This window comes from Vicia villosa, linkage group LG3 (assembly GCF_029867415.1).
Source record: "Vicia villosa cultivar HV-30 ecotype Madison, WI linkage group LG3, Vvil1.0, whole genome shotgun sequence".
NCBI classification, from domain to species: Eukaryota; Viridiplantae; Streptophyta; class Magnoliopsida; order Fabales; family Fabaceae; genus Vicia; species Vicia villosa.
The window spans coordinates 86,810,894-86,882,982 of NC_081182.1; the positions used below are offsets into that span (position 1 = coordinate 86,810,894).

Sequence of the window (72,089 nt, forward strand, 5' to 3'; positions counted from 1 at the left end):
CTTTAGCATGCTTGTACTAATGTGTGGTAGTAAGTTCATGTGTTAATTGATGCCTTGGGAGTGTTCAGATCATGGATGATGATAGGGATGACTAAAGTATCTTAGATTTGAGTATTGTGTTGTAAAAATGCTATTTTTCGGAGTTTCATAATTGTGGTTTGATTCAAGGTTGATTTGATTCGATTCAAAGGGTGTTTTGCTACATTATGTACTTGTGATTTGAGTCAGGACTGAGAGTGATTAGAAACATGACCGGTTTCATTCGAGTCAAGGCTTGGTTTTATTCTGATCAAAAGTAGTTTGATTATGATCAAGACTGGCTTGATTCTAATCATGGAATGGCTTGATTCGAATCAATTAGTGTATTTTTGCATACTGGATTTGTGATTATAATCATGGGGTTTTCTTATTCAAATCATGATTCCAAAATTGTACAAAAACCTCATTTTTCTTGTTCTAATCCCCAAATTAAGATAATTAATGATCCCTTAAGTTATTAGAAGAATCCAAATTATTAACATCATTAGATATTGACCTAGAAGCATGTAATGTATGATTAGATATGGATTAATTCATGAGAAATAGTATGAGTAGAAAGTGTGATCCAAAGATTGTAAATGTATTGTATAGAAAGGTAGGTATTGGAAATATCTAGATTGGTGAGAGACTCACACTATAGTCAATGTTATCTTAGAATATGTAGTTCTAAGGAAATTTAAAAGACAATTTGATTTGAGATATTGTCCTATACTATGGTTGAGTTAGTATGTGTGTATAAATAGTAATGTGAAGGCATTTTTACAATGATGTCGGTACAAATTAGTGGATATAGGTAGATTTCCCATATGTTTGTTAGATTATATCATGTGTTATATGATTTAACCTTGTAACCCATTTGGGGAATATGTGATTTCTTTTGGTGACTTAATTGAAGGATATATGATTTATCTCGATGGCATAATTGGAAGATATAAGACTTATCTTTATAAATCATTTATGGATGTATGGTTTATTTTGGGAATCCAGTTCCATGGATATATGATTTATTCTAATGATCCTACTATAGGACATTTAATTTATCTTGGCTATTCGGTTCAACAGATATGTGATTTATCCTATAGATCCAATTGTAGAGTATGTAATTTGTCCCAATCATTTAGTAAAGGAATATATGATTTATTATAATATTTCCAACTTGTGGATATGTGATTAGCCATAAGAGTATATATGATTTATCCTGATAATTTGGTCATGTTGATATGTGATTTATCATGTGATTCAATTATGGGACATGCGATTTGTTTCACTAACCGTCACAAAGATACCTGATTTATCTTAGTAATTTAGTATAGGGCTGTTGAATGCAGTATAGGGCAAGCAACAACAAAGAAGATTTGGAAATATTGATCCGGGAATTATCGTCCTCAGAGATGGAGAGATGCCATTCAACAGTTTCTACGGTTTCGAACTTTGGATTGAATGAGCAAAAAGTAAACAAAGATATAGACAAGAAAAGAATAAACACATTCTTAGAAGAGAAATAACTTATCAGGAATGTAAATATATTCACTCTTCACAAACATACACTTACCAACCCGTTATACTCAACCTACGATACTCATATATGTTATCACGTATCTCTCACATAAGCGTTCATCTCTGGAGCACAAACGAGATCATCTCACAACTAAGGTTATCTCTAACGCAAAGTCACGAGAACATCCGTGTTCTCGCGTCGGCGATCTCTCGCGCGCCGCTCAAACACGAAAGCATTAAGTACAGATACCCACAGTGAATGCTAGCTCTAAATCTATCTCTAGAGTTCAGAACCAACAGATTATCATCCTAGATAAGGATTCAAGAAGTTTATCTCTAAAGCACCCCAAATCCCCAGCATAGAGCAAAAATCCAGGATAATATCAACACAGATTTGTAAAGCAAGTTAAACATAACATTATAATCGGTAAATATACATAAGATTCAAGTAAATATACAAACAAACCCAACCAAAGAGAAATACACAAAGAAGAAGAGAAATGAACCGAAAATCTCCCAGTTTGTCAGCTCCGTTCGACGCTCAATCCACCCCCGATCATCCTTATGCAACCTCCGAAGTTGTTTTCTAAGCCAATTCTACTCTAAGAATGAAGTTGATGGTGTTGGGACTCAAAAATACCCAAACCATAACCTAAAAATGTGATTTTTGCCCCTTTTAACGAGCTGCTGTCTTAGCAGGTCCTCTTAGCGGACCCCCTCCGCTCAGCGGACTCAAAATTGCATCCAGACTCTGATTTGCTCCGCTGGAGCTCCGCTCAGCGGACCCCCTCCGCTCAGCGGACTGACAGCAAAAGTGCAATCTTGTTTTCGCCATAAGTTGAGAACGGTAACTCCGAATTGCGCCCGGTTCGAAGCGTTGGAAAGCTTATTCAATGCTCTATCCAATAATGAATGAATGGAAACCAAAATGATAATTTTTATCATCTTTATTTTGAGCCTTATTCTTTGATGAATTGGTAGAATTTGCATTCTTGAAGCTTAGCCTTTGGTCTTTATTACTCAATGCTCCAAATATGCATGAATACCTATAAAATGAATGGAAAACTATTAATTGGTATAAAAATGAATCAAAAACACAAGTATGCTCATCTTTACACAAAAGTTAGGATTTTATTACAAAAATCATAAGAATATAATCGATAAGTGCCACAAATATATACTCAAAATATCGACATTTTGGCACTTATCAAGGGCATGTGATTTCTCCTAGTTATCCAATAAAGTAATATGTGATTCATTATGAAACTCCTATTGTTGAATATGTGATTTATCATGTAATCCACTCAAGCTCATGAGTATTTGATTGCTGATCTTAGAATGTGTCCAAAAAAGTTTACCTTTGAAGGGAGGAAATATTTTGAAAAAGTTGTTATAGGACCTCAGAAATATATGGGTTACCCTGTCATTTAACACAAGTCATACCTTGGCTTGGGAATAATGGTAGTGATATGTTCAATGGTTTTAGCTTAGAAACCCACTAATATTAGTATCTCATCCTAAATTGTTCAAATTTATTTATATAAGGAGGTGTACAAGTTTGATTAAAAATAGAGGAATTGACATTGAATACCTGTTTAATCGCATTTCCAATGTGCTAAAGGACTTTACCATCAGATTATGCATAAATTAGATTTGTTGCATTGTAATTTAATGAAATAATGTTGTAACTTTTAATTAGCTTTATTTCGGACTTGAAATTATAATATATTAAGTGCCAAAATTTCAATGCCACAAGTTTTCATTTTAGACATATAATTTAGGGTATCACTACAAGAAAATTGGAAAGTTGCGACAGTTAATTTTGGTGAGTTACGACGGTTTAAACCGTTGCATTTTGCAGATCGCGACAGTTATAATGTTGTCGCGGAAACGTGTGTCGCCAGGCTATACTGCAACGGTTTTTAAAACCGCCATACCAATTGTCGTTATTATTTGCGACGAGTAAGTTGAAGAAAAATATTGTAACATTAACTAAATAATGGACAATGATCAGACAAGGTACTTCTCATCTGAGACATCCTAACCACTCCAATTAACATAGGTGTTCTTGCTTTCAAAAGGATAACATGATAAAGATGAACAAAGTCATATTATAAATATTGAATTTATAACTCAAGCAAGTTCATTTATGTTAACACGAGATCATGTAGACCCTATCTTGGGATATGTGGATTTAAACTATTTTGTTGACTAAGTGACTTCAAACACAAGACTGGGTCAATTGTGATATACTTTTGTTTTAAAACTTGATTAAGAAAAGGTTTTTAAATTGATTTTAAAAGAAATTAGATTTTAAAAAATAGAAGATAAAAGAATATGAGAAAATAATAAATCGGGAATAAGGAAGGAACAATCCATATTTATTCTTATTCCATGAAAAACCTAGCAAGCTATGTCAGGCTGATATCTCTTTATCATATTTATTATCGGTCTTGGCCTAGCTCCCAGTCATAGATCTTTCTCATTATCTCCCTGTTCGTAACTTCAGTCACAAAAAGATTGAAGTTATGTGCACCACAACATAAATAGAACAAATACACCCACATAGGATGTCAACGTCCAAATATGGAAAACAACTCGTCTCTCATGGTAGAAAGCAAAACAAGCATGTTTATGTGATGAAAAGTATCTCTCATACCCATAGAAAAAGTGTAGTCCTAAATTACCTCGAAAAAATCCATATCACACCCCTTCAATTCATCAGGCTTAAAACACGCACTTTCCTGACACTTTTTTATAATGGTCATTGGACCGACAACGAATTAAATTCATCCAACATGAATTATCAACGAAACAAAAAGTTTTGTAAGAGACAGTGATAAGATGAGTGTTAACTACATATGCCACCTGAAATTAACATGCAAAAAGAGATAGTGGTTTGAAGATCTTCACAATTAGGTCGAAAGAAACCAGACTATGTCGCCCACTAGCAAATCCCCAATGTAAATGAAACATAGTAATAAAAAAGAAGCCCAAGATTTCACTTTGATATACACGCATAAATGTTGGAAACCCCGAATATAAACTCATAAAGGGCTAAACTTTAGAATGAGCCAAATAAAAACTATCCAAAAGATGATATTCAAAACTAATGAAGGGTAATCGGAGTCCGTATTTTGGAAATGTAACATCGTGCATATGAAATCTAAAACTAAGGAAACTGATGAATATATGGTTGTCTGGATCAGGGACATTGGCTTTCCAATAATTTGGATTCCTCAAATGTGGTTAAAGATTAAAAGAATGTAGCCCAAATGTATCATAGTAAATCGACCACGAGCCTAGATAGGAAAGATCCACTGAGTTATTTAGACGCTCTATCTCAGAAAACACAATAGGATGGCTAAGGATAAATAAAGAATCATCATTCATGTCAATCTGTCCATGAAATAAGGGCAAAACTATGGTGAGATTTGATACACTCTCTCTTATTCCTATTACAACAACACCAGAAACCTGATTAACAAGTTCTTCAAGATTTAAAGAACAACTAAAGAGAGGGGGTAAGGGTAGTAAAAGGAGGCACCACCACCATAAAGAGGCACCATGCCACTATTCAACATACATTAACACTGTAGAAGGGCACCATGTTATGGTTTGACGAATTACAAGAAATATAGACGAATAAAGATGAAAAAGAAATGTACTAGTAAGATATTTTGAAAAAAGTCTAACAACAGTTGGGTTCCCTAGAAATTACAAAAATTTAGAAGCCCAAAAGGACCGAGAAAACAAGTAATACGCGCGAAAATAAATTCAAAAGAACTACCCTTAAAATACAGATATTATATGTCTAATATGAAGAATAACATAAAAGAAAATGAAAAACTAGACACCCTTTTTTTATAGAAATCGTTTGTCTATGAAGACTGAAAGATCGAACAAAGCCTTAAAATCCAAGGGTTAGAAGAAACCAGTAGTAGAGATCCACATGGCATCAAGAAAAAAAATTCTATATAATGTAAATTATCACATATTGGTTCCTCATACCATAATCATCACACCTCAATTTTGAAGGAAATATTAAATGTTCCCTTCATCCTTTGTTTACTAGCTTTAGACCTACTAGCTACTTGGATATGTGGGAAGGAAGCAAAAAGTCAAGAACTAGATGGAAAGGACACCTCATTTTCAGAAGAAAAGATGAAGAGGAAAGGGACGACGACCCCTTAAAAAAATGTTTCCCAACCAAAAGCTTTCCATGAAGAAACACTTTATCAAGACACCCAAACCTTTTGAACCATCCATCAAATGGGACCAATGAAAAGAAAGTACGGTCGTATTTCATAAGGGCCTCAAAAGGCGAGTAATGGCATGCTTAATAACAAATTATGACCCTTTTTTTTGTTTTCACCACCAATATTTGGACCACTAGACCGACTAATCCGGTTCGAGGGTCACTTATGCCATCAAGTGGTTCCAACCCCATCCCGGTCACAGTTGCGGAGGATTGGACCACGGTCCTCCCTATCAAGTCCAGCGTCAATCACCCAAATTTAACACACATGAACACCGTAGAAGGGCATCACGCCACCATTTGAGGAGTTACATTGAAACTAGCGGAATAAAGAAGAAAAATAAATGTACGATTAAGAGATATTGGAAGAAAGTGGATAACAGTTGGCCTCCCATGTAATTACGAAAATCTAGAACCAGTAAATGACCTAGCAAAAAATTAATAAGCGAGAAAATAACTTCAGAAGAACTAATTAGAAAACATAAATTATAGAGGTCCATAATGAAGAAGAAAACAAGAGAAGATGAGAAACTATACATTTTTTTATAGAAATCTTTTTGCCAGGAAGATCAAAAGATCAAACAAAGCCTCAAAGCCTGGGGACTATAAGAAACTAGTGGCAGCGATCAATGTGGCATCAACGAAGAAAAATTCCTCATGTTGTAAATCATCACACATTGATTCCTCATACTATAATCATCATTAGTCGATCTTGAAGAAAAACATTATACGTACCATTCATCCTAGGATTCCTAGCTCTATACCTACTAGCTATGTGGAGATGGGCTCAAAGTCAAGAGCATATGTCAATGAAACCTCATTGTCAATAGAAAATAAGGTGTTTCCTAACCAAATTTGTTCATGAAGAAAAGTGCATTATGAAGACACCTGGACCTTTGGAACCATTAATCAAATGAGAACAATGAAGCAAAAGAACTCATGTACTTCATAAGGAACATACAAAGCGAGGGAAGGCGTCCACATATCTACTACCTCGGGGTATGATTCAAAGGCGTCAAAGCAAACCACGACTCGGTTTCGCCAGTCCTTGCTTGGGGCTACTATTTTGGTATTGGCCAAGATTCAATACAATTTTATCTAACATGATAAAGGGGACCATTAGAGAAATCATGACAAAGGTCGTCAGATACATCTAACATATCTCATCAGTGGCGGATCTTGGTTAAAAAGTTAAGGGGTGCTATTAATATTTATCTTAAAAAGTTTTTCTCTTCACATATAACAATTTTTTATAATTAACCATTGTGTCGCTCTTAAAAACAAATTAATTACTATTAACTTAAAAAAAAAAAACTTAACTTTTATATAACGTTGATAAAATATTTACAAATTAACTAGAGAAAAAGTATCAATTGAAAATAAGTTTGAAATACAAATTTAAAAGTATCAATTGATAATAAACTAGAGAAAAAATCATCTTTCAATCTAACTCTTTTAGATCCAACTCTTTTTTTGATTTAAAGATAATTGATTTAAGAATTTTTTTTAACTCAAATTTACTTAAGTAATTTATAGTTAAGAAATATTTTATATATTAGTTTTTTAAACAAACATAATTATTTTTATAGTTAAAAAAATTTAAATCAATTTAGTTTTACTTATTAGCTGAATATTTTATTACCTTTAAATATAATTGTTGGATTTTAAATGTGAAAGTGCTAAAGTGTTATATTGATTAGGAATAGAAAAAAATATTAGTTTATAACTTATAAGAGATGTGCCTATATTTTTTTGTCTTAAAATTTTGGATAGATATGTGATGTCAAGGTCTTTTGTAACCATAACGTTTGACTCATTGACACTATCGAACTTGAACTTTGTTTTCCGAATTTCCCTAACAATATTAGTTGGATAGATACGGCCTGTTATTTAATCAAACATTTTTTTAATGACATATCATTTATTTTATTTTTAAATAAATTAAATTTTATTTCAATTTTTATCAAACGGTACTCAATTAAAACTCATGATTGTTAAAATTATTAGACATTTACTAATAAAATAAATCTAAAAGTTTCCTATAATAAATATATGAAAATAAAAGCTTGTACTATCTATTATTAAGAAATCAGTCAGGTGAGAAATGCAACAATACATATGTGGTAGTTGTTTAAGTAAAGTTAGAAAGATTATCTATCATTTTGGCTGAAATTATGGTAGGCTATTGTGTAAATCAATGGCAGAAAGATTATATAAAACAGTCTATCACTTTTTGAGGGGTGCAGTGGCACCCTCCCGCTCCCATGTTAATCCGCCACTGTATCTCATGAGGACATTGAAGAGTATTTATGCACCCGAACAACTTAGAAGGTCTAAGGACCATGACATGATTCTGCCATGGTAACATATAGCAACAAAGGCGAGATCTCTAAAGGTCATCATATATGAAATTAAGGATTAATTACGCTTGACTGCAAACATCATGCCTCAAATATCATTCCTTTAAAGAAGCTATCTAAAAAAAAGGTCTAGTATCATAAAACATAAAATGGACATGTCATAGGACACACAATGAAGGGGACGTTATAAGGCTCTAGGTCTCTAAAAAAAATTCTAAAACTCAATTATAAAAGTCAAACAAAAGTCTCATAATCAATTACACATTATTCTAATTATAAAATCTCACACTTGTAATCATTACTGACATGAGCTTGAAGTGTTAACGGATACCCCTTCATCGGTGGAACAATTCAGAGGAACCATTACAACCATAAACTTATTCACCATGAAATAAAAGGTCTCTACCATATCATAATCTTTAACAAAAACCATTATTAAATATCTTCATCGTGTGGCTAATTTTACATTGTGATTTATTGTTAATCGTTCTCCATAAGCACGGGTTGTCAATATTTCATGGATTATTCACGATAGTCACTACTCCTCTTGTGAGGTATCCCTCGTTCCATGTGCTCCGAGGAATTGTATCCATTAGAAACAGTGCTCATCTCCCAACGCGAATGTAGGTGGTTCTGAGCACGCATCTTATAAAAGCTTCCGACCTGACTCTGAACTGTGGGTGTGTATAGGTCAGAGAGAGAATTCAGAGTGCCAGGCCAGCTTCCATACTTGCTAAAAGCTGCTACTCTAGCAGAGTGAGTAATGAGAATCACCAGTATAATTTGAATAAGAAATTCAAAAACTAAACAATTTTGAAGCTATGTGTTAGCTTTTTTGCATGCTTTTTAAACAACTTTTTCTTGAGATTTTGCTGTAAAAATTTGCACGCTTTTTTTGGTTTCAGTAAAAGGTGCAGGTAAAGTTAAAAAGAAAGTGAAAGTTCGTTGCATTATTTCTCATCCAGGTGAATGGTGTGAGAGATGGTAGGTAGTAGGTGCAAGTGCCGAGGAGTTTTTCTGACTCATTGGCGTTAAAAGAGAGGCACTGAATCACCGGGAACGATATTTTTCGTCCCAAACTTTATATTTTGACTGATTTCATTCCAATTTTTTTTAAAATTAATTTCCAATTCAAAAAGTTGAGGTGGTTAACAGGCATATTTTGATCCGTCTTACAAAAGTTTAAAAATAAGGGAAGACTGATATATTTGATGATTCGGATTTAAAATATTGGACTATTTCGCAAAAATATAAAGATGGATGAGACAGACTCGCAGAGACGGTATATCTTGAAGATATAAATATAAAAATTTATTTTAATATTCGCATTCGCAACCATAAAAGTTCAAAAAAAACCGCGTGAAGCGGCGCAGATATATTGGATGGTGTGGATTTTAAATTTTGATTCACTTTATAAAAAAAAGTGCGGTAAAACAGGCCTACTCGACGGAGCAGAACTGTTTTGCCACCAAAGATCAAATTAAAATAATCCATTCATTCTTAATTTTTAATTTTTGATTTTAAAAATCAATTTTACATCTAATAATGTTAGGTAAATAAGGAAGTCACAATTAATGATACTCCATACTTATGTCAATTACATTTTTATACATTTTAGTGATTATTTCGACCATCATTAATAAGAAAGAGGGCCAAAGCCTGAAAGGAAAAGGGATTATACATGGATTAATCTAGGAAATGAGATTTCTATGGAGTCATAAACTAACGTAGATCTAAGACGACTCGGAGCGTCGTTGTAAGCTATACTATTGAGGTTTAAGTAGCAATCTTCATTTGCCAAAGAAAAATCACATTTGTTTGCTTCTCTATAGATGTGTGCAATTTTTAAATCAACCATCCTTCTTATTTGACATAACAAAACAAAGCATTACCTTCTGGTAAACATGGAAAACCATATAAACTTTTTTTTTTTTTATTTTAGTTTCTATACACATATTCCTTATATAGTATAACTTAGTATGTCAACTTAAACCTATATAAATGAATTATATAAATGAATATATTGTTTCTTCTAATCCTTTAAATATTGATCCCATTGTTTCAAATTGTAAATTCATGGTGGGAAATGGCTTTAATTCTCCTTTTTGGGAATTTTGTTGGTGGAATAATTGTATTTTAAGGGAGGTTTTTCCAGAACTTTTTTTGGCATCTTCTTTAAAAAAGGTTTCGGTAGCGGTTATGGGAAGGTGGTGTGATGGGAATTGGAAGTGGGGGGATCTTGGTATTTCGGTTGTTGGAAGGGAGGCGGATTTTTTAAATTCTTATTCGGTTTTGAAGGATATTTTAGATAATTTCGGTAGCTTGAATGATTCGAAGGACTATGCGGTTTGGTTGTTGGATTTGGAGAAAGGATATACGGTTTCTTCTTATTATTCTTATTATGCTTCTAGGCGTATTCCTTTTGGTCCTCCGATTAAGTGTGAAGAGGCTTTCAATTTGATTTGGAAAGCGGAAGTTCCTTTCAAGATAAAAGCGTTTGGATGGAGGTTTTTTGTGAATAGGTTACCCACTAAAGATTTATTGGTGTATAGAGGTATTACTTTTACTCATGCTAATTTAAATTGTGTTTTTTGTGATTCTCACGTGGAAGAGGCGGATCATATGTTTTCTAAATGTATAGTGATAAAGTTGGTTTGGAAAGAAATTGCTACGTGAGTGGGTTTTTCGGGTTGGACGGAGGAAGAGTGTATCCCGTTTTTTGTGGAATGGCATTCGTTGAGCCGTGTTAAAAAGATCAAAAGCGGCAAATTGGGGTGTTTTGGTTAGCCACGACTTGGATAATATGGTTGACAAGGAATGATTTTTGTTTTAGAAATGAAGTGTGGAATATAAATAATATGGTTTGGAGCATTAAGTTTTTGGTTTGGAGGTGGTCTCCATATGACAATATTACTCAACCCAATTGTTGTTTTTACGATTTTTACAAAGATGCTTTCTCTTTTATGTCGTAATTGTAATATTGTTTTTTGTCGGCTTAGTGTCGTTTGTGGTGTAACAAGGTTGGAGAACTCTTAGTTCTCCCTTCGATATATATCTTGCTTACACAAATATATATATATATATATATATATATATATATATATATATATATATATATATATATATATATATATATATATATATATATATATATATATATATATATATATATATATATATATATATATATATATATATATATATAGAGGGCATATCATATGAGAATGACATATTTATATGAGAATGTGAGAATGAATCTGAACCATTGGATTTTAAAATAAATGGTGGAGATTATATATGAATCTTTTTTTTCTCTCTCATGCATCTTGAAATAAATGAAGTAGGAGAGAGAAAAAAAAGATTCACTTATAATCTCCATCATTTATTTTAAAATCCAATGGTTCAGATTCATTCTCACATTCTCATATAAATATGTCATTCTCATATGATATGCCCTATATATATATATATATATATATATATATATATATATATATATATATATATATATATATATATATATATATATATATATATATATATATATATATATATATATATATATAAATTGACAACTATCTTGTGCATATTTGACCGCTAAAAACAACTTTAGCACTTGCTTGTCTTTATGTGTTGTTGTCATCAAGGTCATCTTCATATGTTATCAACATCAAAACCATAATGTTAATAGGTCTAGGCATATCTTGCTTAACTTTGATCAATTCCTAATTAAACCTGCAAACACATAGTTCCACTAAAATAACCGTCATTGTATCATTATTCTGCTCGTCTCCGTTATAACTCCCCAGTATTGAATCCTTATAAGACTTTTTGGATGCAAAAATTTCTTGATCATTCTTCTTCATTGCAACCACATCCTCATCACCAATTGCTTCTTCAAACAAACTATTTTAACAAAAACATAAATATATGTTTATAGAGTAGATCTCCACTTTGTTCTCTTAGATAAAAACCAACATTCACTTTGTGAAATCTGATAAAAATACATAAAATTAGATATCGATTTTTAAAAAAAAATAATAAAAATGCATATTCTAAAATTTATATAAAAAAATCACAAATAACGTGTTTTTGCAGCAAATTCTACAGAGATAAAATCACACTTAAAATATTATTTTTAAAGAAAGGTTTTTTTACCGGAATATTTTAAAATCCGGTACACCTCTTACCTATATTATTGGATAATTAAAAAAAACATGTAAATTTTAAATCAAATAGTATTAAAATTAAATCAAGAATAACCTGGAGGTGTCATGTAAAACTTTTGGAGTGTGAGATAAAATCCTCTATATTTGTACTACTTCCATAGGTTAGGGCTAGGCCCATGTTTGGAAAACTATGGTAGCCCCTTTTGAAGCCCTATTTTACGCTTCCAAGTGTTACATCTTTGACAAATTAAGTTCATTGCACTATTACTTTTCCTTTTGTCAGACTCCATCTCCATAGTAGAATCTTTAATTATATGTACGAAATTATCTACTTCATCTCCTTGTCCAATAAAATTCCACCTCGTTAATATTATAGGTAGCATGCTTAGCTATGGCTAGCTAACTTAAAATTTATTGAAATGGTATGCTTGAATAGCATGCAATGCATTATTGACGATAATATCTTGATATATGTACAACACAATTTAAGTGAATTCAAAATGATTTTGATGGAATCATAAGAAAATACTAAGTTGAATATTTCCTACATGTTTACATATTATGTTTGATTGTAAGTAGAAACAAAGAGATAAGAGAAAGAGGTGAGAAAACTTATAAAATAGATAAATATGTGAGGCTTAGAGTGATTCTTTTATATATAATGTTTAGCATAAAATAAAGGGGAAAAATTGAAGAGAAAAAAGTTTATTTTTCCTTCTATATGTCTCTCCTTTTGTTTCATTGTTTGGTTAAAGAGAAATACTAGTGTTTTAATTTTTAAAAGGACTTGAGTACCTGTTAAAAAAATATACAATATTAATTCTTTCTTTTAGATTTTATATTTTACTAAAACAAAGTTTATTTATCATTATTTTAGGTTTTTGTTTTCATTTTAAGTAGTAACAAATTAAACATGCATATGCACGAATTTTGGTTTGATACGCGCATTTACTTAATATATTTATTTTAAATAGAAATTTAAAAAAGAAAAAAATATTTAAATCAATAATAAATTTTTTTGTATATAAGGTATTTAAATAAATTTTTTTTGTATAATATTTTTGAATCATAAATATCATCTTTCGTATATAAAAATATTTAAATTAATAATAAATTTTAAATCTATGAGTTGAAATGCAATAAGATTTTAGATATTTAAGTTGCATTAATACATTTTACAAATCAGTATGTAAGTGTTTCATTCTTTATAAATCATTTTATAGATTTATCTATTTCTAATTTCTAATGTGGAATTTAAACTTTTTCTAATACAAATTTCATATTTAACATTATTGAATTTGATGAGTCGATAATTTTATTAATGGTCAAAAATAAATAAATTTTGATATCATCTTAGATATTTGAATGAATTTCAATCTATGTCTTATAATAATGACTTATCGTGGAACTATGTATCAATAAGGGTGTTGAAACAAGTGAGAATGGAGAAATAGATGAGAGAGAAATGTGACATAAATATTAAGTTAGTGTTAATATAGTATTTAGTTTCTCTTTCTTCTCTATGTTAAATAGATTGAAAAAGTGGTAGATCATTTTCATTTCTTTCTTCTCACTCTCACTTCTACATCAATCATCAATCAAAAGAAATTTCTCTCTTTCACACTTCTTTCTCTTCTCTATTTTTCATAAATCAATCACACATGAAGCATAAAAAATATATATAAACCCTAGATATTTAAATGTAGAAGCATTTATGATTGTGGAGGGCCTGGGTCAAAGAGGAAAATTAGGCCCAAGAAGAGAATCCTAAAAGAATGCTCTGATTCCATATCATCCTTAGGGCCGGTTTTGAGCAAAATAGAAGGAGTTTCGGACTCAGCAAATAACAGAATTTGGGCTGGAAAGAGTGTGATTGCGTCTTCTCCTGGTGATGCCAACAACTTCTCTGATGGTACCATGCTGTGCGAGGTTAGCATTTCTGACTCAGACATGGTTAATTGCAATCAGAGAATTGTTGAGAACACAAATAGCAGGTTGGGGGAAAAACTCTGGGATGCCATATCTAAGTTAGGTGTGGTTTGCAAAGGGGAGGACAGAGAACAAATCAAGAAAATTGAGGAGATGGAATTGGCTGGTAGAGAGAGAGACAGATAGTTTCGAAGGCGACAAAAACTGTGTTTCAATGATTATAGGCTCTCTGAACATAAGGGGTGGTGGAAGCTTTTTGAAAAGGAAGAGTATTAGTAACATTATTAGGAGGGGAGAAGCAAATATTTTCTTTATCCAAGAGACAAAACTGGAGGTGATTGACGAGTCGATCGCGGGAAATCTATGGAATAAGGAAAGGATTGGTTGGTCCTTCTCAAAGGCTGAGGGGAGATCTGGGGGTCTGGCGATTTTGTGGAAGGAGTAACATATAGATGTGGTTTTCAGTTTCAAAGGGTATGGCTACTTGGGCATAAAGGTTTGGTGGAAGGATAGTTTTCTCTATTTTGTTAACATATATTCTCCATGTTCTCTTAGTATGAAGAAATTGCTGTGGAAGGAGATTCTGTTACTTTGGGACAAATACTCATACGGGGAGTGGTTGATGGGGGGCAATTTTAACGCGACTAAGGCGGATTGTGAAAGGAAAGGGAGGAGTAATGGTAGGACGGCAGAATCTAGATACTTTGCTAGCTTTATTGAAGAGAGTAGGCTTATCGACGTTCCGGCTAGTGGTAATCCTTTTTCTTGGTATAGCGGTGACGGTGAGTCCATGAGCAAAATTGATCACTTCTTAATTGAGGATTCTCTCATTGACAGATGGGGTATTGTGGGCCAACGTATCGCGTCTAGATCCATATCTGACCACTGTCCGATTTGGATTATTATCAATAAAGCTAACTGGGGTCCGAAACCGTTTTTGGTTAATAATTTTTGGTTTGATGATAAGAAGTTTCTCCTGTTTGTGGCTGCGGAATGGGAAAAGCTAAAGTTAGAGGGCAGGGGCGATTTCGTTCTTAAGGAAAAACTGCGCTTACTGAAAACCAGCCTTAGAAGATGGAATGATGAGGTGTTCGGAAGGATAGACTTGAATATTGCGGAAGAGGAGAACGTTATCAACGATACGGATGCATTGCTGGTTTCGTTTCAGGATGGAAATTTGGGAGATTTGGTAGAGATTCATAGTGAGGCGACGGGAAAAATGTGGCTGAACTTGAAGATTAAAGAAAATATGATTTTCCAAAAATCTAGAGTTAAGTGGGATGTGGAAGAAGACTTAAATAGCATATTTTTTCATTGTGTCTTGAAAGCTAGGAGGAGAGCGAATTTTATCAATAGCATTGACTCGGACAACGGAGTTTTGGAGACGGTGGGAGATATAAAGGAAGAGGTCAGAAGGCATTTTGCTAGTAAGTTCTACGTTTCTAACCATTCTCGGCCTTCTCTTGAGGGATGCTCTTTTAAATCAATTTCTGCCGAGGATGCTCTCAATCTAGAAATTCCATTTAGGGAAAAGGAAATTAAGGATGCGATTTGGGGTTGTGAGGGGTCGAAGAGCCCGGGACCGGACGGCTATAACTTATTCTTTATCAAAAAGTGTTGGGGCTTCATGAAAGCTGATTTCATTCGTTTCTTCAACGATTTTCATGACAAAGGTTTTCTATCAGAGGCGATTGTTTCCTCTTTTATCTCCTTAATTCTGGAAAAGGAGCATCCTGTTTCTCTCGACGACTATCAGCCAATCTGTCTGGTAGGCTGCCTGTACAAAGCTTTATCTAAACTCTTGGCTGCTAGATTGAAGTTGGTTTTAGGGTCTATAATCTCTAGCACACAGAGTGCTTTTGTCCCTGGCAAGCAGCTCCTCGAGGCAGTTTTGGTTGCGAATGAGGTCATAGACTCGGCTGTGAAGGAGAAGAGGGGTTGTTTGTTTTTCAAAGTAGATTTTGAAAAGGCCTACGACAAAGTGGACTGGAGTTTCCTTATTTTCATGTTGCGGAGGATGGGCTTCGGTGAAAAGTGGATTAGATGGATGGAGGCAATGGTATGTTCCAGTTGGATGTCGGTGATTGTCAACGGTAGTCCTACGAAAGACTTTGAGGTGAAGAAAGGGTTGAGGCAAGGAGATCCGCTATCTCCTTTCCTTTTTGTTATCATTGCTGAAGGATTGGCGGCGCTGGTTAGAAATGCGGTGAATGTTGGCATTTATTCTAAATTTAAAGTGGGTTCTACCGTTTCTGTTGATATCATCCAATTCGCTGATGATACTTTACTGGTTGGCGAAGGAAATTGGGGTCAGGTTTGGGCTCTCAAGGCGGTGCTGAGAGGATTCAAAGTTGTTTCGGGGTTGGGAGTTAATTTTCACAAAAGTAGGATTGTTGGTTTTAATCTCAGCAAGCATTTTATGGGGGCTGCACCGTATTTCTTGGGCTGTAAGGTTAAAGACAAATCTTTCCTTTTCTTAGGCATTCAGTTGGGATCTAATCACAGAAGGATCTTGTGGTGGAAGCCGCTCATTGATAAACTCAAGGATCGTCTCGCCGCTTGGAAGGGAAGATTCTTGTCTCTCGGGGGCAGAATCACCCTTGTTAAAACGGTTCTTTCTAGTCTGTCTATTTTTCAATTGTCCTTTTTCAAAGCGCCGGCGAAGGTTTGTAAATCTATCGAACAGGTTCAGAATAACTTCTTGTGGGGTAGTAGTTCTGAAAAAAGAAAAGTGAATTGGCTAAGGTGGGATTCGCTTTGTTTACCAATCGAAAACGGAGGTTTGGGCCTTAAGTGCGTAAAAGATTTTAATGTAGCATTGTTGTTTAAGTGGCAGTGGAAAATTTCGCAGGGAGTGGACTCTATGTGGCTGAAAGTGCTCACCGAGAAGTATGGTAATTTGAAGCATCACATTCTCACGCGGGGTGAGTCGGTCAAAAGAGCGAAGTGCTCAAGCTGGTGGGCAGACATTTTGTACCTGGAATCCTATGCTAATTTTTTTGCTGCATCTGTTTTAATTGATGAGGTTAGGAGCATGTTGGGAGATGGTTTGGACATTCGTTTTTGGAGTGGTTTCTGGAATTCTGCAGGTAGATTCATTGATGTTTTTCTCCAACTGTATCAGGCCAGCACTATGAAGGACCAATGTGTCGCCAGTTTCGGTCATTGGGAGGATGATGGATGGAATTGGGGCGGTTTCGGGATAGTTAATCCTAATTTTGTTTTGCAGAATCAGCTGCATAGTTTACGCGGTATTCTGGCTAGCAGGACTCCGAATGATGATGATGCGGATACTGTGGTGTGGCTGCCCGACTCTTAGTTTGGATATACGATAAGAAGCGGTTACAACCAGTTGCATCTTCATCTAGCTGATTCTGGTGGTGGCGGCATTCACCCGGCTCTCTTTGATTTCGTGTGGAAGGCGGCTGTCCCTTACAGGATAAAAGCTTTTGGGTGGCGAAGTTTAATCAATCGGTTACCCACCAAGGATTTGCTGAAGCGGCGTGGTATTATTAGTAACCCGACGGAACTCAGGTGCGTATTTTGTCCTGTGGCTGAGGAATCGGTCAACCATATTTTTATGGATTGTCTTCTCTCAATCCGTGTTTGGGCTGATATTCTTTTGTGGGTGGGAGGCGATTTGGTTTTGGGAGATGACTTGGCCTCTAGCTTGAATGCTTGGATCCTTGGTAACCAGAGAAAGAGGTTGAGGAAGGAGGTTTCAGGTCGGATCTGGTTGGCGGTTTTATAGTGCATTTGGAATCATAGAAATGACATCATCTTTAACGAAGCCAAACCTTGTGTTTCGGATCTTGTTTGGAACATCAAGCTTAAGGTGTGGAAATGGTCTTGCGTTGGCAACATTCCTTATTCCAAATGTAACTATTATGATTTTTGCAAAAATCCCCTGTTGTAGTTTTCTTTTAGTTTGTGTTGGTTGGTAATGTCGCTTTTGGCGTCGTTTCTCCTTTTGTAAGCGGGTTTAGAGTATCCCTAGTGCTCTCTTAATATTATCTCTTGCTTATAAAAAAAAAGATATTTAAATATTTAATGTGTGATTGGTAGAATAGAAGTAGAAAAGAGAGGAAAAAGTGAGAGAAAAGTTGAACAGATATTGATCATTCTTTTGATTAGTAATGAAAGAAGTTGAAAAGAGAGACAAAAAATAGTGTATCTCACTCGCAACTTTAGTTTGCATTTCTCTTCAATTATGAAAGACAAAGTGAGAAAAGATGAACCAAGTGAATGAAGTGACTATCTTACCAAATGAGTTACAAATAGTTTTATTTTATTAGTTTGTTAAATTTAATTTTTTTTTAATTCTTCATCAGATTTTATTTTAATTTTATATTTAAAGATTTTTTTAAATGCATAGGAGAGGAGCTATGTATGGTTGAAGGAGATGAATGAAAAAAATAAAAAACAGAGATTTTTTTTAAACTTCACATTGTTAAATTAAGTTACTAATTGATTAATTAATTAATGTTAAAACATGAGAGAGAGAGAGAGAGAGAGAGAGAGAGAGAGAGAGAGAGAGAGAGAGAGAGAGAGAGAGAGAGAGAGAGAGAGAGAGAGAGAGAGAGAGAGAGAGAGAGGTGTGAAATTGACATTAACAAGTAGTGAGTCCCTTATATACATCAAAGTTACAAAATGATTGGAATTATTTAATGCAATTAAAACAGAAAAATAAAACTGGTAAGTTACAGTGTAACCAGACACGACAAATAGCATAACTGGTTATGTCACCAACATAGTGTCTTTGATTCTGTTTTACGGGCCCGTAACCGGTTACACCAACTAAAATGCAAGAAAACAACATTTTCAACACACCACCTCATTTTAGTTGGTCAAAGTCCAACATGCTCAAACTCATCTTCAACCTCTTGAACATCTCATTTGTTACTCCATTGGTCAACAAATCCACTACATCGTCCTCACTTCGACAATATTTCAATCGTAACTTTCCTTCACTTACTAGCTCCCTTAAATAATAAAATTGCATCTCTATATGCTTGCTCCTTCCTTGTACAATCAAATTCTTCACAAGATTGATTGCAGAAACATTATCAACAAGAATTGTAGTGGCCTCACCCTCATTGCTGCCTAACTCCTTCAATAGATTCATAAGCTACATGGCTTAGAAAGCACATAATGTCGCCGCAATATACTCGACCACACAAGAAAAATGTGCTACCACTGGTTCCTTTTTCGAACGCCAAAATATTGGTGTCCTACCAAACATAAAGATGTATCCAGTCGTTGACTTTCTATCATCTCTATCACCACACAAATTGGAATCGGTGAAACTAAGTAAATCCCATTTTCGGTCCGTATCTGATGTCGGAAAAAGAATTTCACAACCAATAGTTCCTTTGACATATCTAAGGATCCTCTTGACCACCGCCAAATGAGACACCTTCGGTCTCTCCATGAATTTACTAGCAATACTGACACTAAATGCCAAGTTCGGTTGCGTATTGTACAAGTACCATAATGATACAATCAATCTTCGATACTGAGTTGGATCCACATCTTGCTCATCCTCATTCTTGGACAGCGGTAGCCTAGCATCACACGGTGTAATTATCGCATGCATTGTAATGCTCCATTTCACACATTTTCAAGATCTCAAGTGCATACCTCCTTTGTTGCATTAGCAGTCCCATTTTTCATCTCGCCGCCCACCACCATTGTTGCTCTCTCTACGGTCATTCTGATATGTTATGATCTTTTTCTTCGTGTTCAAGTTATCTTTATTACTTTTCATATTTGTTTTTACCTTTTTGTTTCTTCTTCTTCAACAATATTTCTTCTAATCTTATTACAAAATAATTTTGATGTGTGAAACATGTTAATTCATGTGTATTGGAAATTTTTGTTGTTATTATTGTGTTTTATTTGTTAAGCTTTCAAGTCCATTCCCCACCTTCTGATGTCAAGTGCCAACTTTTATATTTGATAATGAATTTATTTCATGATGCATTGAAAATTATGTCATAGTTTCGTATGAATTAAGAATAACTTGTAAATTATTTAAAAAAATAGAGTATGAAATAAATTATTTGAAATATATTATTTTAAAAATAATAGCATAAAATGCACGCAAAACCACTTTAGTGGAAAATATATGATGATTATAATATTTAAAAAAAAAAACGTTCTAAACTGATCAACCAAACTAAATTTTGATTAATTTGATTCTGTTTCATTTTTAAAAAAAAATACTAAAAACAAAATCAAACCAATAAAAATATCACTAGTTTGAACATTTTTTAAACCAAAAATCAGTTTAAACCAAACCGATTACGCCTCTATCCACTAAACTCTAACAGCAACCCTGCTAATTTTATATTGATTAATAAATTAAATTATAAAACAAAAACAACTTTAACAACATTAATGTGAGACATGTTTTAATAAATCAAATTACAAACCATAATTTTTTAAAGGGTTTAGTATGTTTTTTATCCCTATAAAAAATAATATATTTTGGTTTTTACAAAATTATTATGTACGTAGTTTTAGTTCTTTTTTACTAAACAGATATATATTTTTGAATGATTATTTTACATGCATGTTTAGAACGTTATAAAAAATTTCTCAAAAAAAAATTCAAAATTTGATTTTTAAATCAAAATTTTCATTACTTTTATCATTATCTTTTAAAATATAAAAAAATTATATTTAGTTTTTTTCATTTTTAAAAATTCTAAATTTTAGTTAAGAATTCTACGCATGTATGAAAAAAATTATTCCCAAATTTAAAATTTTAAAGATTAATTAAATAATTTTTTAAAACTTTAAAAAATAACTAGAACTAAAATTGTGTACACAAAGTATTTGTAAGGGTAAAAACATATATTTTTTAATAGAGACTAAAAATAAAATTTAAGATATTTATTCAAATCAAAAACATATTTAAAACCTGGAAAATACTTACATGCAAGTATTTCTCTTAAAACCTTCTTTAAAATGGTAATTTTGGAAAATCACGTCATTCTATCATAACAGGTACAGGAGTTCGGGGGCCTTCACAAAAAGTACTAGGGATACTATTCTAGTTCCTAGGATGACTATGGTTAGTTTCACACAACCTAAACCTTCCTTTCCAATTTCAAAGACGTAAGGACAAATACTTTCTACTATGTTTTTAAAGCATGGTCTTCATGGACAATTATATATCATTGTTTTGAGAGTTAAAAGAAAACAAGAGTTGAGTTATTGTATATTGCACACACAGTCAACAACAGCAAACTATTTGAATGGCATAAGCACTTTTAGATTTCGACCCTATATATTAGGAAATAATTTAGCAACAATTTAAGCTCCACTAACAATGGATATAACCTCTTAAAAACAATGGATATGCTGAATATTAATATCACAGTTCCAAAGAATTTTGCAATTATGTAAAGCACAACGTATGAGAATGTGCATGCTAGCTCCTGCAAGATAATTGCACTTCAACAATAGTTTTCCTAGCAAGGTACAACAATATATGTAGTTTTGCTAAAAATATTGTAATGAAGTCTCAACAGATATAGAATAATCAAAGACTTGCCTCTGGTTGCAAATTGCAACAGTCAAACATCATCTCAGAAGGTGCATAAAACATTAACCATGTAATATGGTCCTCATCTTTAATATCTGAGTTTACTCTAATTCGTTTTGAATCACGAAAAGCTGTGTGTCATCAAATGCCAGTTTGAGATCGGCAAACAATTGCAACCATAGGTGGAGCTGTTGCACGGTAATCCTTTATTAGTCACATGCAGAAAACTGTTTAGACGATTGTGCATCATTTCGTCACAGTTACTTCAAATCACCCACCATTTACATATATCAATCAAAAGTTTCTACAATGGTATTCATTCATGCGACTCTTATCTCTTTATTCTCATGTTATGTATCACAGTTGAGTGTGTATCAAAGACAAGTTTTATGTACAATATTTCATAAACAAAACAAAAAAAACTTACAATGAATATATTATACAGCTCCTTTTCCCTATGCATACATAGGAGTATTTCGTGAAGAAAAATTAATAACTTTTGTCTAACAGCATCACCAAAATTTATAGGCGCGATGTACTTGAGGAAACTCTTGCTCTGGTGATCTCATCAATCAAGACCTTGTTTTCTTTATGCATCATCTCATGAACTTACAACCTGACCAACAATTACAGTAATATCATCAAGTTTTCCACCTGATGATTACAACAGAAAAAGTAAAGTCAGCAACATATAGGTAGAAAATAGAAGTTATTTTAGAATTTTCTATGCCCACACCTGTCAGCTTCATTCCAAGAATTTTCTTCCACAGCGGAGCTTCAAATCCCTGGAAAATTGTTAACAATGCATCAAAAGAGAAAAGGACGGTTAATATATTTGTGAATCGGTTTTATGCACACTCAAAAATATAGAATGTGTTTTCAACTTTTCTGGTGTTTGTTGCAGACAATATTTTTTAGTCATTTGTGCAACTGTCAACTTGTTCAATGACTGCAAATCTTTTAAACTTGAGAATGTGACTTCCCTATTAATAAGTTATTTTCAAAAACGAAACGATAATTATAAAATAATGCATCATTTTATATGATCTCTTTTTTATAAAACAAATGAAGTCTAGCTATGAACTTATTTCTTTACCTTGGATCTGGCTTCCAATGAATAGGGAGAATCAAATTTTGAATCCATTGCATGACTGCTTGCCAAGTTAGCTAATGCCTTTGCTAGCAACAAAATGAATTGTGAATCGGTGAAAGTCCTACGGTCGATCTAAGTTCCTCAAACTGACTAAAGCACGAAGGAAGACAATACCAGCATCAGAAACATCTTTGTATCGACCGACGGTTAGGGCAATTTCATGGTCAAAAACATTATCATAGAGCCCATCAGATCCCATGACGATTATGTCTCCTTCGATCAACTCCACATTACTAACCTGTTTCCATGTCAAGGTTAATAAAGGAAAATATAATAGAACTATGTTTATCTCAGGTGTGAAATCCAGGTGTATCCCCTTTGAGAAATTGTGTATTTATTTTAACACATCTTGGCCTTCACCCAAGTCAAGTAAGCTATTTAAACACAAATACAGGCAAGAGTAGCGGCAATTGTTAAACGTTACCATTGCATCAAGGTATGTTTGACCAACCCTCTCAGAGCTCAGTTGGAATGGACAGTCAAAGTAATGTTCTTGTGGAGAAGTAGAAAAAGTTACATTACCTGGAAAAGGAACGCAGAAATTCAAGTTCGCAACATTCAGAGTGTTTTTGCTAAGAGACGAAAGGAAAATCAGAGCAAAAATACATAGGGAAGATTGAATAACTCTTTTTTCAACACAACATATTACCATTACGGATAACTCTTAACCCACAATCACCAACATTAGCTATCTTCAGATTCCCATTCTTTTCCAACATAGCAATGATGCTTCACAGAATCGCAGACAGTAAATCCATCAGATGCATATAATATGGTAGAATAGTTCAAAATTAAAATGCATATCAGTTTTTTTCTTTTAATTCAAACCAGCATGCTAAATAAACAAAAAAAGTGATAAATTTACACAGTAGCTGAGCCTGTAGAGAAAGTAGCAGCATGTGCTTTCCTCATAAGAATTTGAGGATCATTATTCACCTGCTAAATCCACCAATATTCAACATTTTTATTAGCAAACAGCGCATATAAGCATTCCTATTGATTTATGGCTGAAAATGAGAAGATAGAAAAAACATTTATGATACCTCCTCATCTCCTACAAAATTGTAGGCATTAGCCATAAATTCGCGCGGGAATAATGAAGGATCTACATCCTCTTCAGCCCAACTGCAATATAAAACACAAAAACATGTTGAGAGAAATTATCCCAAAACAATATCTCAATATGATGCATAACAGCAATAAAATTGAAGTTATTGAGAAAGTAACTTACCCAGAAACACCATCAGCAACAGCAATAACTCCTCCATTATAGTTGCTCACAAAGAAAGCATCTTCCCCACCTTTCTCAACCTTCACAAACACCACAAATTGAGCAAGTGATAGATACATACACCAAAAATAAATAAATAAAATTACAAAACTATTACTACCTTTTTTGGATGTGGAATAAGGCAAGTCCCAACAGAAAATGATACCTCCGATGACCTATAACCTCATCAAAATTAAACAAAAACCCATTATTAATAAAACCCCAAATAAGCATTAAGATTCAAAAACAAAAATGAAGAGTATTCTAACCTAATTACAGGGTTAAGTTCTGAAGAATGAGAAGAAGAGAACACTATCCTTTTCCTCCTCTTGGCAATTTCATCAACAGCAGATATAGAATATTGAATAAGTGGTTGAGATTGAGAAATCATCATTGCAGTCCTCAATATAGGAATTGCCATTCCAACACCCTCTATCCTTCACTGTTTACACACTACCATGAATATCAACTTTATCATGATTTTTCTTCTCAAACCAAATATAGTATTTAAATAAAGATACAAAAAGTCAAACTTTATACAACAAGCACCAGTGGTCTAGTGGTAGAATAGTACCCTGCCACGGTACAGACCCGGGTTCGATTCCCGGCTGGTGCAAAATTATTTTTTCCCAATAATAATTATTTTAATTTTTTTTTTAAAAATACAAGTATTTATTTCTTCATGATCTTGCATATTTCTGATATTCGTTCTTTACTTTCTCATATCTCAGCAATGAATCGTGCATCCATCGATTCTATCGAAGGTATTTTTGTTTTCTCTCTGAAAAAAAATTTTATTATTAACTCCTTCATGATTTGATTCCTTTTTTTTTTTCTTTATTGCTAGAAAACGGACATGGAAGTGATTCGGACACGAATTCAGAGGACGCGTTGGAATATTACCAGCCGATATCTTCGGTAGACGACGACGGAAGCTCAGACGGAGAGCACGGCGTTGAGTTGCAGCAGCTTCCGAACGGGTACGGTCTGCACGGTGGAGCGGCGAACGGGATCTCGATGCTGGATCTGAACGACGGTGTAGAACAGAAAAGCAGCGACGAGGAAGAGGTGGAGGAAAGGAGTGGAGAAGTGTTTGAAAATGAGATTCGGAGGGCGTTGAGGGAAGATGAGAATAGAAGGGCCGCGCCGCTGACGACGGAGAACACGGCGAGGGTGATGGAGGCGATGCGTGGCATTTCGTTTGTCGGGGAGGTTCCTCAATGGGCTTCGCAAGTTCCGGAGGATCGTTGGATTGATCAGATTCGGAGACGGAGACAATCATCAAACACTTGAAGAAAAAATTTGTTATGCAAATTCATGCTTCTTTTTTTTTTTTCTTCTTCATTTCAATTATGAGTTGTCTTCTTTAAACTTGTTATTACTCGTTTCAAAATTAATATTTTTTAGAAGATGCTTAAACTGATTTATTAATCTCATTTCAGTTTTAGTAATTTATGCTTGTTTTTCATATAATTTTAAGTAATGTAAGAAATTTGGTGTAATGGGACAATAAGGATTGAGTATGCTATTGCATAAATTTGACTAAAGCGTATGTAAAATAATTATTCTCAAAAGCCATTTCAAATTTCTAATCACCAATTGTTTCATCTAAAATTTATTGATACAAAGATTAAGTAGTAGATATTAACTCAGCCATGTAGATAGGGTGTATAACATTTATAAGATTACATTAAATAAACTGGAATTCTAAGCAATGATATCAAACACTGATCTAACTGGTTCATAATGGTATCTAAATATATTTAACTTCAAAACTGGAATTCAAATCTGACTGAAGCTGTTCTTTGCTCACAGAAGCTTCAAGTTCCATTCATGCTTTCTGTCTTTGATTTAGCTCACGCGCATTTTCTCATGAAAATTAAATATGCAATACTGTAGTAGTTTGCAATGGAATTTGGAAGCTACATAAGTGTGCAGCCTTCTTAAGCACCTATGTTTTCAATTTCAGTACCTTTGTCCATTCTTTTGACAATTCCGGCAATAACCTGAAGAGTACAGAAAAACAAAAGTCAGTAAATTTCCGATTTGAGGTTCAAGAATGCTAATATAGGCTGTCTAAATTTTCAACCTTTCCGGGTCCTAGTTCATAGCCTTTCTTCAGCCCCTTGGATAGAAGAGTCTTCACTGTTGTTTCCCATTGAACAGGGGAAGTAACCTGCCAATTGCATTAAAAGTATAATTATTTCACGTTCACGCCCACAGCCACACCCACAGGATAGAAACAAGTATCACCAGCTTACCTGTCGAGCCAATATCTTCTTTATTGAGTCAGGATCTGTGTGTGGCTGAGCATTTACATTGGAAATGACTGGTATTCTTGGGGTTCTAATGTCTGTTGATGCCAATGCTGCTTCCAATCTTGAAACAGCAGGTTCCATAAAACTAGTATGGAAAGCGCCTGCAACAGCTAGGCGCACCTGCCACCATGAAGAAAAGGCATTACTACTTTGCAAAAGGCGGTGTGAAAAAGACAAGTTTAGGGGGAAATAAATATCATACAGTCATTCGAGCCTTGAAAGATTTTGCTTTGGCTTCCACCGCTTCTATTCCTTTTATACCTCCAGAGACAGCATAGTTTCCCTACCAAAATATAACAATTAATTCCATAGAAGGTATTTATCGGAAATTTTAGATATAAAATTTTGCCTGAGGTTGTTAAAAGCCAGAGCCGCGAGAACCTTACTGGACATAAGAAATTTGCAATTTGAACCTTCTCAGCTTCAGGCACTTCCTGATTGGCTGCATCACACAACTGCTGGACCTTCTCTGAGTCCAACCCTACCACACTAACCATGGCACTGCTAGCAGCATCAGAAGCATCCTGTATTCATGTGAATTCAAATTACTTTCCAATGACGTTGGTGGTGTAACTAAGCAAGTCAGACTAGAAACTAAAGCAACTCCGACAGATTACCTGCATGGCTTCACCCCTCAGTTTCACCAATTTCAGTCCATCTTCAAAGCTTACAAATCAAATTAAATACAAGAGTCAAGAGCATGTAAATCAAGAAATAAGTTGAACTTTATGAAAGAAAACACTCAAAGGACATTTCTGTGAAGCAATTTATATCTGCAAAACCACACACAGAATATACTTCTTCATTAGGCGTACGCTACAAGCTGAAAGCAAATGGCCATAACTTCACATAGATGGTATAGTTGTATACTGCCAACACTAAAATCATTTACTAGATAGTAATGACTGTTGTAATTTAAACTATATAAACCTTAAATTATTCACATAGAAAAAAACCAATAGAATAAATAGTTGGGTCACTCACACATATCTAATTGGTCTTCCTAATGCCACAGCCATCAACAAAAAATAGGTGAAACTCAACCATACAGTACAGAAATTTCATGGTAAGAGAAGCGCCACATATGTTGTGAACTTGTGATTACAGATAGCACTTTTTTTATATAATTCTTGATAAATGAGGGGAAAATGAAAACTAGAGGAAATGAAAAGGGAAGGTGGGAAGCAATAGAAAATACATGGTAATTAATAATAGTTACTTTAGTCAACTCACCTGAAAGCCCCAGCAAATGCTAGAGCAGTATATTCTCCTAGGCTCAAACCACATGTAACATCAACAGAATCAATAATCTGCTCGCCTCCCTCACGCGCACGAAGTAGCTCAACAGCAGCAAGACTGGTGACGTAAAGGGCAGGCTGAAGAAGCAAAGAATTAGATGGCAGACTTACATATATGACATTTTTTCTCGATGTATTGCATGGAGAACAAAGTGATGTATTCATGTATTGCATTCTTGTGTACAAAAGACCTATATTATATACTATCATACAGATGTTGGCCTCTTTATTCTTTTTCTCGATTCTGTTTTAAAATATTGATTACATGGGAGGTCTAAAGTCTGATGAGGAGTGAAGGGAATGTTCAAGTGCAGGCAATATGGTCTAGGTGGGGGATTAGACTTTGGTTATAGCTCTTAGATTCATATTTCATCTTTAAGGTTAAGGCTTGGTTGTTGTAAGGTAAGTGGTTGAAAGCAACTAGTTTTTAATCATCAAGAGAGATTTAAAGGTTTATTCTCTATCAGGGAACTTGAAACATCATAATCCATGTAGTCAACCCCACCAAATATAACAAGTTTGGTTGCTGTCGCTATAATATTTCTAATTAGGTAATGTATATAAGCTTAAGGCACAAATCACTCTATGAACTTGAACTTGAATCTGAATCCTGAAGTGGTCCACCAGAAGTGATTTCAGTCTATTCAACTTCCAGTTATTAAACAGATATTTTCTTAACCACTTATTCTAAACACAAACCAACTCTAGAACATTGTTGTGGTACATTGAACCAATGACTCACAAATGGGGTCCAAATCACTGGCATACAACGTTATCATTTACCATTTATGCACATAAAATAGTTACTTGCTTTTGACATTAATATAACTGTAGAGCAGTGTACAAAACCTTTGGTGACTTAACATAGAATATCTGATTGATTCATATATAACTGTAGCCTTGAACAAATCAAATTATCACCATGATTGTTAATTATACTAAACATAACAAAAGCCTCGACGCATACCTGACTGATAACCGTCGAATTCAGCTTTTCCTTCGGCCCGTTAATGCATACATCAAGAAGATCAAACCTAAATCAGAAAAAAAAAATCTCAACATCTAATACAAATCATAAAATCTTGTAAATCAAGTCATAACTATTAGCTAGTAACTAACTACCCTAATATATCATTAGCCTTCTTGTACAAAATTGCAGCAGCAGGAACATTCTGAGCTTCTTTTCCCATTCCAATAGCTTGCGCACCCTGAAAAATCCCATGAAATCAAATAATTTAATTGACACACTTAACACCTTCCTTTTCAATTTGAATCAAAATTGCAGAGAGGAAAATGTACCTGGCCGGGGAAGAGGAAGGCATTGGAGACTTTATAATCAGCCAAGGAAGCGTCATGGATGGAAGCCTGAGATCCGGTGGAGAGGCTGGCGAAAACCCTAGATCGAGGGAAGTGGTGGTTTTGAAGAGAGAGGGTTGGAGGTGAGAGAGTGGGGAAGATAGGGGAAAAGGAGGGAAGAGTGAGAGAAGAAGACATTGTAGAGAGGGAAAAAGGATTGCGAAGAATGCGAGAATGGGAATGGTGAAAGAAAGTGTGCATTCAACTAAGGTATATGGTTTTGTTTTAGTTATGGCGGAGGTAACAAGAGGTATTAGTTAGTACTTTGGAGTGTCAAAGTGCTTGTCTTCAAAACCAAAGAAACCGGCCAACTACTTCATTGTCATACTACATTACATTACATTACATCTCAAATTATTTTTTAAATTATAATTTGATTACTTTATTAACAAATATACTAACTCAAAGTAATAAAATAAATACTTTCTTTACAGAAATTGAAAATATTAATAAGGATGTAAGTAAATTCGAAGAGTTTTTAGAATGGTTTGCGATAATAAATTGCGTGGATAAAATTTATAGAAAATATGATAATGAGAAAGTGATTAGATCTTAATCAATTTTTAAAAAAAAAATGATTAAAGAGAGGGTCGAGTTCAAAAAAGGAAGATAACTACACAAACACCTTTAAAGAGGTAACAACACCAGTTTTGTCATAATTCAACAGATCATTTAAAACTGTTGGAGCTTCACTAAAGACTCGATATGTCTTTTCAAAACACCACATACTAGATAGGGCATTAGCACACAAATTTGCTTCTCTGTAAGTATGAGCCACTCGAGCAAGCTCATGATCCGCTATCAACTTCCTAATGTCTCTGGTTAAAGCCAAACAGCTAGGATTACTACAACCACACCCTGGGTAGTTCTCACCACTAGCTCGGAATTCTCATTTACTTCCACTCTCCTCAACCATAATTTTTTAGTAGTCTATCGCGGCGGGAAAATTGAGATTAAGCTATTGACTAACTTAACTCAAAAAAAGCAAGAGTCGCCACCGATGTTTATTGTTTCTAAAGGAATGAGAAAAGATCGAATAAAACCCAATGAAGTTTTAAAACAAAACTAATCAAACAAATAGAAAAGGGTACGGGGGTTGGTTATGCAAGGGGAAGGTACTAGCACCCCTCAGATCTGTGGTACTCCACATGAACCTTTTTGAAAATTTGTGTTAAAACAAAAGAGTTGTGTGCAAAAGATTGATGGGGTGAGCAAAAAACATTTTTATGATTTTAATTTATGCTCGGCAAGACATCCATCTTGTGCCTACATACCTCATCGGTGCAATGGAGAAGTCGGGGAATTTGTAGTTCTGATCACAAAGAAACATGATGGTTTATTTTTTAAATGAAAAGGCACTTTGTCATCTTAGGTGAGAAAATTTAACCATCACTCATAAACATGAGAACAGATAGATCTTTGCATCATAAGTGAAAGAAGGGTTCTAACTTGGATAGAAATCAACAAGTATGCCACTAGCTCTTTCAAGTGAAAAAGAATCAACACCATGTCAATCAATATCATGAAGATAGGAGAATTACATCTTAACTATGATAATTTCTCATTCCTAATCTTTGAGAAAAAGTTTTAAAATGAAAAGCTAAATGACAAAATATTTGAATGAGGTTTATGATCACTTGACAAAAGCCAAGGCTTATTGCAAAAAGAGTTTAAGTTTGAAAACAGAGAAGATTTTGAAAATGAGGGAGAAAATTTTGAAAATTTAAGAAAATGGGTAAGAGATGAAGAGACTATCCTAAAGCATAAAGTAAAAGCTAAGGACAAGAACAATCTAACCAACAAAGAAGCCAACACTTGACATGGAGTCAACATAAGCATTTCTTTCCTTTGGATTAACCTCAAAGCATAATACCAGATGGGAAAAAGCACTTGAGCAGATGAATAACCAAATAGCCATAAGTTCAAAATAACAATCGACTTAAGCATGTATCAGATGAATATTGAATTTGCCCTAGATGAACTTGTATCAGATGAACTTTCAAAGTTTCAAATCAATAAACCTGCACACAGACAAGACAACCTGACAAAACCACCAACAGATAAAAATTCCAAAGTCTCATATACATTGGTATCAGATGAAGGTTCCAAGTCAAGGTTCTAGTCCTAAGTCCAAAGGTCCAACTCCTTGAGCAAAGGATAGTAGTCATAGTCCAAAGTCCATCATTAAGTTTTTTAGGGTTTTCTTTATTAAGTGTCTTTTAACAAATAAACAAAATAAAAGCTCGAGTGAGCAAAGAGAAAATAAATGCTCAAATGAGCAAAAGAAAAGGGATTTAAAGATAAAATGCTATGAATGATAAATGGCATAAAATAAAGGGTAGAAAAGTAAAGTGCAGAATAATAAAGTGCGGAATAGTAAATTGCGTTAAAGTAAAAGTTAGTACAATAATATGGTTAATTGTTAGTGTTAGAGTTAGTAATCCAATTCGGGATAAATTTAGTGCTATGTTAAGCGATTGTAGATGTACTTATATAGAAGTAGCATTTATGAGGTCGATCAATAACGTTTATGTACCATATTTGCTAGAGAAATGATAGATATCATTCTCTTAAAACAAACAACATAAGTCAATATAAAGAGAAGAAGATGGAGATGGATAAGAGATGACATCAACAAGATCACAAGTGAAAAAGAATTCTCCTAATCATCATGAGACTTCACTTTGATGGTTCATTAGAGAAATCGTAAGACCATAACCTCCACACAATAAACTTCTCAAGACATGCACTCATAAGAAGAAGATGAAGAAAGATAATGCAAAATTATGAAAGGTCTTGAAAAAAAATTAACAAAAGGAAATCTAAAATTCAATATTAAACTCTAAATAAGAAATAAGTATTTAAAACAATTACTTTTGATATTTGTTTATATAAAAAATAAAATCTAATTAACTAAAATATATTTTTTTTATATATTTTTTATTAGAAATTAATAAATAACAAAAACAATTTGTAAGACACAAAAAATAAAAATAAAAACATGGTCCAAAATGAAACAAAAATAGGGAGGTGTAAACAAATGAGGCGCATAATCCAATGAAATCAGTAAGCCCAAAAAATGAAATACTAGCCCGGGTGTGTAACGCTAGATTAATTATTTCTTCTACCTTCTTTTCGACTCGATAATCTTTTGCAAGATGTCCCATTTTATCACAGTTATAGCACTTGCATGAGTTGCAATCCTTCGCATAATGACCATGTTTGTTACACTTGTAACATTCGATGTTGGAGTAGTTTGACCGACCACCTCTTTGACCACGTCCTCTGCCACACCAATTTTGTTGGCTTGACTGTCCTCTCTCGAAGTTGCTGCATCGACCACTTCAACCACTGTCACGACCTCCACGGCCACGTCCTCTTCCTCGAAATTTTTGAAAAAAAAAGTACCTTTTCGTCTTTAGTAAAGATGGAAAGAAGTATAACCTTGACTTGAAAACCCTAGCCTAATGAACCTTAGCTGAAGGAAACTTATCAAGCTCAAACACAATGGATGAGAAACCCTAAACCTATTGCCTTGGATGCACAGTGGTTTACATATTTGAAAAGAATCAACATCTTAGCCCATAGCATGCTCGGATGAATCAATGATGAAGACATAAGCACTTGATCTTTAAAGTATCTTGATGAGGATAACTTGATGGATCGTGATGACCTTTGCCAAGAAGGATGCTCATGATGCTTGTGATCCAACACCATAGTTCCATACCATGAGTGATGAAAGAACCAATTGAATCAACTTGAGTAAATTAGAGACTTCAATCCATATAGAGACTTCAATTTGAAAATCTTTGAAAACCTTGTTGAACCTTTTCTTGAATTGTATCGTTTGGTATTGTGATTGTTGTTGTGAAGTGAAGTATTGTTGTATGATGATGCAACATAGAGACGTGATTACGAAGTGATGTATTACCATGATTGGTGATGATTTTGTTGTTATCGTTGGATTTATAAATTTAATTGATGATGCTTGGTTGTTGATGAGATGTGCTGTATATGTTGTTTTGTGTGGATGTCACATTCATCGAGTCACATCCATTGCATAAAGAGACGACGCCTTAATGGAAAAAGTGATGAGGCCTTAATGGTAAAAGCGACAATGAGCCCAAGTGGATATTTTTGAGACGATGGGAGTTATACTCCAAATGGTACCACATGCATTTGCATAATTCGAGTCACATTTGTATTGCATTTGAAATTTCTTTGAATGTGCGGTTGTTGTGGCGTGATGATGAGATGTTATTGTGATGTATTGAAATTATACTCGTGAATTTGATATGTTGTCATAATTGATTATTGACATGTTGTCATTTTGTAAGTCTTTTAGTGATGATAGTTGTTGTAAGATGTTATGTGATGAGAAATGGTGATATATGTATGATCTTTACCATGCTTTGAATATTATCATACACCTCTTTATAATGAATGATATCTCACCCCTTCTGTTTGAATGTTACTCTCTGTTAGTAACGTGCAGGTAACGACGTGGAGTAGCCGTTTACCTATTAGCTCGAGTCATTGTGTTTATGCTCTGATACGTAGCACTTGGGGGATGTTTGCGTGTTTTGATTATGTTGTTATATCTTGTCGAATTTTGTTATTATTCTCTTTGATTGAGACATGTTGGATTTGTTGATTTCCATGTTTGGCATAAATGTTATGATTTGGATTTATGTTGTTATTTGGATTCCGCTGCGATATTACAAGGTTGTTTGGATTTAAAAGACTAATGATGTATGATTTCCTCTTTTATACGTGTTATGTATATTTATGTATGAGCTTGCATGAGATTTGTTTAAGTTGATAAATGTGGCGCCTCAAACACGTTGTTGTTTTTGTTATTTGTGCTGATTGCTTTTGTGTTGTAGTGAAAAGTTGAGATGGCTGGGAGGAATAATGTTGTGATTGTTGCTGCTTTAGAAGCAATGTCTCAAGCTTTAGAACATCAACCGAATGTTGGTGAGAATGCTGCTTCTCGCAATTTGGCTACCTTTCAAAGGAAGAATCCACCTGTTTTCAAGGGAACTCATGATCCTGATGACGCATTGACATGGCTAAAGGAGATTGAGAGAATCTTCCGTGTGATGGATTGTACTCCAGACCAGAAGGTTCGGTATGGACTTATATGAAGGATAGAAAAACACTTAGAAAAGGGGGGTTTGAATAAGTGTAGTTTTAAAACTCTTAAGATAAAAACAATTTGCACAATGATTTTTATCCTGGTTCGTTGTTAACTAAACTACTCCAGTCCACCCTTGACAAGGTGATTTACCTCAACTAAGGATTTAATCCACTAATCACACAAGATTACAATGGTTTTCCACTTAGATAACCTCTAAGTCTTCTAGAGTATTCTGATCACACCTTGATCACTCTAGGAACACAATGCTTAGATAACCTCTAAGACTTCTAGAGAATCCGATCACAACTTGATCTCCTCTAGTTCTTTACAAATGAATGTAAAAATTCTTACAAGAGTTATACAATGCTTCTTAATAAGCTATAATCACAACTGTGATATTTCTCTTAAAGTTTGAGCTTAATCTCACTAAGATATTACAACAGTAATGAAGTGAGGTTGAAGATGAAGTTTGAGAGCTTTCGAATTTGACAGCGTTTCTGTATGTTTGCGCAAAAGTGTTGTATTCAGCTTCTCATCAGAACTTCTATATATAGGCGTTTGAGAAGATGACCGTTGGGATCATTTAATGCGTTGCATGATCCGTACAGCATTGCATTTAATGTTTCACTCTTTTGTCAACTACCTCGAGCCTTGCTTTTGCTGCGTCTACTGACTCTGCCATTAATAGCTTCTAACGTTCCTTTTGTTAGTCAGCGTAGCCTGCCATCTTGTACTTGCTTTTGATTTGATGTTTGTAGATACAACGTTTGAATATCATCAAAGTACAATAGCTTGGTGCAGAGCATCTTCTTGTCTTCTGACCTTGAAGTGCTTCTAGTGTGATACCATGAGAACTTCAGTGCTTCTGCTTCTGATATCAAGTTCTTCTGATGCTTCAATAGATCATGTTCTGATTCTGCTTGACCATCTTCTGATGTCTTGCCAGAGCATGTTCTGATGTTGCATGCTGAACCTTCTGAGTCAGTGCTTCTTGCGCTGATTTTGTGCATACTCTTTATATGATTCCTGAAATGGAAATTGCATAGGATTAGAGCACCACATTATCTCATACAAAATTCATATACATTGTTATCATCAAAACTAAGAATATTGATCAGAACAATTCTTGTTCTAACAATCTCCCCCTTTTTGATGATGACAAAAACATATATAAATGATATAAATTTGCAATCAGAATAATAGACGGCTAAAGACAATTACACAATTATAGCATAAGCATATAATTATAGTGTGTGAATGTGTCTCCCCCTGAGATTAACAATCTCCCCCTGAGATGAATAATCTCCCCCTGAAATAAATACTGGAAGAAATTTATAAATAAATGACTTCCCTGAGTATTTTCCATTTCAGTTGAGACGTTCACAAATGCCTATATCTTCAGAACATTCAGAGCTTCTGCTTCTTGCTTCCATAGGATAACTTCAGAGCTTTGAATTTCTTCTTGAGTCATTGCATGCTTGATTGAATCAGAACATTCTTGAATGTACCAGAGCGTCATCAGAGCATCTCTACATCCTGAAATGTTTCAAAACAAACTAGACTGCAAGAGTCAAAGCATGAATGAATCAGAACATATAATATGTATCAGAGCATATAGAATGCATCAGAACATAGGATATGTATCAGAGCACATTAAAAATGTATCGGAACATATAAAGGATAAGAATGTGTTAGAGTATATTCTATCACAAGAATATCAGAACATTCTTCCTTCTTGCTTCTGATCTTGAAGCTTCACAACACTCAGCTTGCTTCAATTTCTATGAGCATGATTCTTTACAGAATTGCTTTTCCCCATGTCTTTGCTTCTCATTCTTCCTTCTTGCAACTTTGTTAGAAATGTGGAGACTTACTCCCAGCAACTGATATAATTAATCAGATCAATTATCACATTTTCTCCCCCTTTTTTGTCATAACATCAAAAAGCATAAAAGATTCAGATGAAAAAACAAACAATATGAGGGGAGATAAAAGATTTCATTCATCAGAATTAATCAGAAGATACAAGGGATGAGAAGGAAGATGCACAAAAAAGGAGACATCTAAGACCAAACGACTACGATTAGCCTAGTTTAGAAACTATCTTGGCTAGAAGCCTAGAAGGCCTTGAATCTCATTGTTGCTTTCAGTCTGCTTTTGTATAAATGAGCGAAACTCATTGTTAGTATCTTCTTGCTTGTCCAGGCGAGAAGCTAGATCCGCTTGATTCTTTTGAATAACCTCTAAGGTCTTCACCAGAAGAGATGTTTCTCTAGAAGAAGAAGCTTCACAACTTCTGTTTAGTGGAACAACATTCTCAACAGTAGCATCTAACGTGAGAGCATCATCATGAGTTTCCTCAGCAGCATTTGTTCCAGCATCACCAGCATAAAGTGCAGCAGGGATAACATCTTCTGCATTCTCAAGAGCCAGAAGTATCTCAGCTAGGTTGATTGGAGGAGAAGGAGCTTCAACTTCTGGTGGAGACTCAACTGTTGGATATGCCATATTTGGCGCATTTTCAGAGGGATTCTCCCTTAACCAGTTGAATATCGACTGAAAATCTCCAGTCAACACAGAATAATGAGGCTTGAAAACCATAATTTCCCTACAAGGGTTATCTACTTGTTCTTCTGCAAGTTCATCTATGAATTCCTTCTCTTCAAAACAATATCTCCCTCCAAGACGACTGAACCAAAAATCTTCATAATGCCTCAGAATTCCACAAGGTCGTGGAGCAAGTTCTTCACAAATCTCCTGAAGCTCCTGAAAATCAGCGTCTGCTTTCCTTCTGAAGATCCTCTAGAGATTTTGCATGGCAACATCATTTATGCCAACAAGATGAGCTTCTTTCAGAGCCTCAAAACCTCTTCTGAAATTCAGTTTTACTATTTCAAAAATTACACCAATACGACGTGCTCGGCGAGATTTTATTTTGGTTATGGTAGAATCTGGTTTCAGAACGGAATAGGGTTGAGGTTCTCTAACTAGAGAGGGTACAAACTCTACTTCTTCTGAATCAGCGTCTAAAACCACAAGCTCAGGTTCAGGACGAGGTCTTGGGGTGTAGTTGCAGTCAAGAAACAATTGTGCTAAAGAACCAGAACTTTGAGAATCTGATTCAAGTGAAGGGTTTTCAGCAAGATTATTTGAGGGTTTATTTTGGGAGGGGTCACTATTGGTTCATAGTTTGCATGAGGAGGAGGTTGAGAAATGGAGATATTTGTTTGTGGGGGAAAGACAGTTTGAAGGGGTTGGATATCAAGAACTATGGAGTCAAGGGGTTGGTCAGGAGCAGAGTCAGTTACGGGAGAAGGAGGAGGAGTAAGAACTTTTGTAACGGGTGGAGGAGGAGGGATAAGAACATTGGTGTGTTGATGTGATTCTGATGGGGCTGTTTCTGGTTGATTTTCTAGTTCAGGGGATTGAGCAACATCTGTTGGTGTAAATTCTGAACATAAAACAGGAACAGAAGCAGGTTCAGAAAAATGTATACCTTTGGACATATTCTGAATAGCTTCAAATTCAGCCTCAAGTCTTTTCTGCTTCTTGTTCTTCTTCTCTTCCATAATCTTCTCCTTCCTTAGTGCAATTTCTCCTTTTCTGGCAGAAGCAAGTCTTTCATTCTCCTTATCCACAGCTTCTTGGTTCTCAACTTCTTGATTAACTACTTCTGGAGTTTCTGCTTCTTGAGTAGTCATATCTTGATTTTCTTCTACTTGCTGATTCACAACTTCTAGAATCTCTTCTTCTTCTTCTTCGCTTTCTTCTATTATCAGTCTTCTTCTCTTATAATTCTTTTCCTTCGCTGCTTCTTTTTCAGCTTCATCATTTACTACTTTCTTTGACTTATTCCTCTTCCTTTTCACTTTCAACAAGAACAGCTTCAGCTTCAGCAACAACATCTTTTTCAATAGTATTCTCAACAACTACTGCAGCAGCTTCTTCTTGGACTTCCTTCTCCTGGTTAACAAAAGAGCGATCAAACTTACGCTTTGTCCTTCTTTCTTTGTTAACAACAACTTCTTGAGCAGATTCTGAAGCAACTTCTGAAACTGCAGTCCTAGAAGTGGAGGCTTTCTTCCTACTAACTTTAGCAGGAACATCTTTGGCTTTATCTTCCTTGAGAGAGTTAAGATATTTAGTCCTAACTTCTGGCAGCTCACTTCTGAAGAATGATTCAAACTCAGCAAGAACAAGGCTTCTTCTGCTTCTTGCTCCCGGAAGAGGTTGAGGATTGCCTTTAACAGCCTGAATAAGATTCATCTTTCTCAAGGTGTTAGCATTCAAGCAGCTTCCTGTATCAGTAACATGATCCTTGATAATTCCTTGAGCTTCCAAGTCTTCAATAATCTTGGTATGAACCAGAAGATTTGTAATAATTCTTCCAAAGGGAATAATATTTCCTTTCTTCGTTCTGAAAGCATTTCTGGAGTCCCTTACAACATTCCACATATGGTTGAAAATTATGTTGATAACATCAACCTTCTTCTGAGTGGCAATGCAGTACAGAATGTATTGCTGCTCTTTGTTGACAAAATCTGGAGAATGGCCTGCTTTCCTATGATAGAAACACCCTAGAAGAATCTTGGTCCAGACTTTGTAAATATCCTTCATATCTTTGACACGCTTTGTTTGCTTCACGTCTGTGTATAGTTTAGTCAGAACGGCATCTCAATCTGTTCTTTGATCAGATTCAAAGACACCTTCAAGATTTCTTAAATCAAACATCATTCTCAGGATGTTCTCAGTAACAACAACAAACCTTCCATGAACAAACGACAAGATTGATTTAGGGGCTACTACAGCATGCACCCAAAATTCTTTTACCAGTTCTGGGTAAACCGGTCCACAGAACTCAGAAAACAATGTCGTCCATCCTTGAAAAAGCATGTTTTCCTTGAGATGAAACCCATGTTCTTCAAGACTGTCGAAGTCCAACGTTAATTCACAGATTACTTCTAACTCATTTATGGGAATGGAGCAAGAGATAACTGGAACAATTTGTTGTTCTTCTTCTTGAAAATGTAGAGGAGAAGAGGAACCAATGTTTTGAGATGAAGAAGAAGCCATTAGAGCAGACTTGAGATTACTGAAAACTTTTCTGGGTTTGTGTTTAGGGTTAGAGAAAAGAGAGAACAGGTTGCAAAAATGCATGCAAAGAGAGAGAGGAAATGAGAGCGAAAAGGTTAAACGTTATGATTTGAAATGAATATATAGAGGCAGATTTGAAAAGAAATGCAATGAATTTATGAGAATGAAGAGTTACAGAATCAAATGAAATCAATTGCATTTAATGAGGTATGACGTTAGGTGAGAGAACGTCAAATTTGAAATGATTTGCACAGTTACCTAGGGCGGCGTCCCATCAGTTACACGCACGCTTTTACCTATAGAGTGAACATGTGTTCACCATCAGAAAGCACTTGATGACAACTGTTTTACATTGATTTAGCTTCTGATGAAAGGTAAAACTTCTCATCTTCTGATTCTGATCATTGATTCGGATTTCCATTCTTTAGAAAGGATCTAGTTCTGATAGGATCATCCTTCTTTCCAAGAATGACATCTTTTGAATGAGCAGAGATGAGTCTAGAAGATCTTCTGACTGTTGGTTCTTCAAAAATTCTGAGATTCTCTTAAGATGCAGCAACTTGATCTTCTGATCCTTTGCTTCTGAAACTTTGCTTCTTGGTACTTCAGCTTCTGATATATCAATATCTATATCTGCAAAATTCTCAAACTGCTTTGGCTTTTCAAGACCAAGCTTATCATCAAATCTGATATTGATTGATTCTTCTACAACCAATGTTTCAGTATTGTATACTCTGTAGCCTTTAGAGCGTTCAGAATATCCAAGAAGGAAACACTTTTGTGCCATAGAATCAAACTTACCAAGATGATCATTAGTATTCAGAATGAAACAAACACATCCAAAAGGATGAAAATATGAAATGTTGGGCTTTCTGTTCTTCCACAATTCATAAGGAGTCTTATTAAGAATAGGTCTTATAGATATTCTATTATGAATATAGCATGCAGTGTTTATTGCTTCTACCCAGAAATGCTTAGCCATATTGGTTTCATTGATCATGGTTCTGGCCATTTCTTGTAGAGTCCTATTCTTTCGTTCTACAACTCCATTTTGCTGTGGAGTTCTAGGACAAGAGAAATCATGGGCAATACCATTATCTTTGAAGAACTCCTCAAAGAATCTGTTCTCAAATTCACCACCATGATCACTTCTGACCTTTATGATTTTACACTCTTTCTCAGATTGAATATGAGTGCAGAATTCAAAGAACACTGAATGAGACTCATCCTTGTGTTTTAAGAACTTTACCCATGTCCAGCGGCTATAATCATCTACGATAACTAATCCATATTTCTTCCCTCTGACAGATGCTGTTTTGACTGGGCCAAACAGATCAATGTGCAGAAGTTCTAGCGCCCTAGAGGAAGAAACAACATTCTTAGACTTGAATGCAGGTTTGGAGAACTTGCCCTTGTCATACCCCAAATTTGTCCTACCCCTTTATTTCTGACTGGATTAGGCTTCTCATTGTATATGCATCGTCTTTTCACTAGGGCATTAACATAACATGCATCATTGATCAATAAAATTGACAAGGGATTGAGGTCGTAGATAGAGCTGAGGTTTCACATGGCTTGAAGTTCATACTTTGTGCAGGCTTGTTTCTATTGAGGTTTTCAACTAATAGTGGAGAAAGGTTCGTTTCGTTGTGCTTGTGTCAACTGGTGAATTTTCAGGGTTGTTCCTATGATCATCTTATTATTAGGGTGTCATCTGGTTTATTCTTCAATCCAAAATGGCTCATTTTGATTACTTGGAATACAAGCTAATTGTTTGAAGCTTCGCCAAAAGGGTGTGTATTCATTCATCTGAAGAAAGGAGGGAAATGCATTCTTGAATTCAAAAAGAAAGCAAAATGGAGGGAAGAACATATTCAGAGGGCTATTTAGAGGAGGAAAATTTCATTACTTCACCACATCATATCAAATATTGTTACAAAAAATGAACCATTTCATTACATGTCCAAGTTCATTATCCATTACATTTCAAGAGCCAAACATACACTACAAAAGCCAAGCCATGTCCATCTATCACCATTCAACCATAGCAAATCCATAAACCATAAAAAACCTCTAATAGAGCTTCATGACAATCTACCAAAATCAATACAAATTCACCCTAAACTTACATCAAAACCAAATCCATAAACATAAAAGCCCATTCAAATTTCATTACAAAAATCATACAATACAAAATTCATTACAAAAATCCAATTCATCTCATATCAAAGGCTACACAAGTTACAAGGAATGTTACAACAAAATTGATGATTTACTTGAGTCCTTTGTTCCTAATCCTAAATTTCTTTCTTCAATTCTTCAAGCCAATTCTCCTTCGTTTTTCTTCATGAGCCTGCCGCGAAAAGCATCAAATCCAGCAGCCTGCAACCATTAAACTCATATCATCTCTACAGCTATACCAAAACCACCCTGCACACATAAACCAATTCATTCAAAAAACAACCAATTCTATCATACATAACAAAGCCATACAAACTTGCAGCCATTTGATGTTTTTGCATCATTCCATAAAAACAAACATATGCAGAATTCTACTATTTTCAATACCATATATCCAACACAATGCAGAACAGGAAAGTGAGAGGAGAGGTCAAGACATACACATCTCATCATTTAATAATCCCACCACAAAAAGAGACCTACAGCAGCAACGAAATCAGCCGATAGCCCTGCACATATACAAGCTGTTGATGGAAACCAGATCAGAACAGAGGAATTGGAAAACTATCAGAAGGAAAAAGCTTCTAACAAATTAAATCAGGAAAGAGAGTCACAAGAAAAGGCCAAATCAGTTCACATACAAGTCACTCACATCCAGTCCAAAACACATACATACATCCCTGCCAATACACTCCATAATAAACAACTAACCTATCATAGAACCATTCCTTACTGTCGAAACAAATACACATTCAATAGAAAACCAAAAAAGAATCCTAACTGAACTTCTAGCCACCTATCATAACCGTCATAACAGAAAAACAATCTCATAACTAACTTCCCTATTAACAGTTACCAACAGTCGACTAACCTAACTAACAAACTCCATCTAACTGTTTTTTAACCAATGTAACTAACTGCCAGCTCACACCAACTAACTGAGTCCTATATCAACTCAGTATAACCGACCGAGTTAACTGACTCTAACAGACTGAGTCAAGTAAATCCTCACCCTCCATTCATAACAGAACCCATCAAATCCAAAGGCTCAGGTTGCTCTTCCCATAACCGTTTCCTCCACTCATCAACCTATATAAACAGAACCTCACCCCAATTCTCAAACCTTCACGCCATTTCACACTCTCTTCTTCTCCACACACACTCATTCTCACCTTCACCATTCATCCATCACCTTCAATCACTTCAACTACACGCCATTTCATCTTCATCTTCTTTCACTCTCAATTCAGAACTCTCTCTGCATCTTCATCTCCCTCACCTTACCATACGCACACTTTCAGAAGGCTTTTGATGTTCACCATTAGAACCTCAACAAGCTTGTGCTAAACCTCTCACGCAACTCTCACATTAATCGATCTTTCAAGCTACGTTGAGTTTATTTCTCAGCTCTCAATCACTACGGCACACGCAATACACAACACAAAACTTCAGAAATTCAGAAAAAGAAACAAAGAGAAGAAGGAGAAGAAGAATTCGCGAAGAGTAATAGCATCAGAGTCAAAGATCCTTACCTGAAGCATTCACTTCCTTATCGCGTTTATTTCGCGCCTCCAAAACCTCAGCGAAGAAACCTCCTCTCCGGTATCCGTTTTTGTCATCAAGACCGTAACAGGTAAGCCTCCTGAACCTCTCTTCACACTTAGACTCAAGCGTTCCATGTTATTCTTGCACTTCCGATTCGAGGCTTTGAGTCTGCTTTCGTGAACTCGTCGCAATTTCCATTTGATTTCATTTTTCTTCAACCTAGGATTTGCACTTTAGTTTAAATGAAGAGAGGTGGGGTAAGATTTTGGGAAAACTGAGTTCATAAGTGAAAAATGGAAGGAGATTTGAGGAGAGGGACTCAAGGAGGCGGTGGCCGGAAGAGTTTCATGACGGTGCTGTAGGCTCTGATCGGAGACGGTGAGGGAGCGCCGTTCGTGGGAGAGGAGAGTGAGATGAGTCCCGAAAGCTCAATCGTCACTTTAGAAAACCTAATTCCCCTTTTCCTTTTTTTTTTAATTTTAATTTCATTTCTCTGTTTTACCAAAACTAATTTTTGTAAAAAATCTGAATAAACCTAATGGATCAACACCTTGGGCCAAAAACGAGATTCCTGCTTATACACCCCTGGCCCAATGCACCTTCTTGTTGTCTTTTTTTTGACGTAGAAAATCTATAACAAAGAAAACAATGCTACTGGGCCCTACACCGATTTGCTGCGCATGCACCCCCTTGGCCCATGTTACATTTTTATATTTTGCTGAAAACTACAAAGACTATAATAAATCTCTGTTTGGGCCCTAACGCCCAAAGTGCTTGATCGCGACTTTACGTGTCTATAAATCTGATAACTGCAAGTGCACAGTCGTGTCGTGTAGTTTTAAAAGATATCGAATCCACAGGGACTATGAATCGATCTACCGTTATCTAAGGTTACTATGTAAAGCTAGGAGTACTAAAATTTCGATTGTTCCTAAGGGAAAGTGATTGTGAGAAAATAAAGAATAATAATAAAAGACAGGTATCAGTATGTATTTCGTTTAACTAAAGGTAATCCGAAGGTTCATTGGCTTTTGCATAATTAAATTAAAAATCTTTACTAATTCCAATTGATTAAAAATCCTCGTCTCAAACTTTCGCTCTGTTGATTCAGACTACTATCCTAATCCTAATGTACGCTTTCGCCATCCCATTAGATTTTAGAAGAGCTTTTTGGAAACAATGTAATTAATAAAATGCCTATTTTACGAGGTTGTTATCTATTTAAATCTCCTAATCTCAAACTTTCGCTCTGTTGACTCGGAGCAAGCTAATACCCCTAACGTACGCTTTCGCCATCCCGCTCGAGTGTAAAAACAATTTTTGAAAATAAATAAGTTCCAATTAGTTTTAATACGCTTTCGCCATCCTTAAAACTAATGTCCTATGTCTACTATCCAGTTAAAGATCTCAAACTTTCGCTCTATTGATTTTAACCTTTGACCGTCCTAATCCCTCAAACTTTCGCTCTATTGGTTTTAAGACTTACTAATTAAACTAGACATATAAACCAAAAATAAGTGATAATTAATAAAACATAATTTAAGCCAATTTATTTCGGATCCCTACGGTTAACTTACTTTACATACCGACACCTTTAGTATTTTAGCCAGACATATTAATACGATTAAACAGACATATATCGGTTCGGTTCATAATAATAAGCATATTAAATGGCATATAATATATCATGCAAATAAATAATATAAATAAGGCGGTAAATAAAAACCTGAATTAAAATAAATCTGAATTGAATTGAATCTTGAAGTACTCGAACTTCCACCACAGGTTGGCTGGATCGTTCTTCGGAATTTAAATGGCAGAAAATAAAAACAAGGAAATAAAGCGATAAATCTAACGTAAGGCTAGATCTATGAAAAGTTCACAACAATTTCCAGTGTAGAAATCGTTGTGAGAAAATAGACGGTTAAATGAAAACAGAATAAGGAAAAGCAGTTCGCGGTACAATTTCGGCAGCACTTCGTTGGCAGGAAATCGGACCCTTTGGAAGTGGGATAGCAGGTCCTATTTATAGGAGGAGGTTTGCAGTTGGAATCCGTGAATTGAGGAACTTTCTGCAGACTGGGCGTGGAGACGTGGGTCTCCGTTTCTTCAGGAAGACTTGAGACGTGCGTCTCAAGTGGAGAAAATCTAGGGCAGTTGGAGACGGGCGTCTCCTCTTGGTGACGTGGCTGAAGAGAACGTGGAGACGTGCGTCTCCACTTGCTTGCAGGTCTGGGCCACGCGCCTTTTGATTCATGGTGGGCTGAATATCTCTTTTGGGCCTTTTGGGTCCTAATTGCACCCTTCTTTCACTTCAGCACTCCCTTTTCATCTTTTAGGCATAGATATTGGTCATTTAAGCTCAATTTTCTTTCCTTTTCGCAAATAGTCGTAATTGAAGTGTAAAACCTGAAATAAGGCAAATACACGCGTAATATCATAATAAATTAACATAATAAACGGAAAATGCTATAAATATCTATGGATTTTAGGCTAAATATACGATATAAAATCGTGTTATCAAATTCCCCCAGACTTGAACCTTTGCTTGTCCTCAAGCAAAATAAGAAGATAAAGATAAATGAAACACACTTCCACCACGTCGTTCGGTCATACTCAGCTACATAGTGTTCTTATTCGAAAATAATGATAATGATCCTAGCAATAGACTTATAGTAACAACACTAAACAACTCCCAGTATGCATACCAATCCGAATCATGCCATTATAGCTCGACCTTTTTGACTTGTCATCATGTTTCACCCTTTTCATTCGCGCGCAATCACATTAAGCCCATTATCTTGACACGCACATAGCAGAGTAGTCGGTTAGTGACTATGATCCTTCTCATGGAGTTCTGGCACAATATGTGGTATACTCCTTAGCATTCACTTGTAGATTGTGGGGAATCGGACAATAGTCCTTCCTACCAAGTTCATTACCAGATGACTTCTGAACCAATCGACAGTGAGTTTTTAAATTCTTTGTATATGAGATTTGCGACCGTTAGGTTAAATGATCTTGTGAGGATCACCTTACTTAGTAGGCACATTTCTTTTTATGGCTGAACACATAATTATTATGAGGATCATACACTTATATTCATCGACTCTCTGCGTAGTTTGTATCTAAGACGGTGCCGACTGCTAGAATAAACTACTAAGGGTTATTTCAAAACTTAAAGTCGATGGTTTTGGTATAGCGGGTATTCAAATCGGTTACGCATACTCGGGGGTTTTAGAGTGTTGCGACAATAAGGATATTGACTAATTCAGTTTCGGTGCGTTGAGTGATTGAGTAGCTTTGTATTTCTCGAACGTGTGGGGTTTGCGTTTATCGTTTAGGAGCAAAATTTTTTTTGTTATGGCTCAAGAAAATGGAAGAAATTGAAATAACTACGGAATTATACATATAAGACTTAAATTCCATAAATATTCTTTATTGAATTAGAAAAACATTACAAGGAAGGGAAATAACTGAAGGGAAAAATAAAACTAAAGGAAATATAAATAATACGACTCCCCCAGACTTAGATGATGCAATGTCCTCAGTGCATAAGAACTACTCCTCATTGTTGCGGTTTCGAGAACTGCTCGCGCCTCTTGTACGAACACGGTGACGTCTATCAGGAGAGTCATTAACACGAATGTCAAGATCATGCAAATATGTGGCAATTTCAGCGTATTGACTTTCGTTCCTAATAGCATAGTCACGGTGCTCCTGTTGCATCTCTCGGATGAGCCTAATTGTTTCAGTTTGGTTTGTCTGCATAGCTTGAACGAGTTGATCTTGGCGTTGAATAGCAGCATACATGGCTTCAAGAGTGATAGGCGGAGGGTTGTTTGGAGGAGGTTGGTTGACATCAACTTGCCCTTGGTTGAGTTCTTCTTCATTTGCATCCATAGGTTCATTAGGATGTTCTTGTTGGTCATCTTGAGGGTTGTCTTCAATAAGCCTCCAACGTTGAACATAACGGATGTTAATTCTTTCAGGACAAGGAAGGATGACATAAGGAATAGGAACTTTGTTGACGACCAAAGTGTATCGGCCATCATGGCGGGGTGAAACCAAGTGGGAATCGCGGCAGTAAGTGAGATCGAGTGACTGAGCAGGTTTCATGAGATGAGAGAGTGATAGGAGCTCGTCACCAAGACCTAAAGCACAGGCCAAGGTAGTAATAATGCCTCCAAGCAAGAATGGATTTGTAGCGGGGGCGTTAACTAAACCTTGGATGTGTTGGAACATAAACGGTGCGGCATTGAAACGGATATTGTTAAGCGCACAGTAAAGGAAAAATAATTCATTTTGGTTTACCTTGTGGTTGTTGGATCTCGCAAAAATAATATGCCCCAAGACACGTTGAAAATAACGTATAGCGGGGTTTTGAATGTGAGAAGCATGAAGAGCTCTCCAACCGGTAGGATTTTCTCCAGTGAGATGGAACCAAAATTCAAAAGCGAGATCCTCCCAGGATCGACCATTGAGTTCTTGAAAGATTGAGCGGTGAGCAATTGGAGCATGATTAAAATGCAAATATGAAGCTACGACATCTTGATCTAGAGCATATTCACGGTTGAACATCCGGAATTGGATGCTACCGGTTGAGAATGGTTGATTAGAGGGAGTGTCGTAGTTGAAGGAACTCAAAAATTCTAAGACGAGCGGCTCGTAAGTAGGTACGGGTTCGGTACAAAGATGGTGGAGGCTAGATTTAGTGAGCAAACGGGTGACACCATCAATGAGACCCAAAGTTTCTAGACACTCGGTGTTCACAAATTTTGTGGGAACAACCGAACGTTCGTAGAAAGCAACATATTTTGTTCGTTGAGCATCATCTCGGAAGATAATGTTTGAAAGGTCGGGAGGTGGTCGCTCGGGACGCTCACTATGGATTAATGAACGTGGAGGCATGGTGAGTATGGAAATGAAAAATAAAAATGTAGTGTAGAAGAGTAGAGAATGGTATGATAGTTGTGAGGAAGAAGAGTGGTGGTGGTGTGGTTTTATAGTGAGGTTTGAAAATGGGGTGGTTAATGGAGAATTAAAATGGATTAATGGTGGTGTTTGAAGTTTGAATAGAATAGAAAAATGGGAAATGAATGGAGTTTAAGAGATGAATGATGGAGGATGAATGAGGTTAATGGAGTTTAAATGGAATAAATAGGGGAAGAATGAGGAGAATGAATTTTGAAATTCAAAATCAAAATTCAAGAGGGAGAGAAGAATGGTCTGCGTGGTCAAATGCAGACTGCTGGCCTTGGGAGACGCGCGTCTCAGGCAGTCAGTCTGCTGGGGGACAGGGCATGGAGACGTGCGTCTCCTGTCCTTGCATGTTGAGGTCTGGTCCCACAGAGGTGGAGACGTGCGTCTCCTAGCTTAGGGAGGTGATCTCCACGCATGCAGTTGTCAAGACAAGTTCTGACAGATAGCAATAAGTATGGGATACTAGTTCAGAACAGTGTCATTTTTTCATACTTTAAACAGCAAAAAATAGACTGAGTGAGAGATATGCATTCATGAATATATAGCAATCAGACAGCAGAATATTATAACACAGCAGCAAAATATTATAACACAGCAGCAGTAGTGAATAAAATATTGCATTTAAGATTAAACCAGTACTGAGTGTTAACAGAAGCAGAAAGCAAAAGTGCAGAAAAATGTAAATCTAAACTAGGAATAGAAATTACTAAAACTAGAAATAAAAATCTAATAATCTAAACGGTCACATCTAGCCACGTCTATTGTTGTTCTGATTAGACTGAATGTGTTTGAAAACTTCGTCGAACTGAGCATTTACGGTGTCGATAAAATCGAAGAAATGCATTTGCAAAGTGTGTAGCTCGTTGCGCACATGTTGTATATCTTGTTGTAGCGCAGTGATGGCTTGCTCGTGCGTATTCAGATTAGGCATTCTTTGATTCACCGATGCGGTAGATGTAGCGGGTTGTTGTTGCTCGACCTCGACATCAGTCATATCAACAGTGTGATCATCAACGGAATCTTCAGAACGAGTTTCAGGTTCATACTCAGATACAGGTTCATCAATAGGAAGAGGTTCATAATCAGGAATGGGTTCATCAACAGGAAGAGGTTCATAATAACCAGGAGGTGTTTCAGGTTCAGATTCAGATGCAGGCATTTCCTCATCAAAATGTTCATAAGCTTGAGGGGTTTCAGGTGATGGCTCTCTCTCAGGAATCTGACCATAGTAAAGCCAGTTGGTAGGGTTGTGCACACTTGTCCTAGAATTCGGTAAGGTGAACTGATACCAAACTTTGTTATCAATGAGCAATTCAAAACGATCAGGTCCAAGATTACCGATGATACCTCGATTAAAGCAGAAATTGATGTCCATAGAGGTATGGGTACCAAAAGGTGTCAATCTAAGCAAAGGCACTCTCATTCCTATGGCATTAGCGATCATAGTGACAAATCCGCCAATCCTAATGGGTGAAACTTCGTCTTGCGTTATGCGCTCGAAGTTTGTTAGCATGAATGCGATGGCATTGACCGGGCGATTCTGAGATGTACAAAACATGATGAACAACTCTTCTCTAGTAACTTCAGTGACATTATCTGGTTTGCCAAAAATATAGTGAGCAAGGATCTTGTGAAAGTAGCGGAAAGCAGGATTGTGGATGTTCTCAGATTGAAATTCATTCTCTTCAGGGTTGTCGTTTCCAGTGATCTTGCCCCAGTATTTTTCCAACTCCCAGTATGGAAGATTTTCTTCAGCTACTTGGGCGTATGCATCAGGTCCATGAGGTAGTTCTAACATTTCAGCAAAATCTCGGATGCAGAAATTAAACTCCATACCAAAGAGTCTAAAGAGAATAACTCCTTTTTTCAGTCCTTGTCCACAGTTTGGAAGATAGGTCAGGGAGCTCAAGAATTCCAGAGTGAGCTTCCGATAAGTGCTAAACTTGCGGAACAAGTGAGAACCAGTCCAACCGATTTGGTTAAGCAGGTGTAGGATGCTTTCTTCGATACCAAGCTTCACCATAGTTGGTTGGTGAGGATAGCAAGTCAACTCCATTTGTCTTCCAGCCAGCTTGTTAAATCTTGCTTCTTGTCCTCTACCACGGAACACAACTTCCATATTATCAGCTTCTTGCATCGTAGTTAGTAGTTAAATGAAAAACCTAGAAGTTGAAAATATTAAGATTAAGTTAGAACTAGGCTAGTGTTCATTAAAAAAAATAAAAACAAGTTATAATAATAATTATAATTATAAAAAGGAAGTATTTTCTCGAATGAAGAAAGCGGCTATAATTATAATAGTTATTATAAGATGTATGAAAAATAGTAAGAAAATTAAAATCTAGAATAATTAAAAATAGAATAGTTAAATGAAAATTAAAGATTAAAAAAAAATTTTAAAAATAAAATAAAATAAAATAAAAAAATAAAAAGAATAAATAAATGTGGGTTGTCTCCCACCAAGCGCTTTGTTTAATGTCGTAAGCTCGACGATTTTAAAATAGAAAACTATTTTTTCGAAAGAGCGGGCAGTTCGTCAAGTTTAAAAACTTCGATGTTTTCATCGTATTCGAGATGATGGTAATACTTAAGATGTTGCCCATTTACGACAAAAGGTTTGACGGTTTCTCCTTTGATTTCTATCGCTCCACTCGGAAATATGTTAGTTATTTCGAAAGGGCCAGACCATCTAGATCGTAACTTACCAGGAAATAATTTTAGTCTAGAATTAAATAAGAGCACTTTATCGCCTATGCTAAAATTTTTCCTAGATATACGCTTGTCGTGCCATTTTTTCGTTCGCTCTTTATAGATTTTGGCGTTTTCGTAAGCGTCTTGTCTAAGTTCTTCTAATTCGTTTATGTCTAGAAGTCGTTTCTCACCAGCGGCAGTGTAGTTTAGGTTTAAGTTCTTAATGGTCCAATAGGCTTTATGTTCTAACTCTACTGGTAGGTGGCATGATTTTCCATAAACGAGTTTGAATGGGGTAGTTCCTATTGGAGTTTTGAAAGCTGTTCTATAAGCCCATAAAGCTTCATTTAGCTTGGTTGACCAATCTTTCCTAGATATAGCAACATTTTTCTCCAATATTTGTTTTATTTCGCGGTTAGATACTTCTACTTGACCGCTTGTTTGTGGATGGTATGGTGTGGCTATTCGATGATTTACTCCATATTTTCGAAGGAGTTTCTCAAGTATTCTTGAAATGAAATGGGAACCACCATCGCTAATTACCAATCTTGGCACACCGAACCTAGGAAAGATGACGTTTTTGAAAAGTTTAATAACTACTCGTGTATCGTTTGTAGGAGAAGCAATAGCTTCTATCCATTTTGAAACGTAATCGACGGCTACGAGTATATATTGATTTCCAAACGATGACGGAAACGGTCCCATGAAGTCTATTCCCCAGACGTCAAATATTTCTACTTCAAGAATGCCTTTTTGAGGCATTTCATCGCGTCTTGAAATGTTTCCAGTTCGTTGGCATCTATCACAGCTTAGTACAGCAAAATGGACGTCTTTCCACAGGTTGGGCCAGAAAAGCCCAGATTGAAGGATTTTGGCGCAGGTTCTAGATGTGCTATGGTGTCCTCCACACGGTGCAGAATGACAATGTGTTATTATGCTTCTTATCTCTTCCTCGGGTACACAACGTCTAAAGATTCCATCGGGGCCTCTTTTGAAAAGGAGTGGGTCGTCCCAATAGTAATGTTTTAGGTCATGGAAGAATTTCTTCTTCTGTTGGTAGCTTAGATCAGGAGGAAGCACACCAGCAGCTAGGTAATTTACGAAATCTGCATACCAAGGTGCGTCAGATCGGGCTAAAGCTATTTCAGCTAATTTCTCGGTTTCAGAGTTTGGACGGTATGGTTCGAATTCATTTGCTTCTAATTGGGCGATGAGTCTTTCATAAGGGAAATCATCGTCAATTGGTACTTGTTCGGGTTTCAGATTTTCCAATCGAGAGAGGTGATCTGCTACGACATTTTCAGTGCCTTTCTTATCTTTAATTTCCAGGTCGAATTCTTGTAGTAACAAGATCCATCTCAAAAGTCTTGGTTTAGCGTCCTTTTTGGTTAGGAGGTACCTAATGGCGGCGTGGTCAGTGTATATGATTATTTTGGCTCCTACCAGGTAAGAACGGAATTTGTCTAATGCGAATACGACAGGTAATAATTCTTTTTCTGTCGTGGCATAATTCATCTGAGCTTCGTCTAGGGTTCTACTCGCATAATATATGACATGTAGTTTCTTATCCTTTCTTTGTCCTAGAACGGCTCCTATAGCATAATCACTTGCGTCACACATTATTTCGAAAGGCTCATTCCAGTCGGGAGGTTGCATAATTGGCGCAGAGATCAATGCTTGTTTAAGCGTTTGAAATGCTTCAGTGCATTTATCGGTGAAAATAAATTCGGCGTCTTTCATGAGTAGTTCAGTTAAGGGTTTGGTTATTTTAGAGAAATCCTTAATGAAGCGTCGGTAAAAACCAGCATGTCCCAGAAAACTTCTTATTTCTCTAACGGTTTTGGGAGGTTGAAGGTTTTCGATAATTTCGATTTTTGCTTTATCAACTTCGATTCCTCTATCGGATACGATGTGTCCAAGTACAATTCCTTGTCGAACCATGAAATGGCATTTTTCCCAATTAAGGACTAGGTTTACGCTTACGCATCGTCTAAGCACCATTTCAAGGTTTTCTAAACATGTTTCAAAACTTCCTCCACAGACAGAGAAGTCGTCCATAAAGACCTCCATTATTCCATCTAGGAAGTCGGCAAATATTGCCATCATGCATCTTTGGAAGGTCGCGGGTGCATTGCAGAGTCCAAAAGGCATTCGTCTATAAGCGAATGTACCATAAGGACAGGTGAATGTGGTCTTCTCTTGGTCGTCAGGGTGGATAGGAATTTGGAAAAATCCGGAGTATCCATCCAGATAACAAAAATGTGAGTGTTTAGCTAGGCGTTCGAGCATTTGATCTATGAAAGGTAAAGGGAAATGGTCTTTTCGGGTAGCTTTATTTAGCTTCCTATAGTCAATGCACATCCTCCATCCAGTTTGGGTACGTTGTGCTACAGATTCTCCTTTTGCGTTAGTGATTACAGTGACTCCTCCTTTCTTTGGTACGACGTGAACAGGGCTAACCCATTTACTATCGGATATAGGATATATTATTCCAGCTTCTAGCAGTTTTTGGATTTCCTTTTTAACCACATCGCTCATAATAGGATTTATTCGCCTTTGATGTTCCCTAGAGGTTTTACTATCGTCTTCGAGCATAATGCGGTGCATACACAGAGAAGGGCTTATACCTTTCAGATCTGATATGTTGTATCCTAAAGCGGTAGGGTGTTTTCTTAGGACATTAAGTAATTTTTCAGTCTCGGTTCGTCCTAAGTTGGCGTTCACTATAACTGGTCGGTTTAGTTCTTCGTCTAGAAATTCGTATCTAAGATCGGTAGGAAGTGTCTTCAGCTCTATAGCAGGTTTCTTAGGTCCAGGTATAGGATCAGGGGTTAAAGCTAAGCATTCACTCAGGTGGTTATCTTGATATTCCTCACGCCAGTTGTCATCTTCAAAAATTGGCGGCATAGGAATTCTTAGGATTTCGGTTTCCTTATTTGGTTCGGATTTTATTTCCTTGACACACTCGTCGATTATGTCAGCAGAACAGCATGTGTCAATTATAGAAGGTGCTTTTAGGAATTGGGAAAGGATAAATTCTATTTTCTCTTCTCCTACTTCGAAAGTAAGCTTTCCTCGTTTTACATCTATAATTGCACCAGCGGTTGCTAAGAATGGTCTTCCTAAAATGATCGGGATGTTAGAATCTTCTTGGATATCCATAATGATGAAGTCAGTTGGGATGTAGAATTGACCTACACGAACAGGGATATTCTCTAACATTCCTACAGGATATTTAACTGAACGGTCTGCTAGTTGAAGAGACATTCTTGTTGCTTTAAGCTCACCTAGATTGAGTTTCTTACAGGTTGAAAGAGGCATCAAACTAACACTAGCTCCTAAATCGCACAAGGCTTTCTCTATGATGGTTTTTCCAATTACGCAGGGTATAGAGAAACTACCAGGGTCTTTCAGTTTTGGAGGCATGTTGTTTTGGATGATAGCGCTACATTCAGCGGTAAGCGTTATAGTTTCGTTATCCTCGAGTTTCTTTTTGTTTGATAAGATTTCTTTTAAGAACTTAGCGTACGAAGGCATCTCAGTTATGGCTTCTGTGAATGGTATGGTTATGTTTAATTGCTTCAGAAGTTCTACAAATCTTTTAAATTGCGCTTCGGTTTTTGATTTGGCTAATCTTTGAGGGTAAGGAATTGGTGGCTTATAAGGTGGTGGTGGAACATAAGGTTTCTCTTTTTCGGGTTCCACTTCGTTATTGTTCTCATCAGTCTTAGCAGTTTGTTCGTCGGTTGTTTTCTTTTGGGTTTCCTTTGGCTCTTGTTGTGACATGGGTACGTTTTGGGTTCTAGGATCTATGGGTCCATCGTAATTAGTTCCACTTCGTAGTGTTATCGCGTTTGCATGTCCTTTAGGATTAGGTTGTGGTTGAGCAGGAAACGTGCCAGCAGGGGCAGCAGTAGGTGCTTGTTGTTGAGCTACTTGTGAGATTTGAGTTTCTAACATTTTGTTATGCGTAGCTAAAGCATCTACTTTGTTCGATAGTTGTTTTAGTTGCCCGCTATTGTGAATGTTTTGATTCAGGAAGTCTTTATTGGTTTGTTGTTGGGAAGCTATAAAGTTCTCCATCATGATTTCTAGGTTTGACTTCCTAGGGGTGTTTTGAGCAGCTACAGGCGCTTTTTGGTAGCCAGGTGGTACAGCAGGTGCTTGTCCAGGCGCGTACAACGCATTGCTGTTCTTATAAGAAAAGTTCGGGTGGTTTTTCCATCCAGGGTTGTACGTGTTAGAATAAGGGTTTCCTTGAGCGTAATTTACTTGATCAGATGGGACTCCAGTCAAGAGTTGGCATTCAGCAACTACATGCCCAGTCAATCCACAAATCTCGCAGTTAGGTGCTACAGCGGCAGCGGTGGCTGAAGGAGTGATGGTCAAATTCTCGATCTTTTGAGTTAAAGCGTCTACTTTAGCGTTAACGCGGTCTATACCACTAATTTCGTACATTCCTCCTTTGGTTTGGGCTTTCTCTAGAGCGGCGCGTTCTCCTCCCCATTGGTAATGGTTTTGTGCCATGTTCTCTATGAGTTTGTATGCTTCATCATGGGGTTTGTCCATTAATGCTCCGCCAGCAGCGGCATCTATAGTCATTTTAGTGTTATATAAGAGACCACCATAAAAGGTATGGATGATCAGCCATGGTTCGAGTCCATGATGAGGGCATATTCTAAGCATGTCCTTGTAACGTTCCCAAGCTTCGAAGAGCGATTCGTTATCTTTCTGGGTAAATCCGTTGATTTGACCTCTAAGCATAGCAGTTTTGCTAGGCGGAAAGTATCTTGCTAAGAATACTCTCTTCAATTCGTCCCACGTAGTTATGGAATTGGAAGGCAGGGATTGAAGCCACGCTCTCGCTCTATCTCTCAAGGAGAAAGGGAAAAGGCGTAATCGAATAGCTTCGGAACTAACGTTGTTGGCTTTGATAGTGTCGGCGTATTGCACGAACACAGATAAATGGAGATTGGGGTCGTCTACAGGGCTTCCAGAGAATTGATTCTGTTGAACAGCTTGGACCAGTGAAGGTTTGAGTTCGAAATTGTTCGCTTCAATCGCAGGTGGTGCGATACTTGAATGCGGATCAGCGCGTGAAGGAGCGGCATAGTCTCTAAGAGGACGAATAGCAGCCATCTCTAACTTCGGGGTGATTTGATTTATTTGATCAGTAAAAATCAATTCCTGATTTATCGGAATTTCTGATACTTCGGGAAGGTTGCGAGCTTGACGTTTAACGTTAATGAAACGTTCGATCTCGTTAATTCGTTGTATTAAGTCTCCTCCTTGTGAACGAGTATTTGGCATACAATCGTTCAAAAAGAAAGGGAAGAATTATCCTAGTCTCTACGGTGTAACAGTGAGTTACGATATCGACTTAAATAGTCCCCGGCAACGGCGCCAAAAACTTGATCGCGACTTTACGTGTCTATAAATCTGATAACTGCAAGTGCACAGTCGTGTCGTGTAGTTTTAAAAGATATCGAATCCACAGGGACTATGAATCGATCTACCGTTATCTAAGGTTACTATGTAAAGCTAGGAGTACTAAAATTTCGATTGTTCCTAAGGGAAAGTGATTGTGAGAAAATAAAGAATAATAATAAAAGACAGGTATCAGTATGTATTTCGTTTAACTAAAGGTAATCCGAAGGTTCATTGGCTTTTGCATAATTAAATTAAAAATCTTTACTAATTCCAATTGATTAAAAATCCTCGTCTCAAACTTTCGCTCTGTTGATTCAGACTACTATCCTAATCCTAATGTACGCTTTCGCCATCCCATTAGATTTTAGAAGAGCTTTTTGGAAACAATGTAATTAATAAAATGCCTATTTTACGAGGTTGTTATCTATTTAAATCTCCTAATCTCAAACTTTCGCTCTGTTGACTCGGAGCAAGCTAATACTCCTAACGTACGCTTTCGCCATCCCGCTCGAGTGTAAAAACAATTTTTGAAAATAAATAAGTTCCAATTAGTTTTAATACGCTTTCGCCATCCTTAAAACTAATGTCCTATGTCTACTATCCAGTTAAAGATCTCAAACTTTCGCTCTATTGATTTTAACCTTTGACCGTCCTAATCCCTCAAACTTTCGCTCTATTGGTTTTAAGACTTACTAATTAAACTAGACATATAAACCAAAAATAAGTGATAATTAATAAAACATAATTTAAGCCAATTTATTTCGGATCCCTACGGTTAACTTACTTTACATACCGACACCTTTAGTATTTTAGCCAGACATATTAATACGATTAAACAGACATATATCGGTTCGGTTCATAATAATAAGCATATTAAATGGCATATAATATATCATGCAAATAAATAATATAAATAAGGCGGTAAATAAAAACCTGAATTAAAATAAATCTGAATTGAATTGAATCTTGAAGTACTCGAACTTCCACCACAGGTTGGCTGGATCGTTCTTCGGAATTTAAATGGCAGAAAATAAAAACAAGGAAATAAAGCGATAAATCTAACGTAAGGCTAGATCTATGAAAAGTTCACAACAATTTCCAGTGTAGAAATCGTTGTGAGAAAATAGACGGTTAAATGAAAACAGAATAAGGAAAAGCAGTTCGCGGTACAATTTCGGCAGCACTTCGTTGGCAGGAAATCGGACCCTTTGGAAGTGGGATAGCAGGTCCTATTTATAGGAGGAGGTTTGCAGTTGGAATCCGTGAATTGAGGAACTTTCTGCAGACTGGGCGTGGAGACGTGGGTCTCCGTTTCTTCAGGAAGACTTGAGACGTGCGTCTCAAGTGGAGAAAATCTAGGGCAGTTGGAGACGGGCGTCTCCTCTTGGTGACGTGGCTGAAGAGAACGTGGAGACGTGCGTCTCCACTTGCTTGCAGGTCTGGGCCACGCGCCTTTTGATTCATGGTGGGCTGAATATCTCTTTTGGGCCTTTTGGGTCCTAATTGCACCCTTCTTTCACTTCAGCACTCCCTTTTCATCTTTTAGGCATAGATATTGGTCATTTAAGCTCAATTTTCTTTCCTTTTCGCAAATAGTCGTAATTGAAGTGTAAAACCTGAAATAAGGCAAATACACGCGTAATATCATAATAAATTAACATAATAAACGGAAAATGCTATAAATATCTATGGATTTTAGGCTAAATATACGATATAAAATCGTGTTATCAGTGCTGACTACACCATCAAATTCATTTTTCACCCCCTGACTCCATTTTATTTCATATTAGAATTTAGATTTTTTAACATGGTTCTCTCTTATTATTTTTCTTAGTGAAAAACACAATACTCATACATTTTGGTTGGATTTTTAGGTAATAAAATTGTAATAAAAATCATTCTTTTTTTATTAGATTTTAGGTAATTGTTGACACATAAAACTTGTTAGACTTTTAAGCCACTTTTAGGTTATTTTTGACATTTAAGTTCCTTCATAAAAACCCATAAAAATGGTAGTATTTTTTTAGTTTAATTTTGCACTAATACTTGAACCGTTTTCTATATGCTTTGTATCATTTCCATGCTATTTTGGTATAATTGTTGTGTGACTTTGTTACTTGTTTTTGGCCATATTTTTGGCCTATTTTGTAGATACTCACATAACTTTAGACTTGAACAATAATAACAATGACAATTAGATTAGAAATTAGGTTAGTTCCCATCTTTCATTCTTTTTCTTTTCAACACTAAAACATCTAATAAATACTCAAAATAAAATCCCATTAAAAAATACAAAGAAAATACTTAAAAAAACATTAATAAAAAAAGTGAAAATCATTAAAAAGGGAATGGAAGCTTGAATCTCCCTTGCTTTAGGGAATCATTCGAGTGCTTGGATCTCCCTTGCTTTAGGGAACCATTCGGGCGTAAGTTCCCAAATTCTAAAAGACACAAACCAAAGAGTAACTCGAGTTTCCCTTGCCTTAGGGATTTCCTCGAAACACTCAAACTCTCTCTCTTCTCTCCTTTCTTAAGGGCATTGTTATCTCCGCTCTATTGCATCCTAGGCTGTCCCCTTATGCAAGAGCGCGAGCGTTAACTCCGCCCAACTAAAAAACACAAAAACAAACAGAAAATCTTGAGCCGAACTACGGCGCTCTGATTCTTGAAAAGGATACGTAGGCATCAAGACGCGGGGCTTGAACGAGCACATTTGTAAATAATTCCTTCTTTTCCCCGTATTTCTTTTGCATTCATTCGCATGTAGGCATAGACATAGACACACCCTTTAGATAGAAACAAACATAGGTGGATACCATCGAGTACGATGGGCGTGGGGGTGCTAATACCTTCCCCTCGCGTAACCGACTCCCGTACCTAGATTCTCTGGTCGCAAGACCCTGTTCCTTCCTTTGTTAGGTTTTCTGATATTCCTTTCCCTTATGGGATAAATATATTGGTGGCGACTCTGTTCATTTTTCGTGAGCGTGCGACATCTGGCGACTCTGCTGGGGATACCTAAGCAAGTCAATCCTAGCCTTTGTTTGTTGTTTGTTTTATTGGGTGTTTATTTGTTTTTTATGTCTATATCTTGTATATATGTTTGCATGTTTATTTCCTGCTTGCATATCATGTTTATTTCTGCTTGCACATCATGCATCTGGACTATATTATGGGTCCCCGTGGGGGCCGCATATTTTTCTGCTTTGTTTTGCAGGTGGGGGGTTTTTGTGAGGTAAAAGGCCCACTACCCAGGCCAGTGACACATAGGATTAGCATGGATGCTCATGTTGACTCCCGTGGCTCTTGCTATGATCGATCTTGACATGGGGTACCACAACTGGGCGAGGTTCTTTCATGGAACACTGTGTCTGGCACGCTTGTTGCCTCAAACACTTTGTATCCCATGGGAACTGTAGACCCTAGTGACCATTAGGGACCACTTGTCCGTGTCTAGACTTCATACGCGTGAGATTGGGGTGGGACAGGAAACCTTAACTCCTACATACCATTGCTTCTTCATATTTGAGGTCGGACCTTTATTTGGTCTGTTCTCATGGTGCTTGATATTCTGGTATTCAAAAAGGCATCGAACCTTTGATCCTGTGACATTTGGCCTGCAAGGAGGTTTTATATCAGTCATTCAGAGGATTGTACATATGCTACTAAGATTATAAGGACCTTGATCCCATGTTGTTGCATCGCATAACATCATTGCTTTATCCACTTCATTTATGGGAGATCCTAAAGTCTATTTCAAAAAAAAAAGGAAAAAAGGAAATAGAAAAGCGAAAAAAAAAGAAAAAAGAAAAGAAAAGATACTCTATACAAAATGAAGCTTTGATTCAAAAAAAAAGGAAGATAAAAGAGAAACAAAAGTGTATGAAAAGACTTTAGGATCTCTCATAAATGGAACATGCATTCATACTATCATGCATTTCATGGTTCTTTCAAAGACTTATGGGACCCTTCCTATCCAGATTTCAAGATCAACAACAGATTTGACTTCTCACCGCCACAACTCCAAGATCAACTATGGAACAACTCCGTGAGGAAATGGATGAGATGAGGGAACAAATGGGTCATCTTATGTTGGAGATGCAAGAATTGATCCGTAATCAGGATGCACTAAAAGAGGAAAACAGTCAGTTGAAGACTCAAGTGAGCCTGGTTATGGAAGTTCTGAAGACGGTATTAAGAAAAGAGGGTGATTTTGTCCCTGTTGCTGCAACAGAAATTGTTGACTCTTTCTCTTCAATAGGATCTCTTTTCACTCATGGGATGCCTCAGAGAGATCCCCCTCAACTTCAGGTGCCATCACTTCCACGTCAACTGGTTCAGGTCCCTAGAATGAATCAAGGAGGCCAAATGTGTGGGCAAAAACCTAAGATGCCTCAGAGGGTTCTTGATCTGATCCTCATGCCTTATGCTCAGTTACTTCCCCGCTTGCTGGAACTTCGGTTGGTTGAGCTACGCGATTTATCCATGCCTGAAAAGCTTCCCCCCAATTTTGATACCAATGCTCGATGCGAGTTCCATTCTGGGGAACCTGGCCATGATATTGAGAATTGTAGGGCGCTGAAGCATCAAATTCAAGATCTCATTGACTCAAAAGTGATTTTGATCACCTCCGAGGGCATGAGTGTTCAAGGAAATAGGGTTCCATCTGTGGTGGAAGAAAAGGTAGATTCATACTTCTATGTCGGATCTACTTCAAATCAGAAGCACAATGCACCATCTTGGATTCCGGATCTTCCACTTTATCAGTCTTTGATTGTTTCCCAGCCAAATCAAAAAGGGAAGACACCTGAACAAATTGGATATTTGAATCATCACCAGCAACAGGGTCCACAAATGCCGAGGAGACCACCAAGAAGAATTGACCCAATTCCTATGACCTATAGTCGACTACTTTCTCACTTACTCAAGGATTCTTTGGTCCAACTAAGGGAGTTTAAGCCCCCTCCAACACCGATTCCTCAAGGATATGACTTAAATGCAAGGTGCGAGTACCATTCTGGGACATCTGGACATTCAATTGAGGATTGTAATATTTTGAAACACAAAGTCCAAGATCTCATTGACTCCAAAGCAATATCATTCACTCCAAATGGCCTGCACATAAAATGAAGAGTTCATGCATAAGTGAATGTCCGTATTCCATAAAGTATCACAAAAAAAAAACAAAAAAAAACAAAAAAAAAATAAAAATAAAATAATAAGCCCAAATGGAGTCAAGGCTCCTCAACTATGGCAATCATCATTTCATTTCCGTATTCTCATTTCAGTATTTCCTATTTTGTAGAAGGCTACTTCCTTGTTTGAACTCGTTGGTATGATAATAATGAAAACACCACAAATTCTCGAGCAACTTTGTCAAAATCTTTTTCAAAAAGTAATCAAGAATGTTTTGTAGAAGCATCTCTCATTCTCAAGGTTCTTGTGCTCAGTTGTATCCGTGGAGGTTGGTGTTTCAGTTGGTGTTTGAGCTCTCCTTGCAACAAGTAGCTTCTCTAAATTTGGTGACCACGCAAGGTTCCTCCATGTTTGATGGAAAATACTCCTTCAATGAATATGCTTGGGGCTCCCGCACGAGGGATAAGCAAGACGTACTCTTATCTTGAGCATTGCATCACTCGCATTGCTCGAATCCCTAAAGCAAGGCAAAAATTTACGACTCATGGGTAACTTCGTTGGAGTTCTCTTTTGGAGTAATCTGAAGTGTTTGGAAAGAACTGCAAAAAGTATTCAAGATCAATAAGTCCATACGGAGTCAAGTCTCCTCAACAATGGCATTCATTTAGTTTCTTTATTGCATTCTCATTTGTAACATTTCATTGTTTGTTTAAGCATTGCTAGCATGTAAAAACTTGTTAATTTCTGAATGAAAATCATAATACATTGTTTATGTTTGTCTTGAAGAAATCCATTCGTTTTCACTCATAAAATGTTTTTGGCATTACGATACCAACTTTACTAATTGCTTGCTGAGGCAAAAAGCTGAGGGAGAATGATGAAAAATAAAAATGCAAAATCTTTAATCATGTGTTTTAGAATAAGAACCCTACTGAGGATGTACAGGCATTATTTCAAATCCCCAAACACCGGAGATATAAGGGAGATAGACCCTCGTCAACCCCTTTGAGCCTTGAAGTAGGAGTTTCTTTTTTAATCATAAAGACCCTTATTTTAACCTTGGGGCAAGGTAGTGTTCATTTAACTTGATTGAGTGTTCAAAACTCACTAAAAAGGTATGTATCTAAGGATACAACAATGGTTATCCTTCCAAAGGTTGAGGAATGTCAAAACCGCAATGATTATCCTAATTCCATCAAGAGATCAAGAGATGACGGTATCACAATGGTAATCCTTCATCAAATCAAAGGAACGAGGCAGCCACAATCTTTCAAACAAATCGAAAGCAACGCAACATCACACGACTTGTTCAAAAAAAAAAAGAGAGCCCGCTAAGTCAACAACACGAAAATAAGTGACTTAGGCAAAAGTTAGGGCATCCCGCTGGACTTCAAAAATTTACAAAAGAATTTGTCCAGGCAAAAGTTAGGGAAACAAAAAAGAGAAAAGCAAAGAAGCGAAAAATATCAAAAGAACAAAGACGTGTGATCAGACACCAAAAATGAAAGATAAGGTGACTGCCATGTCCAAAGAAGCTAATTGATTCTTCAACCGTCTCAAAATTCCTTGTGAGGGATGAACGCTCATGTTGAGTTAACTGAACATAGGATTGGAGAACATCATGAAGGGGGTGGGTACGAATAATTTTGAGCCTAAAAATCCTTTGTTTCTAAAACCATGAACCCGACCAAGTTACAACCCTTAAAAGTCCTAATTGAAGTAGGGTTTATTTTGAAAGCACACTCCGATGAGATAACATTTAACTGACTCCCAATGAAGCGTGATACATATTTATGTTGGTATCGTACATTTGCTTTATCTTCCACATGCAAAAATTGAGGTTGTGTCAACTGGTTATCCATTCACAAGAGGTCGCAACCTCATTTCAATAAAAAGTTTTAAACTTCAAGACTAACATACGCTTTGCATTAGAATTATCATTCTTAGAGTTAACATTCTTTTACATACAAAACATCCGCTTAAACATCAAAGAAATTTCAAGATGAGAATCAGTGAAGAGCTTGATCATGTTAAAGTAAAGAGACTTGAGAACTCCGTGGAGTAAAAAGCCAATCATTTCGGAGACTGATTATCAATAGGCATGTTGCCTGAAGGCTCCGTCGAGCATGGGTAGTTGATACTTTTGTTAATTGACTACCCTGAAGAGAAAGGCCTGAATATTCTGTTGAGCAAATGCCTTCTTTGATTACCCTGAGGGGAAGAATTTGAAGACTTCGTTGAGCGTGGTAAAGTTGTTTCCGTGTTTGTATGACTTCAAAACAAAGAAAGATTGAGGATTCTAGTAAGATGTACCTAATCAGGGGCAATTGAATCGAGGTTTGACCTCTCAAATTCAGCATATCAGGGGCAATCATGTCGATAAATCTCTTCAAGCTTTGATCAATATGGGGCAATCACGTCGAGGAATTTCTCTTAAGTTCAACCAATCTGGGGCAGTTACGTCGAGATTTGGTAAATCTCTCCAAGGATCCTTTGGGGCAAATTCCTCCATAAGTCACGAAGCTTGGGGCACAATTCTGAGTTTTTTGTCGCTCCATGACCATAGGAGTTTATTTCTCCTAGAAATTTGGTCTCTCCCCAAGCATAGAAGTTTATTTCTCCTGAGAGTTATTCCATTTCTCCAACCTGGTGCCCTTATTCGGATACTCCCCAACATGGTGAATTGAGGGAATCTCCTCAAGTTGAAAATCTTCCAAGCAGTGGCACATGGTGAGAAGTCCAAAGTCATTCTACGTTCTGGAAGGCAACAACAAGAGTATGCTCTTACAAGTCCAATATCTTTTGGCACCTCTACATGGTCCTTAATGCCAAGGGTATTCTCCCTGGTGTTTACCTCACTAATGCCTTTATTTGGCATCCTGCATATAGTGTTCACTGCATATAACATTGCATCCTCAAAAGCGTAGCATATTCGTCAAAGCGGATCATTACGCCATAGAAAAATTCAAACATGCATACAAAGCATAAGCCAGATAATACAAATCAGCACTCAATCCAGACGACGATACTCCCCCACATAAAATATTGTCCTTACAAACTCCGATTGATATCTGCTACTACATTACAAATCTCCTTATGCCACGGTGTCGATACCTGATATCCTTAATCCCCAGAAGAAGTCTCATCTTCTCTCTCCAATGTGGATCGGATACAATGTCTTTCTTCGTCAGAATCGTTGTCTCCAAGGTTATTTCCCGCGTGCTGCATGGAGATTAGAGCGTGAATGAGGGTGGGCATTCAACCCATCTCATTTTTCGATCGTTTGAATAACCATACTTGGTGTGTGGCAATTCAAACGATTGCCGCTCTTGAAGAGTTACACCCTGCCTTTTGGCCTGAGGGATTAATGTAATTCTTATGCTTTGTAAGCATCGATATCTCCGTGATCTCCAATGGTTACTATCATCTTCTTGTCGAGTCTAGTCGTTACTACTCTTGTCGTGGTTATTTCCCGTGTGCTGCGTGCAAATTAGAGTGCGAATGAGGGTGGGCATTCAACCCATCTCATTTTTCAATCGTTTGAATAACCATACTTGGTGTGTGGTAATTCGAACGATTGCCACTATTGAAGAGTTACACCCCGCCTTTGGCCTGAGGGATTAATGTAATTCTTATGCTTCGCAAGCATCAACATCTTCGTGATTATGTCTTTTGATCGAGTCAAGTCGTCACTAGTCTCCGTGGTCCCTTCCCTCGTATGGGAAAACTTTTCAGGTCCAACCCTCGTGTTGTGAATCCTTTGCCTTCCGACCTTCGAACCCTTTCAAAGCCCAGTTTCCAACCTGGAAAACCCTTTCAAAGCCCAGTTTCCAACCTGGCAAACCCTTTCAAAGCCCAGTTTCCAACCTGGCAAACCCTTTCAAAGCCCAGTTTCCAACCTGGCAAACCATTTCAGAACCAATTTCCTTCTCCAAACCCCGATGTTGAGTCATAGATCGCACGAGATCTTTTTTCCTTTCAGTCTTGAAGACCGTACGAAATCTTCTCCCGATGTTGAGTCATAGATCGCACGAGATCTTTTCCTTTCTGTCCTGAAGATCGTACGAGATCCTCTCCTGTTGTCGAGTCGATGTTGAGTCATAGATCGCACGAGGTCTATTTCCTTTCTGTCCTGAAGATCGTACGAGATCCTCTCCTGTTGTCGAGTCGATGTTGAGTCATAGATCGCACGAGATCTTTTCCTTTCTATCCTGAAGATCGTACGAGATCCTCTCCTGTTGTCGAGTCGATGTCGAGTCATAGATCGCACGAGATCTTTTCCTTTCAAGTCCTGAAGATCGTACGAGGTCTTCTCCCGATGTTGAGTCATAGATCGCATGAGATCTTTTCCCTTTCAGTCCTGAAGATCGTACGAGGTCTTCTCCCGATGTTGAGTCATAGATCGCACGAGATCTTTTCCCTTTCAGTCCTGAAGATCGTACGAGGTCTTCTCCCGATGTTGAGTCATAGATCGCACGAGATCTTTTCCTTTCTGTCCTGAAGATCGTACGAGATCCTCTCCTGTTGCCGAGTCGATGTTGAGTCATAGATCGCACGAGATCTTTTCCTTTCTGTCCTGAAGTTCGTACGAGATCCTCTCTTGTTGTCGAGTCGATGTTGAGTCATAGATCGCACGAGATCTTTTCCCTTTCAGTCCTGAAGATCGTACGAGGTCTTCTCCCGATGTTGAGTCATAGATCGCACGAGATCTTCTCCTTTCTGTCCTGAAGATCGTACGAGATCCTCTCCTATTGTCGAGTCGATGTTGAGTCATAGATCACACGAGAACTTTTCCTTTCTGTCCTGAAGATCGTACGAGATCCTCTCCTGTTGTCGAGTCGATGTTGAGTCATAGATCGCACGAGATCTTCTCCTTTCTGTCCTGAAGATCGTACGAGATCCTCTCATGTTGTCGAGTCGATGTTGAGTCATAGATCGCACGAGATCTTTTTTCCTTTCAGTCTTGAAGATCGTACGAGATCTCTTCCCGATGTTGAGTCATAGATCGTACGAGATCTTTTCCTTTCAGTCATTGTCTCATACAACCATTCTCTTTTAAAACCTGTATTGGCACCTCGACTATGTTACTACCACCATTCAAATCTATTACTCACCGTAAATATTTCCATCAGAAAAAAAAAATTCTCTTTCCCTAGCAGATATCAAAACAAAAATAAGAATAACACTTCCACCATCATTTCAGGACGAATTTCAGGTCTTGATATTTAATCTTCTTCTACCTCGAATGTTCGAAAGGCTAGCGCCTATCTCACCTTCAGGTTTAAGACGATTAAATAGGGGCAGCTGTCATACCCCAAATTTGTCCTACCCCTTTATTTCTGACTGGCTTAGGCTTCTCATTGTATATGCACCATCTTTTCACTAGGGCATTAACATAACATGCATCATTAATCAATAAAATTGACAAGGGATTGAGGTCGTAGATAGAGCTGAGGTTTCACATGGCTTGAAGTTCATACTTTGTGCATGCTTGTTTCTATTGAGGTTTTCAACTAATAGTGGAGAAAGGTTCGTTTCGTTGTGCTTGTGTCAACTGGTGAATTTTCAGGGTTGTTCCTATGATCATCTTATTATTAGGGTGTCATCTGGTTTATTCTTCAATCCAAAATGGCTCATTTTGATTACTTGGAATACAAGCTATTTGTTTGAAGCTTCGCCAAAAGGGTGTGTATTCATTCATCTGAAGAAAGGAGGGAAATGCATTCTTGAATTCAAAAAGAAAGCAAAATGGAGGGAAGAACATATTCAGAGGGCTATATAAAGGAGGAAAATTTCATTACTTCACCACATCATATCAAATATTGTTACAAAAAATGAACCATTTCATTATATGTCCAAGTTCATTATCCATTACATTTCAAGAGCCGAACATACACTACAAAAGCCAAGCCATGTCCATCTATCACCATTCAACCATAGCAAATCCATAAACCATAAAAAACCTCTAATAGAGCTTCATGACAGTCTACCAAAATCAATACAAATTCACCCTAAACTTACATCAAAACCAAATCCATAAACATAAAAGCCCATTCAAATTTCATTACAAAAATCATACAATACAAAATTCATTACAAAAATCCAATTCATCTCATATCAAAGGCTACATAAGTTACAAGGAATGTTACAACAAAATTGATGATTTACTTGAGTCCTTTGTTCCTAATCCTAAATTTCTTTCTTCAATTCTTCAAGCCAATTCTCCTTCGTTTTTCTACATGAACCTGCCGCGAAAAGCATCAAATCCAGCAGCCTGCAACCATTAAACTCATATCATCTCTACAGCTATACCAAAACCACCCTGCACACATAAACCAATTCATTCAAAAAACAACCAATTCTATCATACATAACAAAGCCATACAAACTTGCAGCCATTTGATGTTTTTGCATCATTCCATAAAAACAAACATATGCAGAATTCTACTATTTTCAATACCATATATCCAACACAATGCAGAACAGGAAAGTGAGAGGAGAGGTCAAGACATACACATCTCATCATTTAATAATCCCACCACAAAAAGAGACCTACAGCAGCAACGAAATCAGCCGATAGCTCTGCACATATACAAGCTGTTGATGGAAACCAGATCAGAACAGAGGAATTGGAAAACTAGCAGAAGGAAAAAGCTTCTAACAAATTAAATCAGGAAAGAGAGTCACAAGAAAAGGCCAAATCAGTTCACATACAAGTAACTCACATCCAGTCCAAAACACATACATACATCCCTGCCAATACACTCCATAATAAACAACTAACCTATCATAGAATCATTCCTTACTGTCGAAACAAATACACATTCAATAGAAAACCAAAAAAGAATCCTAACTGAACTTCTAGCCACCTATCATATCTGTCATAACAGAAAAACAATCTCATAACTAACTTCCCTATTAACAGTTACCAACAGTCGACTAACCTAACTAACAAACTCCATCTAACTGTTTTTTAACCAATGTAACTAACTGCCAGCTCACACCAACTAACTGAGTCCTATATCAACTCAGTATAACCGACCGAGTTAACTGACTCTTACAGACTGAGTCAAGTAAATCCTCACCCTCCATTCATAACAGAACCCATCAAATCCAAAGGCTCAGGTTGCTCTTCCCATAACCGTTTCCTCCACTCATCAACCTATATAAACAGAACCTCACCCCAATTCTCAAACCTTCACGCCATTTCACACTCTCTTCTTCTCCACACACGCTCATTCTCACCTTCACCATTCATCCATCACCTTCAATCACTTCAACTACACGCCATTTCATCTTCATCTTCTTTCACTCTCAATTCAGAACTCTCTCTGCATCTTCATCTCCCTCACCTCACCATACGCACACTTTCAGAAGGCTTTTGATGTTCACCATTAGAACCTCAACAAGCTTGTGCTAAACCTCTCACGCAACTCTCACATTAATCGATCTTTCTAGCTACGCTGAGTTTATTTCTCAGCTCTCAATCACTACGGCACACGCAATACACAACACAAAACTTCTGAAATTCAGAAAAAGAAACAAAGAGAAGAAGGAGAAGAAGAATTCGCGAAGAGTAATAGCATCAGAGTCAAAGATCCTTACCTGAAGCATTCACTTCCTTATCGTGTTTATTTCGCGCCTCCAAAACCTCAGCGAAGAAACCTCCTCTCCGGTATCCGTTTTTTTCATCAAGACCGTAACAGGTAAGCCTCCTGAACCTCTCTTCACACTTAGACTCAAGCGTTCCATGTTATTCTTGCACTTCCGATTCGAGGCTTTGAGTCTGCTTCCGTGAACTCGTCGCAGTTTCCATTTGATTTCATTTTTCTTCAACCTAGGATTTGCACTTTAGTTTAGATGAAGAGAGGTGGGGTAAGATTTTGGGAAAACTGAGTTCATAAGTGAAAAATGGAAGGAGATTTGAGGAGAGGGACTCAAGGAGGCGGTGGCCGGAAGAGTTTCACGACGGCGCTGTAGGCTCTGATCGGAGACGGTGAGGGAGCGCCGTTCGTGGGAGAGGAGAGTGAGATGAGTCCTGAAAGCTCAATCGTCACTTTAGAAAACCTAATTCCCCTTTTCCTTTTTATTTTATTTTAATTTCATTTCTCTGTTTTACCAAAACTAATTTTTGTAAAAAATCTGAATAAACCTAATGGATCAACACCTTGGGCCAAAAACGAGATTCCTGCTTATACAGCCTTGGCCCAATGCACCTTCTTGTTGTCTTTTTTTTGACGTAGAAAATCTATAACAAAGAAAACAATGCTACTGGGCCCTACACCGATTTGCTGCGCATGCACCCCCTTGGCCCATGTTACATTTTTATATTTTGCTGAAAACTACAAAGACTATAATAAATCTCTGTTTGGGCCCTAACGCCCAAAGTGCTGACTACACCATCAAATTCATTTTTCACCCCCTGACTCCATTTTATTTCATATTAGAATTTAGATTTTTTAACATGGTTCTCTCTTATTATTTTTCTTAGTGAAAAACACAATACTCATACATTTTGGTTGGATTTTTAGGTAATAAAATTGTAATAAAAATCATCCTTTTTTTATTAGATTTTAGGTAATTGTTGACACATAAAACTTGTTAGACTTTTAAGCCACTTTTAGGTTATTTTTGACATTTAAGTTCCTTCATAAAAACCCATAAAAATGGTAGTATTTTTTTAGTTTAATTTTGCACTAATACTTGAACCGTTTTCTATATGCTTTGTATCATTTCCATGCTATTTTGGTATAATTGTTGTGTGACTTTGTTACTTGTTTTTGGCCATATTTTTAGCCTATTTTGTAGATACTCACATAACTTTAGACTTGAACAATAATAACAATGACAATTAGATTAGAAATTAGGTTAGTTCCCATCTTTCATTCTTTTTCTTTTCAACACTAAAACATCTAATAAATACTCAAAATAAAATCCCATTAAAAAATACAAAGAAAATACTTAAAAAAACATTAATAAAAAAGTGAAAATCATTAAAAAGGGAATGGAAGCTTGAATCTCCCTTGCTTTAGGGAATCATTCGAGTGCTTGGATCTCCCTTGCTTTAGGGAACCATTCGGGCGTAAGTTCCCAAATTCTAAAAGACACAAACCAAAGAGTATCTCGAGTTTCCCTTGCCTTAGGGATTTCCTCGAAACACTCAAACTCTCTCTCTTCTCTCCTTTCTTAAGGGCATTGTTATCTCCGCTCTATTGCATCATAGGCTGTCCCCTTATGCAAGAGCGCGAGCGTTAACTCCGCCCAACTAAAAAACACAAAAACAAACAGAAAATCTTGAGCCGAACTACGGCGCTCTGATTCCTGAAAAGGATACGTAGGCATCAAGTCGCGGGGCTTGAACGAGCACATTTGTAAATAATTCTTTCTTTTCCCCGTATTTCTTTTGCATTCATTCGCATGTAGGCATAGACATAGACACACCCTTTAGATAGAAACAAACATAGGTGGATACCATCGAGTACGATGGGCGTGGGGGTGTTAATACCTTCCCCTCGCGTAACCAACTCCCGTACCTAGATTCTCTGGTCGCAAGACCCTGTTCCTTCCTTTGTTAGGTTTTCTGATATTCCTTTCCCTTATGGGATAAATATATTGGTGGCGACTCTGTTCATTTTTCGCGAGCGTGCAACAGCCCTTCTGACATGCTTCACAAAGAGCATCTGATTTGTATTTCAGATTAGGGAGTCCTCTGACCAGATTTAGTTTGTTAATCTGAGAAATCTTTCCCAAACTAGCATGACCTAATCTTCTGTGCCAGACCCATTGCTCTTCGATAACAGACATAAGACAAGTTACCTTCTGATTCTTAAGATCTTGAAGATCAGTCTTATAAATGTTATTCTTTCTCTTGCCTGTAAATAGGATTGAGCCATCCTTCTGACTTACAGCCTTGCAAGACTTTTGATTAAAGATTATGTCATAACCATTGTCGCTTAATTGACTTATGGACAGCAAGTTATGAGCTAATCCATCTACCAGAAGAACATTAGTTATAGAAGGAGAGTTACCAGACTTTATGGTTCCTGAGCCAATTATCTTGCCCTTCTGATCTCCTCCGAACTTAACTTCTCCATCAGATTTAAGAACCAGGTCTTGGAACATAGACCTTCTTCCCGTCATGTGTCGAGAGCACCCAGAGTCCAGGTACCATGACATGTTTTCCTTTGTCTTCTTTGCAGCCAAGGATATCTGCAATAGGAATAATCTTTTCCTTATGTACCCACATTTTCTTGGGTCCTTTCTTGTTAGTTCTCCTCAAGTTCTGATTGAACTTGGGTTTAGCATTATAAAAAACAGGAGGAACAACATGATAATCTTTATTCTGAGTTACATGATATTTTCTAGGTTGTGTCACATGCTTCTTAGTGTGTGCTATGTGAAAGCTTTTGGCATGTGATGTGAGCCTAATATCATGGGAGTGGCCATACTTGAACTGATCATACAATGGCTTGTATGTGATTTTCATATCATCAACAGGTTCAAGTTTGTATGGGGTTTCACCCTCATAACCAATGCCAACTCTCTTGTTTCCAGAAACAACATATATCATAGAAGCAAGGTGACTTCTGCCAATACTTATAGATAAGAACTTCCTAAAGCTCAAGTCATATTCCTTCAGAATATGGTTCAGGCTAGAAATGGACTTTTCCGAATCAGAAGGAGATCCAAC

At 36.6% G+C, this 72,089-nt stretch overlaps 3 protein-coding genes and 2 non-coding genes across 7 annotated transcripts; 3 read left to right on the forward strand and 2 right to left on the reverse strand.

The window, feature by feature from the left end:
- Positions 1-22,064: 22,064 nt before the first annotated feature.
- LOC131656262 (probable protein phosphatase 2C 26) lies at positions 22,065-24,694 on the reverse strand. 3 transcript variants are annotated; one of them, XM_058926011.1, is made up of 11 exons: positions 24,497-24,689; positions 24,349-24,403; positions 24,189-24,268; positions 24,001-24,082; positions 23,823-23,893; positions 23,607-23,686; positions 23,382-23,479; positions 23,072-23,195; positions 22,901-22,983; positions 22,541-22,589; positions 22,065-22,458 (listed from the first exon to the last, which is right to left on the reverse strand). In XM_058926011.1, exons 1-11 carry the CDS (start codon positions 24,646-24,648, stop codon positions 22,406-22,408), a joined length of 927 nt encoding a protein of 308 aa, XP_058781994.1. In that variant the 5' UTR covers positions 24,649-24,689; the 3' UTR covers positions 22,065-22,405. The 3 variants fall into 3 exon arrangements, 2 of the variants coding, with proteins under 2 accessions (XP_058781994.1, XP_058781993.1); XM_058926010.1 differs by having other exon boundaries at positions 23,823-23,896; XR_009300043.1 differs by having other exon boundaries at positions 22,437-22,458; positions 22,901-22,978; positions 23,823-23,896; positions 24,497-24,694.
- A 78-nt stretch (positions 24,695-24,772) lies between these two features.
- TRNAG-GCC (transfer RNA glycine (anticodon GCC)) lies at positions 24,773-24,843 on the forward strand. Its single transcript has one exon. It is a non-coding gene; the product is annotated as a tRNA-Gly (tRNA).
- Positions 24,844-24,875: 32 nt separating this feature from the next.
- LOC131662126 (uncharacterized) lies at positions 24,876-25,650 on the forward strand. The gene is made up of 2 exons (XM_058931821.1): positions 24,876-24,991; positions 25,075-25,650. The coding sequence occupies exons 1-2, from the start codon at positions 24,910-24,912 to the stop codon at positions 25,518-25,520; spliced, it is 528 nt and encodes a 175-aa protein (XP_058787804.1). The 5' UTR covers positions 24,876-24,909; the 3' UTR covers positions 25,521-25,650.
- Positions 25,651-25,812: 162 nt separating this feature from the next.
- On the reverse strand, positions 25,813-29,505 carry LOC131662125 (uncharacterized). The gene is made up of 10 exons (XM_058931820.1): positions 29,143-29,505; positions 28,966-29,051; positions 28,811-28,877; positions 27,779-27,921; positions 27,163-27,211; positions 26,932-27,069; positions 26,748-26,828; positions 26,489-26,665; positions 26,317-26,403; positions 25,813-26,233 (listed from the first exon to the last, which is right to left on the reverse strand). The coding sequence occupies exons 1-10, from the start codon at positions 29,398-29,400 to the stop codon at positions 26,171-26,173; spliced, it is 1,149 nt and encodes a 382-aa protein (XP_058787803.1). The 5' UTR covers positions 29,401-29,505; the 3' UTR covers positions 25,813-26,170.
- Positions 29,506-55,490: 25,985 nt separating this feature from the next.
- Positions 55,491-55,597, forward strand: LOC131593715 (small nucleolar RNA R71). The gene has a single exon (XR_009281098.1). It is a non-coding gene; the product is annotated as a small nucleolar RNA R71 (small nucleolar RNA).
- The last annotated feature ends 16,492 nt before the right edge of the window (positions 55,598-72,089 follow it).

Excerpts from the sequence above, each read along its gene's own strand:
- LOC131656262 (XM_058926010.1), bottom strand. The coding sequence starts at position 24,648 with ATGGCAATTCCTATATTGAGGACTGCAATGATGATTTCTCAATCTCAA. Across the intron at positions 23,897-24,000 it reads ATTTTGTAGGAGATGAGGAG|CAGGTGAATAATGATCCTCA; the intron begins GTATCATAAATG and ends TGGTGGATTTAG. Across the intron at positions 22,590-22,900 it reads CATTGGAAGCCAGATCCAAG|GGATTTGAAGCTCCGCTGTG; the intron begins GTAAAGAAATAA and ends ACAATTTTCCAG.
- LOC131662125 (XM_058931820.1), bottom strand. The coding sequence starts at position 29,400 with ATGCACACTTTCTTTCACCATTCCCATTCTCGCATTCTTCGCAATCCT. Across the intron at positions 26,829-26,931 it reads TTGCAAATTTCTTATGTCCA|GGAAACTATGCTGTCTCTGG; the intron begins GTAAGGTTCTCG and ends ATATTTTGGTAG. Across the intron at positions 26,404-26,488 it reads AGAAGATATTGGCTCGACAG|GTTACTTCCCCTGTTCAATG; the intron begins GTAAGCTGGTGA and ends TGCAATTGGCAG.
- LOC131662126 (XM_058931821.1), top strand. The coding sequence starts at position 24,910 with ATGATCTTGCATATTTCTGATATTCGTTCTTTACTTTCTCATATCTCA. Across the intron at positions 24,992-25,074 it reads ATCCATCGATTCTATCGAAG|AAAACGGACATGGAAGTGAT; the intron begins GTATTTTTGTTT and ends CTTTATTGCTAG.